Raw genomic sequence first — 60,948 nt, forward strand, 5'->3', positions numbered from 1 at the left:
AAACTGAGTAGTTAGAGAATGAATGAGATCACAATCAATCAAAAAGTTGGACATGTTACAGAAAATGAACAGATCCTTCACCCAGTAAATACCTTCTGGTACCCAACTATATTTTTTGCTGTTTCTGGGTGGTGGTGGGGTATGTCAGAAAGCAAATATATGCATATATATAATTATGCATATAGCTTCAATCAGGAAATATTAAATCTATAAATAGCTTATAATAAAATGTGTCACGATGATAATACTTAAATTCAACCTGCACGGAGGAATTCCATGTGATTAGTTGGTTCAACTTAATGGCCCTCGGATATAAATAGCCTACCCAAGTCCTCCTGAGATGAACAATGGACCCAGTCCCAACCCTCTTATCATGGGGCATTCTAGGCACAAACATAAAATTGTCCTTTACACAGAATTTTCAGGAACATTTCAGGATTCCTGTACCTGCTACAGAGAAGGGTTTTTTTTCTTCTTCTCATAGTTGGGTGTATTTTAACAAATCCTCTCTCATTTGGTAAGTTAATACAGTAAAAGAACATTACAGAGAGCATTTGATTTCTAGTTTTGATGTATTAAGAACAAAATATAATATCAAACAACTAGATAAGATACAAAAGACACTTGTCAGATAGCAGCAACAAGGAGGCAATGCTGTAGCAGGAAGTTCGGGTGCACAGACCTTGGAAAATTAGCAAATTTAACACCTCAAAATAGAACACAAGAGGGAAATCTGATGGAATAAGTTAATATCGTCTCAAAATTACAACTAAACAAAAAGGCATGATATCTCAGGACAGCATTCTTGGAGTTAGTTTTCAATGACTTTCAGGTGGATTTGGTCAGAGTTACAGAGAACATGACTAGAAGATGAAATGGAAAAGATTCCTCCCCACACTCTTCCCAACAGCAAAGTAACATAACTGAGTCTCACGGAGTCTCTGCACTGAAGTCAGACTTCAGTCAGGTGATCCTTCTGACTGAGCTGTCTCCCATAGCTTCAACTGAAGCTACGGTCTGCAGGTAACCTAGAAGGAACTTCATCATGTTCTCTGACTCTGACATAGCGATGCTGACAACTTTCTGGGTCTCTAGGACAACTGAACTCAAGAGTGCCTTCACTCTATCTCTGTGGCTTTGTCCCTGAGAATGAGCAGGTTTACATGCATTGCCCACATTTGAGTAGCCTGGCTCGGTGTATCCACATGGACCTTAACACATGCAAGTTGAAGGCAAATGCAGTTTGCTTTTCAACATTGTGCAGAACCAACTAAAATTAATCAGTTGTGTAGAAATGCTTTCTGGGATAGCCTAGTGTCCCATTGTAAGTGTCGCAGTACTTAGCCCAGAAATCTAAGTGATCAATTCCTAGCATGTAAAGTGAAATTTTGGTTGTTCAACATCAGTAATCTGAACATTGAAGATACCTTATATTTGACTTTTATCTCCCTATGAGATCACATTCACATTATCTGATTTATGGAGCTTCCATTCATTATCAAATGCTTTTCCCAAAAGCACTGACATCTTAGCAAATGTCATTATTTCTCACTGGAAGTGCAGGGAAGAGAAAACTGGGGAAATGAGATGCTAAAAGAGCAGAGACCACTGTCAACAGTTGAACTGAGTTCAGTCATCAAAGTAGTTGTTTTGACAAGGTCTCCTCAATTATATTTCCATAATCTCCATGCTATATGCCTGATAGCTGTTACCCTCACCTTTTATCAAGTCCTGCTCCAAGGTCCTTTATTCACACCCAGATTCTATTGATAAATTTTGAAATTTCTATGTAATCATATTTTTTTAATTTCTTTCTTTATTTCTTCCTTGACCAGGTTATCATTGAGTAGAGCATTGTTCAATTTCCACGTATATGTGGGCATTCTTCCCTTATTGTTATTGAAGACCAGTTTTAGGCCGTGGTGGTCCGATAGCACGCATGGGATCATTTCTATCTTTCTGTACCTGTTGAGGCCCGTTTTTTGACCAATTCATGGTCAATTTTGGAGAAAGTACCATGAGGAGCTGAGAAGAAGGTATATCCTTTTGCTTTAGGATAGAATGTTCTATAAATATCCGTTAAGTCCATTTGGCTCATGACTTCTGTTAGTCTGTCGACATCACTGTTTAATTTCTGTTTCCATGATCTGTCCATTGATGAGAGTGGGGTGTCGAAATCTCCCACTATTATTGTGTGAGGTGCAATGTGTGTTTTGAGCTTTAGTAAGGTTTCTTTTACGTATGTAGGTGCCCTTGTATTTGGGGCATAGATATTTAGGATTGAGAGTTCATCTTGGTGGATTTTTCCTTTGATGAATATGAAGTGTCCTTCCTTATCTTTTTTGATGACTTTTAGTTGAAAATTGATTTTATTTGATATTAGAATGGCTACTCCAGCTTGCTTCTTCTGACCATTTGCTTGGAAAGTTGTTTTCCAGCCTTTCACTCTGAGGTAGTGTCTGTCTTTGTCTCTGAGGTGTGTTTCCTGTAGGCAGCAGAATGCAGGGTCCTCGTTGCATATCCAGTTTGTTAATCTATTTCTTTTTATTGGGGAGTTGAGGCCATTGATGTTGAGAGATATTAAGGAATAGTGATTATTGCTTCCCGTTATATTCATATTTGGATGTGAGGTTATGTTTGTGTGCTTTCACTCTCTTTGTTTTGTTGCCAAGACGATTAGTTTCTTGCTTCTTCTAGGGTATAGCTTGCCTCCTTATGTTGGGCTTTACCATTTATTATCCTTTGTAGTGCTGGATTTGTAGAAAGATATTGTGTAAATTTGGTTTTGTCATGGAATATCTTGGTTTCTCCATCTATGTTAATTGAGAGTTTTGCAGGATACAGTAACCTGGGCTGGCATTTGTGTTCTCTTAGGGTCTGTATGACATCAGTCCAGGATCTTCTGGCCTTCATAGTTTCTGGCGAGAAGTCTGGTGTGATTCTGATAGGTCTGCCTTTATATGTTACTTGACCATTTTCCCTTACTGCTTTTAATATTCTTTCTTTATTTTGTGCGTTTGGTGTTTTGACAATTATGTGATGGGAGGTGTTTCTTTTCTGGTCCAATCTATTTGGAGTTCTGTAGGCTTCTTGTATGTCTATGGGTATCTCTTTTTTTAGGTTAGGGAAGTTTTCTTCTATGATTTTGTTGAAGATATTTACTGGTCCTTTGAGCTGGGAGTCTTCACTCTCTTCTATACCTATTATCCTTAGGTTTGATCTTCTCATTGAGTCCTGGATTTCCGCTTTACATTATCTTTGACAGTTGAGTCAATGATTTCTATGGAATCTTCTGCTCCTGAGAGTCTCCCTTCCATCTCTTGTATTCTGTTGGTGAAGCTTGTATCTACAGCTCCTTGTCTCTTCTTTTGGTTTTCTATATCCAGGGTTGTTTCCATGTGTTCTTTCTTGATTGCTTCTATTTCCATTTTTAATTCCTTCAACTGTTTGATTGTGTTTTCCTGGAATTCTTTCAGGGATTTTTGCGATTCTTTCAGGGATTTTTGCGATTCCTCTCTGTAGGCTTCTACTTGTTTATTAATGTTTTCCTGTGTTTCCCTAAGGGAGTTCTTCACGTCTTTCTTGAAGTCCTCCAGCATCATGATCAAAAATGATTTTGAAACTAGATCTTGCTTTTCTGGTGTGTTTGGATATTTCATGTTTGTTTTGGTGGGAGAATTGGGCTCCGATGATGCCATGTAGTCTTGGTTTCTGTTGCTTGGGTTCCTGCGCTTGCCTCTCACCATCAGATTATCTCTAGTGTTACTTTGTTCTGCTATTTCTGACAGTGGCTAGACTGTCCTATAAGCCTGTGTGTCAGGAGTGCTGTAGACCTGTTTTCCTCTCTTTCAGTCAGTTATGGGGACAGAGTGTTCTGCTTTCGGGCATGTAGTTTTTCCTCTCTACAGGTCTTCAGCTGTTCCTGTGGGCCTGTGTCTTGAGTTCACCAGGCAGCTTTCTTGCAGCAGAAAAGTTGGTCTTACTTGTGGTCCCGAGGCTCAAGTTTGCTCTCGGGGTGCTGCCACGGGCTCTTTGCGGTGGCAGCAACCAGGAAGACCTGTGCCGCCCCTTCCGGGAGCTTATGCAGCCTCAGGAGTGCCCACCTGACCAGGCGGTGGGGTCTCTTTCCCATGGGGTCTGGGAGCAGAGAGCTGCTGCGGGCTGAGATCCGCGGGTGTGGGACTGCCGGTAAACACAGGACGTGCCCGGTCCTAGAGGAATTCTGCCTCCGTGTGTCACGATTTCACCAGGCAGCCTTCTTGCAACAGACAAGTTGGTCTTACCTGTGGTCCCGAGGCTCAAGTTTGCTCGCGGGGTGCTGCCCACGGGCTCTCTGCGGCAGCAGCAACCAGGAAGACCTGTGCCGCCCCTTCCGGGAGCTTCAGTGCACCAGGGTTCCAGATGGCCTTTGGTGTTTTCCTCTGGCGTCCGAGATGTATGTACAGAGAGCAGTCTCTTCTGGTTTCCCAGGCTTGTCTGCCTCTCTGAAGGTTCAGCTCTCCCTCCCACGGGATTTGGGTGCAGAGAACTGTTTATCCAGTCTGGGTCTGTTTCCCTCAGGTTCCTGTCTCAGGCAGGGGTCCTGCCACTCCTGGGCCCTCCCCCACGGGAGCCCAGAGGCCTTATACAGTTTCCTCTTGGGCCAGGGATGTGGGCAGGGGTGGGCAGTGTTGGTGGTCTCTTCCGCTCTGCAGCCTCAGGAGTGCCCACCTGACCAGGCGGTGAGGTCTCTTTCCCACGGGGTCTGGGAGGAACCATTTTTTTTCAATTCCCTTCCTTCTGGCTTCAAACTACATCCTCAAAACCAAGAACAATTTTATGACCATGGAATCTCCATAAAACGTAACAGTGTTTTATTCTAATAGGCTCCATTTATTTAGAATCCACTTTAGGTCAGGCTCTGCCATAGATATTTTTGCACTTTATCTGCACACCTGCCATGCAAGTCCTCTTTATACCCAGATTTGTGGATGTGATTTTCTTAAAACAATAAATAGATTCTTTGTTTAAGCTGTGCTCTTTCTACCTGACTGACCTAATAATGGGACATAGATGCTGGACCTGGGGGATTGCAAGATGAAACTCAGGCTTACCTTATAGAATGTGTTCAAAGTATATATAGTTAGTACATAAACTCAAATATCATTTACCATTTTTTTCTAATGAGCAGTCAGAGACAACACTAAGGTAAAAAATATTCTATTTCTGTGGGGTCTGGATTTTTTCTTTTTATTCTAGCTTTGTTTAGAAAAGACAAGACAGTCTGTGAGATTTGGAACTCATATGAGACTTCTGTTGAATAGGACTTTAAGGGAATATCATTCACATCAAGTGGGTTTAAGAAATAGATGAACTTTCAATCCATCTGTCTTAATCAAGCCTTTAAGTACAGGCTCTTCTGGATTCAAACAACACATCACTGTGGTCCTAAGCTTATCAAAAGGTCACACTGAGATGAATTATACAGGGAAGAGGAGGAAAAGACATAGGAAACGAATGAGCATTTATCCCAGAGGGAAATGGCAGACCCAGTGTGGAAGGCATTTCTTAGTAAGAGTGAAGGGTGATGAATATAAGAAAAATAATATAGTTCATGTAAATATCCATATTTGCAAGCATGAAAAGAAAAGATTCTTTGCCCAACCCTTCCAATTGAAGACTTTCTCAAAGACCCATTCGTAGCAGCCTGGACCTTCCTCTCTGGCATGATAATTTCTCCTCTGCAGATAACTTTCTCAGTGGGCAAGGGGGTTGGAGTAGGGCCAGAGTCTAAGGAACAATTATTGGGGCATTAGAAATCTCTGAAACTATGAGTATATATATCAAGTTTTCCTCCTTTCTAGTGTCTCTATCAGATATTTTGTCACAGGGATGGAAAGTCAAAAAACACATTATCAAAGTGTAAAAGAGATGCTGAGAGATTCAGTAAAGTGGAAAAGCAAAAAAAAAAAAAAAAAGTAGCCCATGAAAGCAGAAAAATAATGAGTAGCATACCAAAATGAGTCTGGTATGGAGGACAAAATCTCAAAGCTGAGTTAACTCCAAATTTCAAAAATATTGAACATCTACCATGGCATTCTTTAAGTACTCCTGGGTGAATGTCACCAACGGGAATGGGTAATCCCTAAACTGTCAAGCAAACAAAGCCAAACTGAACACATTTCTGTGAGGACCACGTTTATCTGGGGAGGAGCCAAAAATAAAAGAAAACTTATAGGAAAATCTATCATAACTAAAACAGAGATTGGGTAGATTGGGTATAAAGTTGGCAAGAAAACAAGGAGATTCACCAGGGACACATTGGGAAAAGCATATAAAGAAAGGGTTCAGGCAGAGATTTGAAAGGAATCTTGGTGTAACTTGAATATTTGCAAACCACCTTTTAACGCAGCTGCGAGCTACCTGTTTGTTCTGGAACCATTGAGCACCAGGGCCTGCCGAGTTACTTCTCACCTCCTCAGTTGTATACAAGTTGTACTGCATCTTAGTTTACTGGATAGATTTAAAACACAGTATTGTAGAAAGCTAATACGAAGCTATCCTATGCCTTCAAATAGTATAGAAAATGGAAAATATACAAGTAAATTCTGTTTTTAAAAAAAGGCTTCAAAGGAGCGAGGGGAAGATAAGGGAGGAAAACAGTGTGTGAATTTAAGCACAGTACATTGAATATATGCAATAAAGGGTCAAAAATAAAATTTTAAAAGAATTTAAGAAAAAGAAAAAGAAAAAATGAGTACATTTGTAATGTTGAGTTTTGTGTGTGTTGATCAGTGCATCATTGCAAAAAAATCTCTGTGCTCTGAGAACATTTATTTCAGCATTCCCATCTACAGTAATCTATAGATTCAATGCAATTCCCATCAAAATTCCAACTCAATTCTTCATGGAATAAGAAAGAGCAATTTGCAAATTCATTTGGAATAACAAAAACCCAGGATAGTGATGAAAACTATTCTCAACAATAAAAGAACTTCTGGGGGAGTCACCATCCCTGATCTTAAGCTGTATTACAGAGCAATCATGATAAAAATTGTAGGGTATTGGTACAGACACAGGCAGGTACATTAATGGAATAGAATTGAAGACCCAGAAATGACACTACACACCTGTGGTCACTTGATCTTTGACAAAGGAGCTTAATCCATTCAGTGGAAGGACAGCATTTTCAACAAATGGTGCTGGTTCAATTGGTGGTCAGTATATAGAAGAATATAAATTGATCCATTCTTATCTCCTGTACAAAGGTCAAGTCTAAGTAGATCAAGGACCTTCACATAAAAGCAGATACACTCAAACTAATAGAAAAGAAAGTTGAGAAGAGCCTTGAACACCTGAGCATAGGGGAAATTTTTCTGAACAGCACACCAATGGCTTGTGCTATAAAAAGCAATAGACAAATGGGACCTCATAAAATTGCAAAGCTTCTGTAAGGCAAAGGACATTGTCAAGACAAAGGGGCAACCAACAGATTAGGAAAAGATCTTTACTGATTCTACATCAGATAGGGGGCTAATAGCCAATATGTAGAATCTAAGAACTCAAGAAGTTAGACTGCAAAGAATCAATTAACCCTATTAAAATGGGGTAGAGAGCTAAACAAAGAATTATCAACTGAGGAATATCAAATGGCTGAAAAGCACCTGAATAAATGTTCAACATCCTTAGTCACCAGGGAAATGCAAATCAAAACAACCCTGAGATTCTATCTCACACCAGTCAGAATGGCTAAGATCAAAAACTCAGGTGACAGCAGATGCTGGCGAGGATGTGAAGAAAGAGGGACACTCCTCCATGCTGGTGGGACAGCAAGCTGGTACAACCATTCTGGAAATCAGTTTGGCATTTCCTCAAAAAATTGGACATTGAACTACCTGAGTACTCAGCTATACCACTCCTGAGCATATACCCAAAAGATGTTCCAACATGTAACAAGGACACATTCTCCACTATGTTCATAGCAGTCTTATTTATAATAGCTAAAAAGCTGTAAGAACCCAGATGTCCTTCAACAGAGGAATGGATACAGAAAATGTGGTACATCTATACAATGGAGTACTACTCAGCTATTAAAAACAACGACTTCATGAAATTCATAGGCAAATGGATGTAACTAGAAAATATCATCCTGAGTGAGGTAATCTAGTCACAAAAGAACCCACATGGTATGTACTCATGGATAAGTGGATATTAGCTCAAAAGCTTGGAATACCCAAGATACAATTTACAGAACACAGAAAGCTTAAGAAAAAGACCAAAGTGAGGATGCTTCAGTCTTTCTCAGAAGGGGGAACAAAATACTCACAGGTGGAAATATGGAGACAAAGTGTGGAGCAGAGACTGAAGGACAGGCTATCAGAGACTGTGCCCACTGGGAATCCATTACATACACAGTCACCAAACCCAGACACTATGGCTGATGCCAAAAAGTACATGCAGAGTGGAGCCTGATAAAACTGTGACCTGAGAGGCTGTGCTAGAGCCTAACAAATATAGATGTGGATGCTCACATCCAACCACTGGACTGAGAACGAGGTCCCTAAAGGAGCAGTTAACGGACTGAAGGAGCTGAAGGGGTTTGCAACCCCATAGGAAGAACAATACTTACTATCAACCAACCAGACACCCCTGAGCTCCCAGGGACTAAACCACCAACAAAGAGTACACATGGAGGGACCCATAGCTCCAGCTGCGTATGTAGCAGAGGATGGGCTTGTTGGATATCAAGGGAGGGAGAGACCCTTGGCCCTGTGAAGGCTTGATTGCCAGGGAGGGGTGATGGGAGGGAATGGGTGAGTGTGTGAGGAAGCACCCTCATAGAAGCAAGGGGAGGAGGGATGAGATAGGTGGTTGCTGGAGGGGAAACCAGGAAAGGAGATAGCACTTGAAATGTGTATAAAGAAAATATCCAATAAAAACATCATTTAAATATTAAAAAATAAATACACGTTTAAAATTAATAAATTATGTGTGGTTCAAGCTCAAAGTCCTAAAACCAAACAAATATTTCTGCCTTTTTTAATGTTTTAGAAAATACATTCAGAATATAATTGAAAATACAACATAGGCTATATAAAATATAATTGGGTGAAAAAGATACCGAGATACATTCACACTGGACTCTTAGAATCCTCCCAAATCTTCAACCACATCGATTAAGTGGCTATGTCTTTTATTTCCCACTTTCTAAGATGTGTATTGTTTTATAATGAAAATGTAGTTAATACAGCAAAATATGGCAGGATTGGATTAACTTGTTTCAAGTTATCTAATTCATAAGCCATCGATTCTTTTATTTTAGTTTATCCAAATATGTATTTTCCACATAATACATATTTTGACTAACCAAATAATTGCTAAATATTGTAGGAATAGATTATCAATTTCAATGAAAAATTTAAAGACCTGTCTGAAGAAAAAATGTTTTATTTTGATGATCCAAAATATTTTGTCCCTAATTTCTGCTTAGCTGCTTTGTAATCACACATTGTGGCAGATGCTTAAACTTTCTGAAGTCGGCTTTACTCACCTATTAAACTGATACGTAACCATTCCTGACCTTAGCCAGTTGTGGTTCAAATTAAACAGGAATAATTCCCATCTTATCTCCAAGGTAGAGTAAGTGTTGTAGTTTCAAATTGGCCCACAGATTGAGATATGACAGTCATTTCTTGAAGAGGTGGGTCTCTACTCTCCTCTTCTGGCAGTAGGTTGATCTCTGTGACTTCGCTTTCAGTGTATGGATCATAAAGGACGCAATGGCTGGTACCTTCTCTAGAGGAAGCCATTTGCATGTGCCTTAGTTCCTAAGGCTTCTTCATGGTTATAAAGCAGAGAAGAGCTGATACCATTACCCTCCAGTCTTACCTGCTGCCACTGCCTTTTAGTAATCAGTAGTTACAGAAATGTTTTAGGCACTTGGCCACATTTGTTGTATAATCAAGGCTAAGTAATTTATGTTAATATTTAATTTTGAAATAATTTCTAAGTTAAAAACCAATTATATATTCTTACTTTATTTAAAAATAGTTTGGTAACTTTAAATTCTAGTGCAGAATGACTACTTTTATGAGGCAGAATTGGAGAGCTTTGTAAAACATATTTTAATATAGGCTTTAAAAAAAGGACCAAGAGATAAAGAAATACCCAGAAGAGTGAAAGACACAGACAAGCGTGGGCTACTCAGGGGAGAGACATTATAGAAGAACACCAGAGGAGATAATACTGAACAACTGTAGAGAAAGCTCTTTTTGTCTTCACTGATATTCACAAAGACAGTTGTGTGTGTTGTGTGTACGCGCGTGCATGTGCATGTGCTTATACTCCCTATCACCTCAGCATCCTCTAAGAATCACAAAATCATTCTCTCCCTTTGATAAGGTGGGAATATCCATGCTCAGCATGCAAATGGTTTCCTAGGATGGTACAGGATTGAGAATGTAGAATGTATTGTATGTTTCTCTCAAGAGAAAATACATGTTCAATCCCATGGCTAAATGCACCAGATAATTCTGTTAATCAAAACCTTTTGTTTTTCATGGAAAGAATTCTATTTGTAACACATGTAATAGAGCCACAAACACAACATACACATCACACACTATGTAGCACACACCACACACAATACATATCATATACTATATAATACACACCCACACTGTGCCCCCACAAACACTTTACACACTACATAGCACACACATCAAACACACATATCACATACTACATAGCCCATGACTCACACTCACACAAATACACACCTATCACAAACTACATAGTATACATACCACACACATATATCACAAACTACATAGCACGCACACACCCATATCATACAACACACACACACACATACACACACGCACGCACATCACATCACATACATCACATACAGATAGACAGACAACTAGCTAGCTAGCTAGACAGACAGACAAGAATTGTAGCTCAAGACCATATATCTGATAACAGGAACACCTTTCCCAAAGACATGTAGAAGGACTTGGCAGAACAGGAAAGGCTGGTGAGGTTGTGTGTGACCCAGCATAACTTGTAATAGTGACAGACAATGTCATTACATCTGCCTGCTACCAGCCGGTCAGTTGTTCCTCCTCTGTGGAGTGTTGCAAAGATTTATGTGAACTGATTGGACTACTAGATGAGAAAGGCATGTTGAATAATTGAAGTACTTTACAGGTTTTCTGGCATTCATTAAACATAGTTTAGAGTTATTGCATGGTATTATCAATGAAGCAATATTTTCCAGTGACTTGGGAGGAAATGGACAGATTCGTCTGCTCTGTTTCTATTTAAGGGGAGGGAAGTGAAACAGCTTCATACCCTTCCAGTAGCATAGATATTTTCATGTATTTTCCATACTAAGGCCTTCAAATTATTCTGTTTCTCCTCTGGCACAAAACTTGACTTTCCTGTTTTATTTAACAGTCATCCCAGACACAACTCACTTAAGCAAAGATGAGACTATAAAAATCTTATTTCTTTGCAAATAGATTCTTGAATATTATGAAGTTCTAGTTCTTGCACTCATTGTAAGTATGGTATGTGGGCTTTGGAATAGGACCAAGAAAACAAACCCAGAGGCTGACAAGGTCATGGCAAGGTGTTTCCCAAAACAATACCTAGTAACACCATCAAGTTCATCTTAGGTACCTGAAGGAAAGAAGGTCACATCTCAAATGTCTCTTGGCCACTTGTTAGTCAGACTGATCATGAAATGCTTTGTTTTAGAAGCAGCTGATAAAAAATAGAGGGCTGGCTGCAGACTACAAACTCTGTGGGGAATTTCAGAAGGGGCAGTTAGTAACAGAGGTGAAGGTTTATGTATTGCCAAAGACAGAGCACTTGGGAGACAAACACCTACATCCTGAGTTCCTGAGCTGAGAGCTCCAGACACAGAGTTCTATTTTTGAGGGGGGTATTAGCTTGCTATATATGTGAACTTAGAAGAGCTATTTGACTCTCAGTGGCTTCAGAACCTGCTCTTAAAATCAGTCAAGTCAACATACCATCAACCTGGGATATCAGAAGAGCTTGTTGAAATTTGTTGAAATATATATATATATATATATATATACATACATATATATGCCATGATGATTCTGTAAATATAAGCAATTAATAACATCTAGAATAGCTATTGTCCAAGCAAAATACAGTCCCTATTTGCAATGTCAAATCTTGCACATAATAGGCAGAAGGCTACAACGGATTTGCTATTGCCCCAGTCCCATTTAACTTTAAAACGTTTGATTGATTGGTTGATTGACTGATTGATTGATGTGTGCCTTTGTGAGTTATGACACTGTGTGTGTAGGAACCTTTAAGGCCAAAAGAGAGAGAGTCAGAGCCTGCAGCACTGGAGCTCCAGGTTGTTATGAGCCTCCACGTGGGTATTAGGAACTGCAGGTCCTCTGCAAGAGTTATAAATTATCTTAATTGCTGACAGCTCTCACTGTCCAGTATACTTTTAAGGCTATAGGTTGAATGTAATTCTTTGAATTCAAATGACCAGTTAGCATTCTTCTTTGTGTGGTGGCGTTTGATGATGGCATGTGTACGGTTGTGGTGTGTGTAGATAGGGGTAGTTGGAGCAGTGTGCAGAAGGGAGTGCTGGTTGTGGTTATGTGTTCTCAATGTTGGTGTTTATGGGAAATAAGTGTGTGTGGAGGTGGTAGTGTATATAGGAGTGGTAGCAGTGATGTGTGTATGGGTGGTGGCTTGTGTAGGGATTGTGGTGCTGGTGTTTTGTTTATGGGTGGTCAGGATGGTGGTGTGTAGGGTAGTGGTTGTGCTGGTGGTGTGTGTATGTGTGGTAGTGTGTGTAGGGGTGATGGTAGTCTTGTATGTAGGGGTAAAGGCATGTATATGGGTGATAGTGAGTGAGGACCATTTTTCTTTAATTTTAATTTTTTTATCTTTATTAACTTGAGTATTTCTTATTTACATTTCAATTGTTATTCCCCTTCCTGATTTCCGGGCCACCATCCCCCTAACCCCTTCCTCTCCCCTCTATATGGGCTTCCCCTCCCCATCCTCCCCCCATTACCGCCCTCCCCCCAACAATCACGTTCACTAAGGGTTCAGTCTTGGCAGGACCAAGGGCTTCCCCTTCCACTGGTGCTCTTACTAGGCTATTCATTGCTACCTATGAGGTTGGAGTCCAGGGTCAGTCCATGTATAGTCTTTAGGTAGTGGCTTAGTCCTTGGAAGCTCTGGTTGGTTGGCATTGTTGTTCATATGGGGTCTGGAGCCCCTTCAAGCTCTTCCAGTCCTTTCTCTGATGAGGACCATTTTAAAACTATCCCTGCTTATTGCCACTTAGCATCCCTGATATTAATGTAGTAGAGCTTACAGACAGGCCTTATTGGCTCTTCATAGACAGCCCAGGCCATAAGGCATAGAATAATGCTGGGTACAAGAATTCAAACAGAACATGAAGACATTATGAAGTCCCTGATAGGCATGAGGTTGAGAATGGCCACTACTAGACCCAATTCAGTGGAAAGAGTCAGCTCCAAGATCTGCCCTTTGTGCCTCAGCTGCTTCCTAAGCCCCATCCTCTTTCTGACAACACCTGTCACTTAGGTCCTAGCCATGCTACCTAATTCCCAGTGTCATTGGCTGACTTTTCCATTTCTTATGACCACAATGTGGTATTTTGTCACTCATTACTTCTGTCTACTACATTCTTGATGATCTCATCCAGTTTCCCAGCTGTGGCAGAAGCTTTAGCCACAGTGATCCAAGAATATCTCCTGGCCCCTAATTCTAGGATCTTGCCATGTGAGTTGCTCCACATATCCTCTTGAATGGCTAGAAGAACTCGTAACAGGGCCATTTCCAAAGCACATAACTGAGCTCTCTCCTGCTCTGCCTGTTCCTTCTGCAGTCTCCTCTATTCTGCTGAGTATAGCTTCTGGCTTTCCGCCCACACAGGCTACAACACCCACCAAGTTCTTCAGTTCTCTCTGTCTCAAACTGCCCATTTGAAAACCAGGGAGACTTTTCTCGGTGCTGTCTTCAAACCCTCAGTGTAACCCAGTAGCTGCTCACCATCACCATTGCTTTGGCCTGACTTCTGTCAGCTACAGTTTCATGTGGAAACAGTGTAAGAACTGAAAGGTAAAATTGGAGAGTGTTTCTTTTCCCTATCAGTTTAATAGTTCCTTCAGCTTCTCATCACTCAAAGCTGCATATTCACCTTGGCCTTCAGGTCCTGGTGTTTCCTCTACAGCAATCCCTTCAGCTTAAGTCATCACCTTCTGGGTAATCCTGACTTTCCTGCCTCAGTGTAACTTCTTTTCTCATTAGGACAAGGCAGTCTGATTCACAGGACAGACAGAATAACTGTCCCTTCTGCCTGAGCACTCCCCAGTCTGTCTCTCTTATCCCTCCTCTTTCTCATCAATCAGCCAGTGTTTATTAGCAAGAGGGAGCCATTGCTCCCACTCTGAAAATATTATAACATAGGCATACCTATCTTGATCCTAAACATGTTACTCTCCTTCTTATTCTGCTTGTAAACTTGCTTTTCCACAGCACTTACCAGCCGCTGATTTAATAGACGGTGGAATACTAAATAGATGTAGACACATGTATAAATAACACAATATAGATATTGTTATGTTGCTTGTTATCTGTTCTGTTTAATACCTGGGCTTTTTTCTACCAGGATATAAGTTAAATGTGCATCTAGATGGCCTTTATATATTGTTTTTGATATATTGACAGGAAGAAAATGGTTACTGAATGAATAAGTGAATTGAGTTTTATCAATAGAGGACACCATTCAATACCATTCTCAGATGCTGTCCATATTGTCATTTTAGCACTTAGGACACTGAGGTAGAAGGATTACAAGTTTTAGGGAAGCCTAGGGTCTGTATGTTAAATAGATTCAGGTCAGCCGAGCCTCCCAGTATAAACCTGACTCAATTTTCATCTTTCATCAGCCAATTTCATACTGGAAAACTTCTCAAACAATTAAAAAAAAACCGAAAAGAAAACATCAAAGGTTGGAAAGATGACTCAGCAGCTAAGAGTCTTCTAGAGGACCCAAGTTCAGTTCTCGACTCCCACATCAGATGATTCAAAACATCTGTAATTCCATGCCCAAGGGCTTACAATGCCTCCTGCCTCCAAGGGCATTTACACTCAGATGTACATACCTCCACAGGAACACACACACACACACACACACACACACACACACACACACAGAGACAGAGACAGAGACAGAGACAGAGACAGAGACAGACAGACAGACACACAGAGAGAGAGAGAGAGAGAGACAGAGACAGAGACAGAGACAGAGACAGAGACAGACAGACAGACAGACAGACACACACACAGAGAGGGACAGAGGGACAGAGGGACAGAGGGACAGAGGGAGACAGGGAGACACAGAGACATAGAGAGACAGAGAGTCAGAGAGAGATTCATACAGACAATTAGAAATAGTAAAAATAAACATAAAAGTTTTATATTCATCTCAGTCATATATGGACATGCAGTGATCAAAACCTGGTTGCAGTGTACAGACAGGGTATGAGCAATTATAAGAATACAGTATCTTACGTATTACACCTTCCAAACCATAGCATTTCATTGCCTAGAAATATATATTCCTCAACTTTAAATGTAGACTCTACTTTACTTTCATAAACCCACATTTTTTTTTGTTTTTTTTTTGTTAACAGTGAAAAATCAAAGAAAGTAATTAAAACCACCAGATAATTCTTGGAGTCCAGAGACAGTTTACCGACAAACAATGGCTGTTCTGTAGTATTGTGGTAATCAGTCAAATGAATAAAATATTATTTGCATTTGTCAGGCAAGGTGCAATAATTTTTCAAGAACCTGTCTGCTAAAATGGGACCATAAAGAGGCTTCCTTTTCTCTCTCTCTTTTTTTCCTTTTCCCTGCCTCTTTTCCCTCTGCAGACAAATAACCACGGAAGGAACACTCAGAAACTGGAGGAGCCTGGAGGAAGTTGAAGCCTTCTTTCCTGTCATTCAGTCTCCCTTAATGGAATTCTGGTCACGTAGCTCAGAGCTCAGAGCTGCCTTGGTTTAATCAGCTTGCTGAACATTAGAGTTGGGAACAGCCTTGTCGATGGAGGCTACACATACATAATTTATTTTCTCTAAATTAGGTCTCGGTTCACTCCCCTCTTTTGGTGTTACTTTGAAAGCTGCCATGGAGTAAATCCAGCCCTGTAACAGGTTTATGTGGGGTGTGCATCTCTGTTCATGCTTGAAGAATTCCAGCATAGACCTCCAGTATGTAAAGCAGGTCTCTACGTTTCTGATAGCTGACACAGCATGGCATTGGTGTTTAAAGCAGGACCTTCGATCTCCTCTAGTTTGAAAGAATAGTCTGGTCTGAAGAATGATCTGTTCTCCCTGGCAGACATGGACAAATCAGCAGCCCTAAGCACACATGTGGGTTGGGTGTGAGGTCTGCTCCATTCAGTCCTGCACGGTGAGGTCTCACAGCAGCTGCACAGGACAAGCATAGCACACACAAACACATAAGCTCTAGAGATTCTGGGCACATTCAGCCAAGTGCCTTGAATAACATTGTGGCAAATACACAATTGTCATCTTTCTGCTTTCTGTCTATAACAGAAAGAATGATATTTTAGAGTTAGGAATTAGAAGGATAGATCCATCAGGCAAGCCTGACATGTCGAGTTTCTCCTGACATGAAATGCTTCACCATCAGTAATTCTACAACCCCATCCAGAGGAGAACAGGGACGTCGTAACTCTATTATCTGGTACTCACTGAAAGAAGATGAATTTATCTCAGTCCCACCTATGATTTTTGCTATGGCTGAAAAATTAAAGTAACAACTTAATAAAATCAGTTCCTTCAAAAGTCCTGGAAGAATTGCTCTGTGTAGGCAGTTTTAAAGCTGCACAAACCATCAGGGAGACAGGCCCTGCAGTATCCCCTGCTCATTCCTGATAGGAGTTAAGGGGGACCTAGTTTTCTGAGGTGATGATGATATTTACAGCATCATCAAAAGGCAATTCCTTGCTTATTTGGGTTTGGAAGCCTGGCCAGATCTCCCTTGTGACTCATTCAGGATTCATTCGGGGCTTTGTGCTTTCTGCCTGCTCTGTGCTCTCATGAATCCTTAATTGCATCTGAACTCGGCGGTGCCACAGTCACTTTCCATCAGCCTGCTCGTCCAGCTGACGTGCACAGGCCTCATCTGGGCAGAGCATTATGCCCTGGCTCTGAGACTGAGCAGGTGTTGGGTCACTGCCACAAAGACAAGGGAGGTCAGACTCACCATTCACAGTTTGCTTTTAAGACAGGGTAGCAGCCTCATCCCCTCTGGCTTGCGGAGCTGATAATGAAATTTTCAGGGGTTTATGTGCTGGAGCTCAGGTCTTTTTGACACAGTTCCACAGACCCACCAGTGCCGACTACGCGATGAATTATTAAGGCTGTGGTATTCTCAACCTATACCCTCATAGCAGAAAAGGAGTGAGGACGAGTCAGACAGATGTGCAGCTAAGCTGGCATCATAGGTCGTTTCCAGAAATGGTACGGCAAACAGGCTAGAGCACTGGCTATAAGCCCAGTGCAAGATGATGCCGTAATCTGAGCAATCTACAACTAAGGTATTCAAGTGGCCATAAGAACCAGAAGTGAGGCGACTCATAGATTGTGTTAAAATACGACCCATGCACCACAAGATGAGTAATTACCTAAATATTGCAAGTAGGCCAGAGGATCCCGAGTAAAGTACAGACAGACCTTTTCAGAACAGTGTGCAGAAAAGCTGAATGCAAGACAGTCACAAGACAAGGATGCTGAGTTGGTGACTTTTAAAAGTTCATTTCCTTTGGGGCCTGGAGTGATGACTGTTCTTCTAGATGGCATGGACTGCTGCTCTTCTAGTGACCCTGAGTTCAATTCCCAGGAACATCTATAACGGGACCCGATGCCTTCTAACATCCAGGCATGCATGCAGAAAGAGCACTCATACATAAGATACATAAATAAAATAAAAAGTTCACTTCCTTCAGAGGAATGTGTGGCCTAGCTTAGCTGCAGGGCATGAAAACCTGGCAATATAAAGTATTCAGATAGTATTGAACTTATAAGCCTGAGTTCCCCAGGGCCAAAGCTAGAGGTAAATCAGACATGGTCCTGTTTATCATCTGCAGATAAAGATCAAATATAAATCAAAGACCTTATGATACTTATAGGATATCTGGGAAGTAATAGAATCAGTCTATCAGGAGGGCACAACAGGGGCTAGTATTTCCTGAAAGCTCACTGTAGACCAGGCAGAGATCAAAAGAAAGTAGAAGCCGAAACAATAACCACTTACGGTTCCGTGTGCAACTAGTAGTTACATCTGACTCCTAAGGCTTGTGCCTTGGCCACTGTATAGTTTGTTCAGGGAGATACATAGGCAGATTATGAACTGGTAGCTGAGAATTGTCTGGAGACAGGAAAGTGTGCCACGGCCTTCCCAGGGTTCTGCTGAAATGCAACATCAAGGCACATGTGCAAGGAGGTATGTGCTGTGTCTTTGGACACAGATGAGCATGGTACTTTATTCAGTGAGCTTTTTCTCACTGTGTACAAAGGTGAGATTCCATGGATTCCTGGACCACTTGCTCTCTTCAGTGTGTAGCAAGTCCCCCCTGGAACAAAAACATTGGATCCTGGGCAAACAGACCTCAGAATGTTCTATCAGAGAAGAACAGAAATGAAGAGTCAAATTGTCTAAAGGAGTTTTTGCTTGGAAAAGAAACTTTATAGGTCTTTGGTCACATTTAAAGGTTCTAAGTAGAACAACCGAGGGGAGGCTTTCCACGTGACTTCGCATGTGCCAGCGAAACCAATTGGAGTGCTCAGAAGGCAGATCGACACATATCTATTTTGTAAAAACCCAAAGCTAACAGAAATGAGAAGCGGACCTTGTGTATGTGAGCTCTTGATGACTAGCGGTGTTCACAATGAAGCTTTCTCCTCTTCTACTGAGAGCCTCCAATTGGAAATTTCCGTTGGAGATGCGTACTTAGGATAAAAGACTCTGGTACAGGGAGTGCATTATCTGCTTTTCCTCCGCATGCCAGTATTAGGGGTTTCTAATGTCTTTGGAGGTCACCCTAAAGACCAGGGTGACCTTAGGGTTGCCATCTAGCTGAGCATAACCTTGTCTTCCTGAGGCTCCTAACAGGTGCCTGTGTTAGGTGAGTGCTGCCACACCCAGGCATAATCTCTATTATAAATCACGAACTAGAAGGTTCCTGTGAGAAATGTCAACATCACCCCCATCCAAAGGACCTTCTCTTAAAGAGGAAGTACATTATCTGATGCAGTCTCTACCCAGTTCCCTGTTGGGGTCAGGTTGATCTATCTACGTTGACGGATCCAAATTTTCAGGTATCCATACTACTATGTTAGCCTGTATCACTAACCTAATGTGTCATTGCCCGCACCTCCACTTTCTGATTACTTTCCCCAGGCAGTTAATGTATACTGGGCATCAGTTGCATGCCAGGAGCTGTGTTTGACTCTGTGGAAACACAAGGGAGCAAAGTAACCACTCTTGCCGCACTCAGGGGAGACTAAAAATAAAACGAAGTAATTAACACATTTCACAGAGGCATGTGTCTGTGTAACCAGAGACCGGTGCATTTCTATCTTTGTCTTTCATACGGGATCCAGCAACAACACTATGAAGAAACAGGTGCTCAATAGTTGTCATTTGTTTGGATTTCAGTGACAGGGATTGAGACCAAGATCTTACACTGGCTAAGGCAGGCCTTCCTCTAAGTCACATCATCATTTCAAAGAAGCATCTAGAGCAAGAATAGACTAAAGTACAAATTGTACTTGAACCAGATGATCTCAGTGGTTTTTCTGAGAATTTGGGTTATTCATTTATTCATTCATTCATATGGTCTTTTATCATGAGTTTTTAATGTTCATTTATTTATCCATATAGTATTTTATTATGAGAGGGTGTTTAATGTTGATGGATTTCTCCCTGCAACAATACGAATGACGCTCACAAGAAATAAGTCAGCAGCCCTGATCTACCTATGGGCAGAAGACACAATTAAATATCTTTCCTCATGCGGACCACGCAGTCTATCCAAGCCATTCAATTCTGCCATTATAGCACAAGTGGCTGTGGAAAGGGTAAATTCTATATCTTCATATGTAGATATATGTTAATTATATTTCACTAAGTTATTTAGACTTTTAATCAGCATGACAAAGTACCCAACATAATTACTTAAACAAGGGGAAACCTTGATTTTGGCTCATAGTCTCTGAGGCTACATGGCAGGGAGGATTCAGCAGAACAGAGTAGCTGCCCTGCATGGAAGGAGATAGTACCCATGGCTGCGTACAACCTTCCCAAGACCTTAGGGACCTATTTCCTCCAGCAAGATTCCACCTCTCAAGGTTTCCACCACCTCCCAAAGAGCACCTCCTGTTGGGAATTGTATCCAGTACATGAGCCTGTAGGGGACACTGCATATTTAGACCCAAATTTTAACAGCTGTCACAGGACTGGTAGAAAGAAACGTGTTGTTTGACTTGGAGTAGACAGAAGCACACCATGTCTACTTTCAAATATTTGAATTACATCCACGATGAATAGGAATGTGAGCTATACTATATAACCAGGGGATTTATAAGCAATGAGTTAGATTTTATGTCAATACCTTTTTGCCAAGTAAAACAATATCTTTTCAATGTAAGTTCCAGAGTAGTCATGAACTCAATGAGCTTGCTATCTTTGGAAATATCAAGAAAATATCAGATGCCCACTTCTTTAAATGCTCTAGGACAACCTCACCCATATTCTTTAAATGACCCTTTCAAATATAGGTTCGTAGTAAATACAATTTTGTGCACAGAACACTGCATTTCTGTAGGCTGACTAAGAGGCCCAAGGTCACTAGAGGCCCAGCAATTTTACAGATGGAATTTTGTCTCTGGAAAGTGAATTACTGGCTAGAAAGCAAATTTTGCTAAATACCCAATTTACCCATTCTATTAGTAAGGGAGGCAAAAAGCCAACAGTTAATAATAGGTTACATATCAGTATAATATCTAGTAACGTGATTTGCAGGATTTCAGATGTTATATGAAACAAAACAAAGCAGAACAAATAAACGTCTCCTAGTGCATAACTTAAAAAAAAAAGAAGTTAAACTCATTTCCTTTAGAATTCAATGGTTCTTAATTTTTTTAGTTGTCTTTTGGCTTGCTATAAAAATCTTTTTTATGTTGTCTTAGGATGTTTTACATTTATACTAAATGGTAAATACTAAAAACAATAGCTCTCCCAGCTGATTGTGTAGATGCATAAAATTAATGATCCTGATTTATTCAGAGCCTATTGCCCCCTGATAGAAACAAGAAGCAGGAGGTTTCTGAAGGATGAGCATGACAGAACGCTAAATGGTTTAAAATTTGTGGCTGTTCTTAACAGGGTACCCATGTGTGCCAAACAGGCAGAACCTCAGTCAGCCTCAGATTGGTTTCCACCTCCCAGCGGAGGGTCGGGAGGGGTGACCAACTCCAATCAATATCCAGTTGTTAAAGTAACAGCCGTATCGGTTCTGGATGGCCGGCTGGGCGAAAACATGTTTGTTCTACTTAATGTGACAGTGTCCTGTCAAATTAACAGCCACGGTGGCAGGAGCAAGCTTGCTTTAATGGGTCTGAGGCAGTTCCACTGAGAATTTACCATCAACATGCAACCGAGAGGAACCCTAAACCTCATTACCGGGGTTTATTTGCAGATGATAACTGAACCCGTGCCTAGAACAGCACAATTTGTTTGCTTTTTCAGCAACAGCGGTGCATTGCTCTTCATCAAACGCTGCCCTTGGGATTCTGACACATGATCAGGTCAGGGTATAGGGTCCCAGACACCTAGGGAAATACAGCTCTCAAGGAACAATGCACCAAGATGGGTGTGCATTGGAATGAGCCAGGCGCTAGACGCAGAACGAGCTGTGGGCAGGCCCCACGCATGTGTTTGCGTTCACCTTCCTCCTGCTTTGCAAGTTTAAAAGCAAGGTTTCTTCCCAGGTGAATGGATGCTTCAGGCTAGATCACAGGCTTTTGAGATTCACCAAGTAGTTGTGTCTGGTTCACAGAAAAGAATTTTTTTTTAATGAATGCTTTCACATTTGGAAATAACACACTTTAACAGTTAATTTATGCTTGTCTCCCTCTGCCCCTCCAGCATCCTTTTCTGTATAGGTCCTCCCTCCTCCCTGCCTCCCTTCCTCTTCCCTCCCTCCCACCTTTTTTCCCTCCCTACTTTCTTTTCTGTCCCTCCGTTTCCCTCACCACCCTATTCTTTCTTTGTTGATACAAAGTTTCACCATCTGGAATTCACTGTGCATCTTGTGATCTCCTGGCTCTGGGTCTTGAGCATTGAGGCTACAGGCACTCTCTCTGCCAAGCTATGTCAGCAGAACATGGTACATTTCCCCATGGTAGTAGCCCATGACCGGACAACACACAATGGCAGGGAGAGTGTCTGAGGGAAAACACTTAGAAGCCTCTGTCTAGCAGTCTGAAAACATGGCTACAAACCAATGCTGTGATTCTAGAAAGGTCTTAAGAGAGCTTAGTCCTCAGAATTTTCTGTTGGAGAAATGAAAAACTATGTAAGGTGGTCCTTAAAACATCTTAAAGACTATGCTTCTGTGGAAAGAGGGTCTGAATGGCCTTGATTCCATCACTCTTTATACTTGGCTAGGAGCTATTGCAACATGTGACAGTCTATCTCACAGAACTGAAAAGTTTTGTGAGAAATAGACAATATTTGTATGAAGTGAATCCAGGCATCAACAATAATACTATTATATGGAAAAGGCTTGACAATAGCACAAATGTTCTCATAGGTACCAGGATGCAGCAAGAACTCTTCCACACACCTTCCTTGTTTTGTGGGGTGACTTGGCTGACAACAGACTTCAACCCAGAACCTCAGGATGCCAAGGACGATTTCATACAAAATACATATAATATTATACCAGCAGTATTTCATCAAGATCATAAATATGTTTTGAAGAATTTCTATCTAGGTTTTCAGAAAGAAATACAGAAACAGACCCAATTCCTTCTAACCTGCTTGTCATGCCCTGGGACACTTGACGAAGAAGCCATTCCCTTGCAGTAAGGACTTATGCTGGATCAGCAAATGGCTCTTGCTTGGCCAAGTTCATTTCTTGAAACAGCTACAATCTTTTTTTTTCTGCTTCATTAAATGTCAAATATCCCAATAGAACTCTAAACCTGCATTTCCCCAAGTGTTGTTAAAAGTATATTAAATTTTCCGGGGTGAGGCAGTACTTTAAAAGTAAACACAGTTTGAAATTTACCCATTAGGGAGCCACCTGAGACCTTAATAATTTTCTAATATTTTTTTTCTCTTTGAAAGTGGAAATATTCAGAAGCAAACACAGAATCTTTCATTTTACTCTAATTTGGAACTGAGGCAAAGACACCAAATTGTTCCCTGATAGATAATGACAGACAAGACACTGACATTTTTACAGATATTAAGCCATTGTCACACTCTGGCTGACAGGCTGAGAGCTGCAGGAACTAGTCACGGGGAACAGCTGCTGCCTCACCCTAGCTCACCCAGCTTGTCCAGCTCAAGTACTCTCTCTGCCCAAAGCTTGAAGATAGGCAAGGAAGACAGCTGGAGGGTAAAGAGCACTTCCTGTGCAAGCCAGAGGACCTAAGTCTAATCCGTCCTCTAAACCTACAGCAGGAAAGAACTGACTCCTGAAAATTGTCCTCTGACTTCCATACACCCCCAATGGCAACTGGACACACATGCTTACACACACACACACACACACACACACACACACACACAGAGAGAGAGAGAGAGAGAGAGAGAGAGAGAGAGACAGAGAGAGAGAGACAGAGAGAGAGAGACAGAGAGAGAGAATAAATAAATAAATAACAACTAAATAAATAAATAATACAGGTTTTTAAAAAACTTGAATATGAGTCAAGTTTGCATGCTGTAGTGGTCAGCAGAAAACAAGACCATCATGGGATTATATTCCATTTTAATTTAAAAGACACGAGGCTAAAACTATTAGGTACAAAAGTAAGATGAAACTAAAAAAGTCTTCAAATACACCTATTTTTAACTTTCCCTGAAGCACTGGGCTTGAGGTCCCAGCTTTGGGCATGTGAAGTAAACACTCTACTAGGGAGCTAAAACCCTAGATTGACTACAGAAAGTTCTCCCTAATAAGAACTTGATAGAGTTTAAGAATCTGATCAATTGAAGTTTTGACCTTGCTGGGGTTTCTTCTTGTGTTGGTAGCCTTGCTGTTGACATTGCAAGGGCTCATCCTCTTCTCTTGCTTCCACTGGCCTTTCCTGTTTGCAATGAATCGATGTTATGATGCTAGGTGGCTGTATACAACTGTGGGATTCTTAAATACTATGGCCGAGTGCATCAAAAGCAGTGTCTATCTAGTCCTGGGGCCCTTCAGATCTATAGGGTTGAATTAATTTATAGAGCATATGGCCGGGATGCAAATAGACAAGGAGGAAGATAACAGGATTTGTCAGGAGAGATCTGGAGGTTGAAATGAAGTAACCCCATGCTACTTTATGACTCCAGCAACATCCTCACACATGCATTTAAAGTTCATTCTAAAGACAAAGGAAGGCATTGACTAATTCTCTATAAGAGCTCGGTGTCAGAAAGGGACTCAGATATCAGGAGCATTTTCTTCTTTATTAATTAACTAAATCTGTTTTCTAAGTCTATCAAAGTAAAATTAAAACTTGCCACCCTGAGTCTTCCAGGTCTTTCTTCCCAATCAGCTCATTCTAGAAACACTTAGAGAAGACATTGATACATTTTGGGTACCAGGAACTGATTCCTAAAGGGAACCGATATTACAAGAACATTCTGGGACAGGGTAATTGTAAAGCAGATCACTTATGGGTGGAACAAGTATTCCTGTGACATACATGAAGGACCTGTTGGGTTAAGAGACTCAGATAACAGTGAAATGTCGATGTATACGTAACCGTAATCCTTAATAGACCATGACTTTCTCCCAAGCTGTTGCGGCGAGTTTACCTGCTCTGCAGTCGGTATAATACTGAGGTCAACAGGGATTAGAGAAAAGGGAATGTACACACCAGATTTCAAAGTTCTTTCCTCCGGGATCTAGGGGTAAAGAATACTTGACTAAACGTTAAGTATAAAATGCAATAACTGCAAACAAGTGCTAGATTGGGGATTAAAAAGTTATGATTTATTTAGAAATAACTAGGAGCAGAAATTTTTATATTATACTGATTTAGATGTAGCGATAAAGCACCCTGATGAAAAGCTGTGACAATCTCCCTTTCTGTTTCTCCACTTCATTCTAATATTTTAAAAATGACCTCGAAACAGAACTATTTTGAAGCCTGAATTCTGACTCCCATTTTGTTTCTGTTTCTCAGAAAATTCTTTAAAATCTAAGCTCCCTGCCCATATCATTGCCTGTGGGTGTTTCTAATCCCAAAAAGAGTGTATTTTTGCTCGTTGATTTTATACCGAAAGACTTGGATATTCGAGTTTGAGATCTGAGTTTCGGCAATAGAAAATTTTGATGAACTGAGGGATGTTGAGCATCCTTTTGCTGTGAATGTTTTGCAAGAGTAGGTGTGTATTCTGCTGTAATTTTTAATCGAACCATGTTCCAATTAATTTATGTGTGTATGTGTGTGTGTGGGGTATGTGTGTCTGTGTGGTATGTGTGTGTGAATGTGTGTGTGTGTGTGTGTGAATATGTGTGTGTGTGTTTGGTATGTGTGGGGTGTGTGTGTGTCTGTGTGTGTCTGTGTGGTATGAGTGTCTGTGTGGTGTGTGTGTGTGTAAATGTGTGTATGCGTGTGAATGTGTGTGTGGTGTGTGTGTATGTGTGAATGTGTGTGTGAATGCATGTGTGTGTGTTCTTTTTACTGTAATCTAGGGATCTAGGGATTTCTATTGGTGTGTGCTTTAGTTATACGAGTGCATGTGAGTATACACAAGTGAACATCTAACTATGTCTTGTATTAGTCCAACTGGCCGTCATTGGTTATGTGACCTTGGAAGATTCACCAAGCAGTTTCTGAGATTTGCTTTCCCCTCTGCTCAGTTTGCAGTAGGTTGAGGTGGATGAAGCTTCTTCCTGACAGATAATGAAAGGTTTCTAGAGAATGAGCACACCGTGTACATCATGATAATTGATTTATTCTGTTGTTAGTTCATCCACAGAGGTAAGATGGAGGGGTTCAAATGAGATTTTATGCTTGCCCAACAGTTTTTTTTGTTTGTTTTGCTTTTTTTTTGTTTATTTTTCTTCGTCCATCTTGAAGATTTCAAGCTTCACCCACAATACTGGAATAACTTTCCCATTTTACCGTAAGAAACAGAGTTGGAGAACAAGCTGCATAGACACAGCTCTGGAAAGCCAAGCCCATAGTCTTGTAAAAACCCAAGATGGCATTATCAGATGGATACTTCTATATTGAAATCAGATTCTCTGTAAGCTGATAGCTCCAGGATTTAAACATCCATCCAGATTAATTTCTTCTTCTCATCTTTATCTGAAAAGGAATGAAAGAGTTCTCGTCCCTTGATATAGAAAGAACAATCCCTATCTTGGGGCACAGGAAGCTAAAATGATGACCCTGTTCATCACTAACTAACTGTCATCACTATGCCGCTTATGTGTCTGTTTTTCCTTTGTAAAATGAATGAAATGTATTGGATAAATCCGGAGGCTTTCTCAAATTTTATACTTCCTAAGCTTGCAGAAGAAATAGGAAACGTGAATCCCAGGTAACTACTTATGCTACTCCAGTTTTCTGAGTCTCTTATTCCCAAGGAATATCTATCCCTTCCTGCACTATTTCTACAGAATGTTTTTATGCTATTCTGGAATGCATACTTAGGGGGCTATTTTTGCTGGCTAATTTAGGTTACACCAGGTTATTGTTATAATCCATCTGGGTGACAATAAGAGTAATAGCCACCATTTACAGGACAAGGGCATGCTGGGAGCTATGCTAAGAATTTCAATATATGAACTCATTCAATACCCATCTCAATGTTAGGAGCTGGGCGTGATGATGCTTACTTTCATAGAAAAGTACATCGAGGCAAAAGGGGGATCTGCAGTATGGACCACTACTACTGTCATCTTAATGATGTTGTAACCTGGCAGCAGTGTGCTGAAGTGTGACCAACAGTGAGCACAGAGAGTGTAAGCAATGATGGGAATCGGAGGCAGGGTTTGCAGTAAAACCCAGGAACTTGGGTCCAGGCTGTAAGAGATCTAGGGCCAGTAATCTCTTCAAGTCACCGAAAGTCTGAGTTTTGTCCCCCAGACTAGATTGCTCTCACAATTTGATCTTTGGGATTACTTGCCCTAAAAAAAGTGCCTATAAATATAAAACCAACACGATGAAATCATTTCTTGTAAAAGACGGCTGCCAAGTTAAGATCTGACTTACATTCCCAAGCACATGTGCTGCAGCCGTTTCATGGGGTAACGAGTTGGCTTCCACGAACGATATTTTATTTTTACAGGGCTGGAGCTGAAACAGGAGGCATCATGGGCAGGCAGGGAAATAGCTGACTTCTTCAGGGTCCTTTTTTGAATTGCTTGCAACTGAATTTTCTAGGAACTTTGGATTTAACCATTTGACTCATGTGGGGTACAGTGGACCATGCCTGAGGGACTATGATAGGATGGTGTGAGGGTTTATGATCATGGTAGGGGAGCCATGATTTAGGAGAAGGAACAATGGAAGGAAGAAACATGAAACTTTCATCAGATGGTTTTAAATGTGAGTGAGACTCAACTTCTACTCATCAAATTCAGTAGAAAATATTGTGGTTCAAATTTCACAACAGACATCCAAAGCTACGGTTGCATACGGCTGTAGCAGTAACTGGGTTCAGTTCTCAGTACCTTTGCTCAGCTGTTCACAGCCTGTGACTCCAGTTCAGGGATCTAACGCCCTTTTCAGGATTCCCTGGGCACCCACACCCTGTGTGCACGAACTTCCGCATAAACACAGACATAGTTAAAAATAAACCTCTGAAATGCACAATGAAGCTAAATCTGATGGTGCATGCCTATAATCCCATCAACTTGGTAGGTAAAGTTAAGAGTTCAAGGTTATCCTTAGCTTCCAAGTAAGCTTGTGATATTATCCTGGCTACCCAAGACCCTACATCAAAAATGACAAAAGCATAGTTAAATGAAGGCAGGTCAGCTTATCAAAATGATCACCATTCTCTCCCTTATTTATCATACCCAGATGCCATATTCTTCCTCCCACCCACTTTTATCCACCCTACCTTTCTTCTGGCATGACTCTGATTTTGCCACTAAAAATCAGTCTCCGGGTCATCTTATAGCTAGAGGTAAGCATGTAACTCTATTCTGACCAAAAAGATTTTTTTAAAAAAAAATAAAGTTAGCTGAGATTCCTAGCAAAGAAGCACTTTTCTATGAGAGATTAGCTAGTGTAGCTAATTGTGGTGGGAAGACCCACCTTAACCATGGGTGGTGTCAATCCCTAACTACAGGGCTTCTTGCCCTTAAATATGCATTGTAGTTACACACACACACACACACACACACACACACACACACACACAAACACACACACATACACCCAATCCATGTATCCTTTGATCAACCCTGACTCTGACATCATATTAATACGTTGCTTTGTTACCTTTTCCAGGAATCTTTACATTTAAAAACTAGCATTAGAATTTCCAGATTTTTAATGGAAACAGCCTTGTAAGATACCCCTTCAAAATTTAGAAATCAAACTAAGTTATGACCTCAAATAGTTAAGCTACCAGTGTGTGTCTGAGCCCTCATCCCGGAGCATATGGGTTGCCTTACCAATCAGAAAGTGAATTAAACTTGCATAGCCCATCTTTTTCACTAAAGCCATATGTATCTTCAACTGCTGCATGGATGCCCATGAAATGGGTGCCATTGCTGTTTCTACACAGAGGCAAAGAAACTGGAGTATGCTTGGTTTAAGTATTTTGCCAAGACCAGACTGAGCAAGGTAGAGCTCCAGAGATTGGTCATAGCCTCGGACCCCATGCTGTGCTGCTCTGATATATGCATCCATCTCATTCGTGTGCCGTGAATGGGGACCTACCTTGGAGTCTTCCTCTATTGTGTTAATCTGATCTTATTCCAGAAGAGAGGGAAAGAATCTCATGTTGCCATCAACATATTCTTAAAAGTTACACCTATGCTCTAGTTTGTAATCCCTAACAAACAAGCTCCTTTGGGGAGAGATAAAAATCACACACATGCAATTGTCTGGGATTTTTGTTGCAGTTTAGGGGACTGAAGAATCATGATGTAGACAATTCAGATGCCTCCCCTACAATACAAATGAGCAAGCCTCCCTGGCTTCTCAGGATGATCATGGGAATCAGTATCTTACCCTTCTACCAGTGAAGAACTAATGTCAGGGCTTTGAGATAATTTGTCCAAGTTTTACCTGGTCAACAGGAAACAGCAGTGGAATTAAACCCAGGTTAATATGAATCCAGATTTGGTGCAGGGTGGTAGGGTTGCCCTTAAGTCTGGTTTTAATTGCCTTAGAAAACATACACACACACACCACACACACACACACACACACACACACACACACACACACACACACACCACCACCACCACCACCACCACCACCACCACCACCACACATTTTATCATTTGGAATCTAATATTTTTACTTGAAATTCAGAAAAATTAAAATAGAAAAGATCTACATTTTTTCATGGGTTCTGCAGCAATTATAATTTGAACCTTGAAACCTGGACTCTAAATGATTAGATGCCTGCCTCCTAGGACATTTTCACGTTAGAAAATAACACCTCGTTAGCTGCCACAGAAAGACATCTCGGACGCTTGCCTTACTTTGATTTTGGAAGCTGGGTGCTGGGTTGTTTTGAAGCAGCCATGACCCAACAGGGTTTGTGCTAAGTTAATTCAGTCCAGGGTTTTTCCTGAGCTGCAGATTGTGTCTGGGTGCAAGAGTTCACCTAAATCGTGTCAAACTTTTATAGCATTATACAAATACAAAAAAAAATATTGCCTTGAATATACATAGAAATTAATTTCAGTTCATGAAGTGGGGCCAGGCCCGGGGGCACGCTGGAGACTCTGGGACTTTGAGAAAATTAGTGTGGCAATAACATTTCCATGGTTGCCCAAGAAATTTTAATTGAAACAGGAATGCAAAGAGCAAAAAGTTATGTTGCTGTTTCTTCCCATAGGGAAGCACCTGGAAGAGAAATGAATATATTAAAGCAATTTCCAACATGGAGTTTAAAACAAAGTGAAATGTACCTAGAGAATGATGACTGGGGTCCTGCTGAGTCCTGCTCATTAGTAGCTGGTGACCCCGTCAAAGGTGGTGACAGTATTGCTTATGGATGGCGAGAGTCCTGCTCATGGGTGGCCGGGGCCTTCTTCCTTGTGAATGCATAGCTTCTGTGTTCATTCGGTGCTGTGTAGGATGTTAAATGAAAGTTTTCCTCAATATCCACTTTGTTTCAGTAGAATTTATCAATCAAACACCTTGGTTCTCTTTGTGTTTACTTTTCTGTACTTTTACATGTGTGGTTTATTTTTTCAATTTTTTTTTTTTTATTTATTGACTTTACATCCCAATCATAGTCCTCCCTTCCTCTTCTCTTCCCAGTCCTGCCCTCCCACATTACCACATCTCCTTGGGTACCACCTTGCCCTGGGACTTCAGTCACAACAGGATTAAGCATATCCTCTCCCACTGAAGCCCACCCAGATAGTCCAGTTAGGGGAAGGGGATCCAATAGCAGGCATCAGAGTCAGAGCCAGCTCCCACTCCAATTGTTAGGACATGAAGACCAAGCTGCACAACTGCTACAAATGTTCAGGAGGCCTAGATCCAGCCCCTAATGACTTTTGGTTGGCAATTCAGTCTCTGTGATCCCCCATGGGCCCAGGTTAGTTGAGTCATAGGGCTTCTTGTGTTGTCCTTGACCCCTCCAGTTTGCACAATTTTGCCCCCAACTCTTCCACCAGATGCCCAAACACTGCCCTGATGTTTGGCTAACACCTTGGTTTGACTGCACACCCATTGTCTATAAATACAAAGGGAAGAGATATTTCACTGTATACTTGATTTTATTGAATCAGTGTCTGTCCTTTTGTCAATCTACATTATCTTAATTATTACAGGTTTATTGTAAACTTTTAATTTGGCTGGGTTAATTCCTACATTTGTATTGGTCTTTTTAAGGTTGTTTTATGTATTCAAAATCCATGTTCCTAGACCCATCTCCAGGAAGCCTTCACAGTTATATCTGCTGCAGAGGCCACCTGCTACCATTGTTACATGCCTGCCCCCAACTGCTGGCCTCTCTTCTTCACAAACAATAGGCCCTTAGCCTCTGCTCTAAGCTGGTGATACTACCCAGAGGATTCCCTGCCTCAATTGGACATAAAACCAAAGTAGCCTACCAAACCAGAACACCAGGACTCATCCCTGGAGAAGACCTCTAACCGTGAAAGCTGCACTGTGAATGATGTTTACAAAAGGGCAGACCTCTGTGGCTTGCCAAAGGAACACGATTCCCTAGCAACACATTCTAGACTAAAGCGGTAAAATTTGAGAAATAATACACACCCAATGTTCTTAAGAAAAGAAAAGAGCAGCCAGGAAGTTACACCAAAAATTCTATCTTTCAGAACTAAAGGAGAAATGAAGAGCTTCTAAGACCATTTACAATCCCAAACATATTTTAGAATCTTTCTCAATTTCAATACTTTGAGCTGTGGATTTGATTGGAATTGTTCATAAGTCAGCTTGGAGAATTTATGTCTTGGTTATGACTACCGCAATACATACCGCAAGCATAGATTTAAAAAAATTATTTTAGGCATTCTTATTTTTTCAGCAATTCCTATGATTAAAATGTAGAATGCGAACCACGGGCTCGTGTGTTTATGCACATAGTTCCTCGCTGCTGGGGCTCTTTTGGGAGGTTGTATAATAATCAGAGAATTTCTGATTGACAGAGGTAACCTTTGGGAGTGGGTCTTACAGCTTGTACCTGTTTCCTGTCCAGTTACCTTCTGACCGAGTTCTTATCTGAGCATCGATTGCAGCAGGCTTTCTGCTACATCCTCCTTGCTATGCTAGGCTCTAACTCTCAAGCACAGATGCTGAAATAAGTCCTTTTACTCTCTTGCTTTGGCTGTCAGATATTCAATCCCATTAGGAGAAAAAAGATAGAGAAATATTTTGTAAGTTTTAGTGTGAGTCACTGTTGCTGTATCAGAATACCCAAGGCTGAGAGCCTAAGAAGGAAGTTTTCATGCCTCTTGATTCCAGCGACTGGTGTGTCCAAAGAGCCTGTGATGATGGTGCCTTGGCTGCTGCCAAACATGGCGGAAGAACAGAAAAACAATCAGCTTTGCCCTTCTGCTCTCAGAAGAACAGAGTTCCTTTCCAAACCAGCCCAGACTCTTTAAACTCCTGCCAGCAAGTCCAGTTATCTCCCAGGGGGCCCTACTTAGCTAGTATATGGAAAACCAGGTATTTTAACCAGTTCAGTGGACAAGTGGTTTGACTCTTCCCAGAGTTCAGCCTTTGGTGTTTTCCCAAATAAAGTATCACCTCTCCTTTAGACACTCACTTTTTTCTTCCTTTATGCTGTTTTTGTTTTTGTACCATGTTTTTCCTTATTTTTTTTCCTCACCATACTAGAGAGAGTTGGCAAGACAGCATTGTCAGAAACAAAAAACAAGCCAATGTTTTGGTTGCCAACATAAAAGAAACACCAAATGTTTAAGCAGTGAAGATGCATTTTTCTATAAAGGTGTGAACTTTCCATTAGGGTTAGACATGGCCTACTAAATAAAATTGACTTATTTTCTTTCCAATTGTTATCAACAAAGTATATGTAAATTTCTAGAATAAATGAATGTTCCTTTCAGTGTTTTTGAGGCATTGGCCCACTCTATAACCCAGGCTGACCTTGAACTTAAAACAATCCTTCTGCTTTCATCTCACAATTATGTGAAGTAAACCAGGGATTTATTTATGTTTACTATCGTCTGCTCTTCGTAGTCTATAGTTTAAAGTAAATACAGTTATTTGAACGTGTGTTGGAGGTTGTGTCTGTAGCTGCTTTTGCCCTAGTAACTTCACTGTGAGAGGACTGTTCGTCACTGATTTATTTGAGTTTAGAATTCCTCAACGTTAACCTTTCCTTCTAGACTCAACGTTAGCTCCGAATATTAACTATTTATCCTAAAATTTCAAATTGCCTATTTTCAGCATTACTTTGGAGTATATATTATTATTGTTATTCCTCTTACTCTGGGAGTTGAACCAGATATATGTCTTCAGAAAAACAGTATAACAGTATCTTAGTTAATTTTATTGAGCTGCCTTGTTAAGACTCACTAGTTCTGTCTTCCTCTCCAAATGTGTACAGTAAAGCCCAGGACCTAAGGTGTCTGTTTGCAGACACTGTATAGCCTTGGAAGAGGTCAGAGAGGAGATGCCAATCCTTCAAGCATTGAAAGACACAGTTAGAATATGGCATCCATGCAGAATGGACTCACTCTTGACACTAAGACCTCTTCATCTTGTTCCTAAACTTCCCAGACCCTTTACCTGTGCTGAATAAATTTCCATTCTTTATGAATGATATAGTGTAAAGAAACTTGTTTTAAAAGTCCAAATAAGAGATGGTCTCTAAGAAAAGAATTAAGGCTAAGTGAGTTCCTGGTGTAAGGTCTTAACCAGATGAGACTGTTGTGCTTAAATGAGACACATTAGAGCCTTTCCTCTTCTCCAATCTCTTTCATTTCCTCTCTCTTCCCTCCCATCCTCCCTTCTTTCACCCTTTCCTCTCACATACATGCATTAAGGGAAAGCATATGAAGATGTAATGTTAAAATATTTGCCTCAAATCAGGAGAAAAGTCCTCAGCAGAAGCAAACCAACTAGAATACTGTTCAGACTGTGAGAAAGTTTTTGTTGCTTAAGCTTCCCAGTGTCAAGTACTTTGTTATAATTCTTTAGCTGATAATGCACAGCCTAGGAGAAACCAGCAGAAACTTTTTCCACACCTGTAGCATTGTGAGTCCTACTTGGGTTGCTAATGGGCAAGTTTTGCCACTCAGAGTTGAGATTCCTTGCTTTCCTTTAGACTGCATTGGTTTTGCTGAAGCTTGCTCTGTTAATACAGGTCTTTTCTCAGTGCCCTCAACTCGCAGGTGAAGCCTCTCTTGTGCTGCTACTCTGTCATAGGGAAATATCATTCATGATGAGATTAAATATTTAGTTAAGAAGTTTCTGAGCAGCATTGAAGGACCAGTTTAGTTCTTCCCGGTGGTTCATAGTCAAGTGAGAAAATGAATAAATTGACTGAAAATGAATTGTTATCCTAAAAGGGAACCAAATTAAAGAACTAGAAAATTCCCAGCCTTGTCTATGTTCAGGAGAAAAACCACATAACTGGAAATGAACATTGAAAGGATGTCTGGCTTTTCTTTACTGTTTGATGGACTCATGTGTTACTTGCTATAAGAAAAATGACCTTGCTGTCTGGCTCTCTTCCCATCATGCCTGGCCTGAACTTTTGCTATAGAGAATACTGTGTTCATTAACCATGTCCTATAGCCAGAGATGACAAGAGAAGCAATACAGAGAAGGAGTGATATCAGCGATTTCTGATACTGCCAATCTGAAGCGATGAGGAAATAATGAATGAGAGGAACTGAAGGGAAGGTAGTAATGACTTTGGTCCCACGAACTGAATGAAGATAGAGCTTGGCCTTGTTTTCAAAGAGAATGTTTCATTAGGGATTGAGAGACATAAGGTTTCCAGAATGGTAGCGTATATCCATGGGAGCTGCGAGGGCTGGTCATCCAGGAACTTCATGGGTAAATCTCTGACCAGGCCAGGATTTTTTCTGAAACAAACTGGAAAATATGTAATTTTCACTTGGGAATCTATTACTGAGGAACTCCCTTCATAAAGTAGCAACCCAAAAGAAATAGGCTAGATCTTTCTAAACAAATAATGCATTTCCTAATGTCATTTACGCCAATTCTGCAGCAGACTTAGTGGCTGATTTTTAGACACTGTTCCGTTGAATGTCTTCATGGACAAATTCTTCTGCTTCCACTAAATTGCCCTCTACTCATCCCAGGGTCTCTAAGCATAGCTATTAGGCATGAAAAATATGAAGAATGGAACTAAGCAGAAAACTCAGCTCATAAATATGGAAACCTCCTAATCGCAACAGGAATCACATGTAAAATACCCTTCTACATGTAGTGCAGTTTTAAGGCACCAACCAATATCTTGTTGGTATATATTTTGTACTCTTGGAAGGCCCGTGACCTATACCTTTGAAGACATCCAGAGTTAGAAAACCAGGCTGCAGTCCAAGGCTTTTGTCATGCCTTGTGTTCTTCTTGGAGATTGTCATTCGCCTTATAGTTCTGTTGCTGAAATGGCAAGAGATAATTAAGCTGATGGTTCTCTAAGCTTTTATATTCCTCTGGAAATGAACATTATGGAATATATATATATATGCATATATATATATGTGTGTGTGTGTGTGTGTCTGTCTGTCTCTCTCTGTGTGTGTGTGTGTACATATATAGATAGAGAGAGATAGATATATGGATATATAGATCTAATTTAGCCTAGGCCAAACTCTAGGTAGAGAATACTCATTGCTTTCATTGCTTTAGGTTTTGGAAGTGAGAGGATTTGGGAGGGTTTGGCGACAGGAAGTACATGGGCTTGTCTTTCCTTAATGTATAACTTTGACACATTACAAAACACAGTGTTTCTCACCTGAGTACACCGGCAATATTTTCTGTTTTGAGAGATTGAAATATAAAGTACATATATACTATGGAACCCAACTCTAAAACGTCAACCATTGCTTTTTCACCTCTTTACTTAATTATTAATTACAAGGCTATATGCAGTTATAGAGCTGGAAGGAATGTTGAAGATCTATGAATGTTATGTGAGCCATATGTAAGCAATGCAGAAAATACTGAGCTTTGTCTAATTCACATAGATGTAGACTCAAGACCCTAGTACAGACTGGACATACAACCAGAGCTGATGTCTGCATTTTGCTATAAACTGTAATGTGTTGACATTATACATCAAGGAGAGACAAGCCCATATACAGCTGTGGCCTGCATCAGTGCTATCATGACATTGCTGTTTTCATGATGCTTATAAGAAATCCGTGTATGCTTCACAGTGCCAGCACTCTCTCAGCCATCCAGCTGCCTCTCTGTACATTGTGTGCCTCCAACAAGCCATCATTGTATCATTTGCTGACCCAGCCCTTTGCCTCTAGGCCGTTCCCTCTGCCCAGATAGGAAGCCTGCAGCACATATCAGGGCAAAACCCTTTGCTTTAAGGCAGCGGGCAGAGCTTCAGATTCCAGGAGATGGATAAAGGGAGACAAAGGGGCAGAGGTTCCACAACAAAGGCCAGACTTCCACCAATTCTAAGGAGAAAACGTTCTTTCTTTGTCTTCGGGGACACCTGCGCGAGCTTTCTGTCTAAACCAGACTCAGGAGGCCAAATAGCAGGAAAATGAAGACTTAATAAATTCTGCTTTCAGAGGTGTGACTATAAAATTAACGAATGAGTCACACCCTACTGTTTAGTCTATGAAACAAGGATCGACTTTTCTTTTGTTTCTTTTTCTCTCTTTCTTCCCAGAGGAACACAGATGATTTAAGAAGCCTTCCAATACCGCATACCTAAAATAATAAAGCAATTTAGAAGGGAAAAGAAATCTACTGTAGGTATAAACCCCCACAAGGCTCCATGACTGTAGTGAATTCCGTTCTCTCTCTCTCTAAATCAGAGCTAAGCACTGCACAGAAATGTTTACCTTTGTCTGATCTCTAATTCCTTAAATTTATGTGGAATCATGCCCAGATGCTCTGGAAACAAGCCTGGAAAAGCCTGGCATTTTAATTGATCCCAGAGCTTCTCGCTGCACAGCTCCTGCTGAGATGAAGTCTGCTGCTTACTCCACAGAGTCTCTGCCTGGTTGCCTAGCCACCGGCAGCTGGCCAATCAAGGTGTTCATACACAGGGAGGGAAGTAACCAATCAATTTTTTAATTTCCTTCTGTAAACCGGAGTGAATCGGGGTGGATTTAAAATCTCATTAGTCAAAAGTAAGACGTACAGTACTCATTTTAACACATGTATTAGTTGAATGCATTGAGCGCTTAGTGATGAATTCAGATGAGTATTTGGAAGCTCATTGCAAAGAAGCCAAAATCACGAAACTTTTAAGATCGTAGTCATCAGCTGAGTAGTTCAATACAGGTATAGAATTTCAATACCCCACAAACTATCACTGTCTTCTTCAAAACAAGTTTATTGTAAAGACTGCCTTGTAGAGACCGTGGGGGTTCTCACTTCCAAATTATGCCAGTTTGGTAAGTGGCACCATATCTTAATTTGCCATCACTACCCAATTTACACAATTGTGCCATTGACTATGTTGTCACTGCTGCTATTGTTCAAATCCTTTCCTCCTCTATTTCACCCGATTTCTGCATTCTCATGGTTTTTACACCGGTCCTTTGATGGTTTCCCCACTGGGTTTTGTGCCAGTCTCTAGTCTCCCATCTTTTAGCCAATGCTATAAATTTCAGATATTATCATGCTACTTCTTGTCTGGAATATTTACTTAAGTGAGACAGACCCGGATAGCTATTTCCACTTAATAATTGGACTATTCTGTGTCTGTCTGTCTGTCTGTCTGTCTCTCCACCTGTAAAGATGGGGGTGTCCAGATGACAGAAAATAATGTGCATCGTAGCTAATCTGATTCACTGTGTAGGTTATGTGCATTATGTGTCGTACATCACCCACCATTTTTATTTTCATTACTCTTATTTCACGAATTCTCTTCACCTTAGAAGGTAATTTCATGATCCTTCATGGTCTGAGATTCTGGACTCCATCTCAACCTTCCCTGTTTCCAATATTATTTATCTTACACTCCAGCCCTTATGCCCACAACTATTTACAGATCATTCAGTTTCAGATGTATTCTGGTATATGGATTCATGTGGCATGTTATTGATTCTTCAGAACCAAAATTCCATTGTATTTTGCTACTGGATAGGAACCATGATCAGTCACCTCAGAGGACCGCTCTCCATGTGCTTGAATACCTGCCTAGAGTAGCTACTTAATGAGTGAAGCTTGTACCTTGGGCATCATCGAGTGTGCATTTGTTACTCTCTTGTTAGTGCTTCGTATGTTAGTATGGTAGATGGATCTGTTGAGAGTCTTGGGTTATTCTACTGAAACAGCTTTCTTTCCTTTCTATCTGTGCTCGTCCAAGATGGTAGTTAAATAGTACAGTGTACTCCATTAGGAAAATGGAACTGAGAAGCAGGTCCAGACATTGGATATGTAATTTTCAATAAATTCCAGGAAGTTCCTCCCAAGGCTTCTGTATCCTTCTTTGTAATAAAATAGGTCAGGTCAGTGTATTTTGAGAGTTCACCATGTGGTCAGGTTCTGTGTGTCAATGCTGAAGGTATAATGTTGATATTGACCAGTGATTATATTTAAAATAGGAGAATCAGTAAAATGTCAGTGTTATATGAATAAATATGCCATAATAAATTTGGAATTGAGTGACCGTCAAAGAGTTGTGGGTACATGGGGAGGGAAAATCTGGGGTATAAGACAAATGGTATTGGGAACAAGGAAGGTTGAGATGGAGTCCAGATTCTCAGACGATGGCAACTCATGAAATTACCATCTAAGGTTAATGAAGAAGAGAATTTATCAAATAACAGTAATGAAAATAAGAGTAGCAGAAGATGTACAATATATATACAACCTACATAGTGAATCAGATTAGATACTGAGAATATTGTATTATATTTCCATTTTTATGTTTGGATTAGTGAATTTAGTAATAATCGGGATTGCCTTTTGTTTTCATCTCAAGTTCAATAATATAAACATTTCTTATGGTACTACAATAAACTTTACTCTGTGTGTGTGTGTGTGTGTGTGTGTGTGTGTGAGAGAGAGAGAGAGAGACAGAGAGACAGAGACAGAGACAGAGACAGAGACACAGAAAAAGGCACACAGAGAAAGGCACACCGAGACAGACAGACAGATAGACAGACAGACAGACAGAGACACTAACAATGACAGAGGAAGAGATACAAAGTCTCACTGTAGTCTTAGCTGGCCTCCAAGAATATGTGGCAATCTTCCCGTCTCAGCTGTCTCAGTGTTTGGGTGACAGGTATGGGGCACCAGACATAGCTCCTAAAATGGGCATTCAAAGTACGATTTTTGTATCTTTAAAAAAATTTATAAATGTAAAAATTTTTAAAAAATGTATAGATAACCAGTTTAAACAAGGACTCTTGTGGTATCATGGGAGAGAACAGGCAAAATGGAGGGTAAACAAGGCAAGGTCTTGCTCTTCACAAAGCTTCTGTTAGTGTGAGAACACACATACTACATCTATGACTCATACTGTAGTTTCATATTAAGACATACTGTATACTTTATATTTCACATGTGTGCATATTCAAAATGCAATGAATGCTCTTGTATGCTGAACAAATTTCACGGCACATTTTAGTAGAATCCTATAATTTATTTCAGAACCACATAATTCTACGTTTTCTGAAAAGCTAAAAAAATACGACATAATTTTCTCAAAGAAGAAATTCTGAAGCCACATTAAGCTGACTTGGGGTTATCAATTACTTTAAATGTTTGGAAATTTTCATGTTAGGTCCACAGCTCCTAAGCCCTAAGTCAGACTAACAGTGATTGTATTTTCAAGATGGCAGCATGAACAGAGGTTGAAAGGCCAAATCAGCAGGATCCCTTTTGCATTTATTACTCTAGGGTAGACGATATATGGATATCTTTTTTTTTTTTATTAACTTGAGTATTTCTTATATACATTTCAAGTGTTATTCCCTTTCCCGGTTTCCGGGCGAAATCCCCCTCCCCCCTCCCCTTCCTTATGGGTGTTCCCCTCCCAACCCTCCCCCCATTGCCGCCCTCCCCCCATAGTCTAGTTCACTGGGGGTTCAGTCTTAGCAGGACCCAGGGCTTCCCCTTCCACTGGTGCTCTTACTAGGATATTCATTGCTACCTATGGGGTCAGAGTCCAGGGTCAGTCCATATATAGTCTTTAGGTAGTGGCTTAGTCCCTGGAAGCTCTGGTTGCTTGACATTGTTGTACGTTTGGGGTCTCGAGCCCCTTCAAGCTCTCCCAGTTCTTTCTCTGATTCCTTCAACGGGGGACCTATTCTCAGCTCAGTGGTTTGCTGCTGGCATTCGCCTCTGTATTTGCTGTATTCTGGCTGTGTCTCTCAGGAGCGATCTACATCCGGCTCCTGTCGGTCTGCACTTCTTTGCTTCATCCATCTTGTCCAATTGGGTGGCTGTATATGTATGGGCCACATGTGGGGCAGGCTCTGAATGGGTGTTCCTTCAGTCTCTGTTTTAATCTTTGCCTCTCCCTTCCCAGCCAAGGGTATTCTTTTTCCTCATTTAAAGAAGGAGTGAAGCATTCACATTTTGATCATCCGTCTTGAGTTTCGTTTGTTCTAGGGATCTAGGGTAATTCAAGCATTTGGGCTAATAGCCACTTATCAATGAGTGCATACCATGTATGTCTTTCTGTGATTGGGTTAGCTCACTCAGGATGATATTTTCCAGTTCCAACCATTTGCCTACGAATTTCATAGACTCGTTGTTTTTGATAGCTGAGTAATATTCCATTGTGTAGATGTACCACATTTTCTGTATCCATTCCTCTGTTGAAGGGCATCTCGGTTCTTTCCAGCTTCTGGCTATTATAAATAAGGCTGCGATGAACATAGTGGAGCACGTGTCTCTTTTATATGTTGAGGCATCTTTTGGGTATATGCCCAAGAGAGGTATAGCTGGATCCTCAGGCAGTTCAATGTCCAATTTTCTGAGGAACCTCCAGACTGATTTCCAGAATGGTTTTACCAGTCTGCAATCCCACCAACAATGGAGGAGTGTTCCTCTTTCTCCACATCCTCGCCAGCATCTGCTGTCACCTGAGTTTTTGATCTTAGCCATTCTCACTGGTGTGAGGTGAAATCTCAGGGTTGTTTTGATTTGCATTTCCCTTATGACTAAAGATGTTGAACATTTCTTTAGGTGTTTCTCAGCCATTCGGCATTCCTCAGCTGTGAATTCTTTGTTTAGCTCTGAACCCCATTTTTTAATAGGGTTATTTGTTTCCCTGCGGTCTAACTTCTTGAGTTCTTTGTATATTTTGGATATAAGGCCTCTATCTGTTGTAGGATTGGTAAAGATCTTTTCCCAATCTGTTGGTTGCCGTTTTGTCCTAACCACCGTGTCCTTTGCCTTACAGAAGCTTTGCAGTTTTATGAGATCCCATTTGTCGATTCTTGATCTTAGAGCATAAGCCATTGGTGTTTTGTTCAGGAAATTTTTTCCAGTGCCCATGTGTTCCAGATGCTTCCCTAGTTTTTCTTCTATTAGTTTGAGTGTGTCTGGTTTGATGTGGAGGTCCTTGATCCACTTGGACTTAAGCTTTGTACAGGGTGATAAGCATGGATCGATCTGCATTCTTCTACATGTTGCCCTCCAGTTGAACCAGCACCATTTGCTGAAAATGCTATCTTTTTTCCATTGGATGGTTTTGGCTCCTTTGTCAAAAATCAAGTGACCATAGGTGTGTGGGTTCATTTCTGGGTCTTCAATTCTATTCCATTGGTCTATCTGTCTGTCTCTGTACCAATACCATGCAGTTTTTATCACTATTGCTCTGTAATACTGCTTGAGTTCAGGGATAGTGATTCCCCCTGAAGTCCTTTTATTGTTGAGGATAGCTTTAGCTATCCTGGGTTTTTTGTTATTCCAGATGAATTTGCAAATTGTTCTGTCTAACTCTTTGAAGAATTGGATTGGTATTTTGATGGGGATTGCATTGAATCTGTAGATTGCTTTTGGTAAAATGGCCATTTTTACTATATTAATCCTGCCAATCCATGAGCATGGGAGATCTTTCCATCTTCTGAGGTCTTCTTCAATTTCTTTCCTCAGTGTCTTGAAGTTCTTATTGTACAGATCTTTTACTTGCTTGGTTAAAGTCACACCGAGGTACTTTATATTATTTGGGTCTATTATGAAGGGTGTCGTTTCCCTAATTTCTTTCTCGGCTTGTTTCTCTTTTGTATAGAGGAAGACAACTGATTTATTTGAGTTAATTTTATACCCAGCCACTTTGCTGAAGTTGTTTATCAGCTTTAGTAGTTCTCTGGTGGAACTTTTGGGATCACTTAAATATACTATCATGTCATCTGCAAATAGTGATATTTTGACTTCTTCTTTTCCGATCTGTATCCCCTTGATCTCCTTTTGTTGTCTGATTGCTCTGGCTAGAACTTCAAGAACTATATTGAATAAGTAGGGAGAGAGTGGGCAGCCTTGTCTAGTCCCTGATTTTAGTGGGATTGCTTCGAGTTTCTCTCCATTTAGTTTAATGTTAGCAACTGGTTTGCTGTATATGGCTTTTACTATGTTTAGGTATGGGCCTTGAATTCCTATTCTTTCCAGGACTTTTATCATGAAGGGGTGTTGAATTTTGTCAAATGCTTTCTCAGCATCTAATGAAATGATCATGTGGTTTTGTTCTTTCAGTTTGTTTATATGATGGATCACGTTGATGGTTTTCCGTATATTAAACGATATATGGATATCTTAATGTTCTGTGTGTTATAACACTGAGCAAATAATTTAGGTGGGTATATTAATCTTTTCAAGTACCAATTTCTCACCTTTACATAATACTATGATAACAGTAACTAGCTCATGAAGTTGTTTAGAAGATTATATAATGCCATCTCATCCAAGCACTGAATACTCTGCTTGGAAAATACAGTCCCCTAGAAAACACAGCATTTTGATCTTTATGGGAAAGGGGATCATGATCCCAACTGCACACAACCATGGCACTGATGCTTGCAACATTTTCAGTGCTGTGAACCACATCCAGGGCACTTTTTAGCCATTTGTTCTTGTCCTCATTTTGTCACAACTGGCATGGCTGCCCTTGCCTCAGAGACATGCTAGCTTGCTGGAAGCATCTGGGGTCAAATAAATGGAGAAGGGAATGAGATGCTTGCCAAAGGAATGAGTGCTGCCTTCATTAGCTGCTATTAGATGCAGTTTGCCATCAGCGCACAAGCTGGCCCTGCTCAGTGTCGAAGAGCTGAAACCTTCACATAATAGCTGACCTTACTTCCAAATGGCTACAGGGTTTTCATTCAGACACAAATCAAATTTGGAGGCACACTCCCTAGAGAATTGCTACCAGCTATGCAGCAGCGATAGACGCAAGAGCAAAGGGCACACGGCCAGAGTCTACGAGCTACTGTGGGCTGAGGCTGGGCAACCTATGAATTGCTGTAGGCTAAGTCTAAGGAATCTATGTCTGGAGTCCAGTTAGACCAGGACATGTAAGATGGGCTGACAGAGGGTAGAGGGCATGAGATACTTGTAACAATCAATCCTTGTGAGTAATAGAGAATAAATAATATTTCTAAATGATAATATGGGAGTTTTTTTCAATATAAGTTTATGGCTGTGTGAATGCATGTGTGGTTGAACGAGTCCCTGGCTAGAGGCTAAGAGCATCTTCTCTCTTTAAAAGAATCAATAGCTTTACTTATTAGACTTACTGTATGTTGTGTGTCATGATACATACCAAAAATTCAACCATTAGCATGATACAATGGCTTTTAAATAATTCTTAAGTAGGAAAGGGTGTGGATTTGTAATTTTGAACCAACATGACTAGTGCATATGTCCTAGTGGTGCTGAATAGAAGTGACGCTAGGAAAAACTATTTTTGACTGGAGGGTTGAGAAGAGAAAGGGCAGTAAGATTCAGTAAGGAATTTCCTTGAATTGGGTTTTGGAAAGTGACAAATGAGTCCAATAGGGCAGTACACTCCAGGCAGAAGAACTAGCATTTACATTCACATGTACGGTGGGGAGGACACAAAAGAGGCCCATGGAGAAAAGACACAGATATTAAAGGGAAGGTTGGAAAGGACTTGGACAGTCTCTAGAAAGAGAAAAGAACCATTTCTAGTAAGTCAATAGTGCTGTCATTTGTTCAGGCCTCTGGGTTTGGCTCACACACCATCAACAGTATCTCTCTGGCTGTTCTGCAATACTCAGCATGGTCTCTGCTTCAGAAAGTTGCTGTCTTAGTTATAGGTCTTTATTTTATTTTATTTTATTTTATTTTATTTTGGGGTGCAATGAACTTTATTGATGGTATTCAAGAGAGTAGGGAGAGTTCTCTTGGCCCCTCCTGTTATTATGGGGGTCTGGGATGGAAATTGTGAGGGAGATGCTCAGTGTTGGGGGCCGAGTTGGGATGGGGACTCCTCAGCAACTGAGGGCTTTTCTATTTCTCTCAGTATCCTTGCTGAGCTGGGTAGTCCGGGATTTCTTACTTCTTGGAGGTCATGTATGCCACGAGGTTCACCACCCTGTTGCTATTCTTACTTCTTGGAGGTCATATATGCCACGAGGTTCACCACCCTGTTGCTACAGCTATATTCATTGTCATACCAGGAAATGAGCTTTACAAAGTTGTCATTCAGAGCAATGCTAGCCTGAGCATCAAAGGTAGAAGCGTGGGAGTTGCTGTTGAAGTCACAGGAGACAACCTGGTCCTCAGTGTAGCCCAGGATGCCCTTTAGTAGGGGCTCAGATGCCTGCTTCATCACCTTCTTGATGTCATCATACTTGGCAAGTTTCTCCAGGCAGCATATCAGATCCATAACAGATACATTGGGGGTAGGAACCAAGAAGGTCATGTCAGTGAGCTTCCTGTTCAGCTCTGGGATGACCTTGCCACAGCTTTGGCAGCACCAGTAGATGCAGGCATGATGTTCTCTGCTGTCCAATGGCCATCATGACACAGCTTTCCAGAGGGGTCATTGACAGTCTTCTGAGTGGCAGTGATGGCATGGATGGTGGTCACAAGCTCTTACATGATACCAAAGTTGCCATGGATGACCTTGGCCAGAAGGGCTAAGCAGTTGGTCGTGCAGGATGCATTGCTGACAATGTTGAGTGAGTTGTCATATTTCTCCTGGTTTACACCCAACACAAACCTGGGGGCAGAGGCTGAAGGGGCAAAGATGATGACTCTTTTGTCCCAACCCATCAAGTGAGTCCTAGCATTCTCAGTGGTGGTGAAGATGCCAGTTCACTCCATGACATACTCAGCACCAGCATCACCTCATTTGGTGTTAGCAGGATCTCGCTCCAGGAAGATGGTGGTGGGCTTGCCATTGATGACAAGCTTCCCATTCTCCGTCTTGACTGTGCCATTGAATTTGCCATGGGTAGAGACATACTGGAACATGTAGACCATGTAGTTGAGGTCAATGAAGGGGTCATTAATGACAACAGTCTCCACTTTGCCAGATGCAGAGCAAAAGGGAGCCCTGGTAACCAGGTGCTCAATATGGTCAAATATATTCGCACCAACCTTCACCATTTTGTCTGTGGGACAAGGCTGGCACTGCATGAGAAGATATGGCTGTCTCTGGAACAGGGAGGAGCAGAGATCCGCTATAGGTCTTTATATACCTCGCTAGGCTGAGAAATCCTTGATGTGAGCAATCACATTTAAACTTTAAAGTCCCTCTGTCATGACCTCTGTCTTTGGCAGTTCCTTTCATTCAAAATTTAAGAGGGCATGACTTCATCCATTCATTCATTCATTCATTCATTCATTCACATACATGTTAATTGAATAGCCATCTATCACCCCCAAAGAAGCGAGTACTGGGATAATTAGTGTCATTCATTCTAACTCTCTCCTGTCTTCTCTATCTGTAAAGAATCTATGGTAGAAAGATCTCACTTGTGCACTTACAAGGATCAGTTGGAACTTGAGAGTAAATTTGAGAGCCATGTACTCACTGAAGAACACTGAAACAACTCACACATCAAGACTTTCACAGCAAGTTGGCCATTGACCATAACATCTCAGTTCACTTCCTACTTCAAACTGAACTTTTAAATCTTTACTTTTGGACCAAAGTATGCATTTCAACTTTCAAATGTAGATTATGAAAGTATGTATTATACATTCATGGCATTAGCCTTACATGAAAATTAAGGTGGGGATGAAAAGGTAAAATTTGATATGTTAATAAACTTTGCAGATTCAATGACTCTTGTCACTTCAGGATGGAAAAAACACAAGATACATAATGAGTATTTAAAAGAATTTTGAAAAACAGTATAAATGTTAATATATAAGATTCCTCTATTCCTAAGTTGTACGTGTTGATAGACTCCTGTAGCACTCAGGAGACAGAGCAGGGTAACTGGTCATTTGAAGCTTTCCTGGGCTACATAATGAGGCTATGTATTCAAAACTACAAACCCAAACAAGGTAAGAACTTGTTCTCTCTTCTCTAGGTGATATTCAAAGCATATTGGTTGCCATTTTGAAAGCATGGTGGGAGTATGACCAACACTGTGTGGAGCAGGATCCTCACATATTTCTGGTGGTACTTATCTTCTAATTTCTGATAGCATTTGTGTTACTGGAAGTCTCTCTTTTCTATGATAGACATGCAGTTGCCATGTTCACAGAACCAGGAGCTTTTCTGATACCTAAATATGGCCATGAGATGGCCCACTCACTGATGGAATTCAGTGGGCAACTGAGGAGAGTACAGTCAGCTTAGGGAACAGTTCTACTTATGTTAAGACATGCTATTATCACTTGCTAATACAGTCTAAAACCACTTTTGTAACTATTTCTTCAGGCCATATATTAATAATGGCTTCAAAGGCCCAAGGTAATAGACAGTTATTTGGGTGAAGAAATTGAAAACACATTCCAAAAAGACTGCATTGATTCAGTAAAAACAGTTTCATGCTAGCTCTTAGATTTTTATATTGTACCTGTTTTATCACTTTTCTCTAGTTAAAATTTTATCTTGTTGAAGTTTGGTATCCATACTCTTAAAAGGCAACATGGCATTATAACCACATGAGCTAAGAAGAAGCCAATAATCTATATTATACATAACGATTCATGTATGTGCAACTCCAGACTCTGTGGACCTGATACTGTCCATCTACAGTTCCCATACTGTCCTATGTAACCTACAATGCAAAACACATCACACACACACACACACACACACACACACACACACACACACACGTTATAAATATAAATATATGCTAAAGTTCATAAAACTAAACCAATTGTGAAACTATACTTCTCACCCTGTCATATACACCATAAAACCATTCAGTACATGGGTCTAATATCTAAATAAATAAATTAGTAATATTTGTGTTTTGTCAGTTCCAAAAATCAGTTAATTATTACTGTAAAATGCACATGCTGATAATTCTACTATGCAGCGGGTATTCAACATGTTAGAGTGACTATAATTAAAGAAAGGGGGCTTTTAAAGATTATAATTTTTATAATTTCATTTTCCCTACCTTTGATTTTTACTGGAAAAAGTGTTAGAAGCTATGGTGAAGAGGTTTTGTAGTTTTCAGCATGGAAGGAGTGAGTCCCACAGTGGTCATATTGTGTTGAAGGTCTTTCTGCTCTGTGAATTTTACAGTCTTATATCAAATACAGATTGCTGCCCAGGCAAAGAAAACACACAAACTTCTTCTCACTCTCCATCGAGAGAGAATCCAAGTTAACCCAAGTGTGAAGGCCAATGTCACAGCTGAAATAGAAGTCAAGAGGGCGGCTTTGAATATAATTAACCCATGACAGTTTCTCTCAGATCCAAAACCCAAACCCCTAAAAGAAGAGTTTTCTCAAAGGTGGGACGATGAAAATAAAAGGTTTCTGGAATTGGGCTTTGAGCCCAAAGCAGTGGATTTACCACTGAGTTAGAATTATACAGAACTTTGACCATCAAAGAAAAGATTTCAGAGATGATGTCATAATTACACGAACCTCTCTGAAACTATTCTTATGTAACTGTAACGTTCTTTCATTCTTCTTTGTAGTGTTTTGGGGTGATGGACACTGTGCCACAGCAGTGTAGAGATCAGAGGACAGTTGATGGAGTTGATGGCTCTCTCTTTTCACATTTTCATGGTTATCAGTGAATGGCTTATCAGACCTCCAGGCTTGCGCAGCAAGCACCATTATTTGCTGAACAATCTCACATGGAAATTATTATTATAAGGAGAAAAAGAGAGTTTCAACAGAGCCATTTCAGACCTTCAACCTTTAAAGCAGCCTTCTGGATTGCAGAGCTATTCTTTTTGCTGACTCCTGCTATCATTACCCATCATGGCATGAGAAAATAGCATGAGTTGTTTACATTTAACAATGCTTATCAAGTTGTGGATATTGGTTCTAGCATGGATGCTTCTTTCTTAGAAGACTGTAAGTTTACCAGGTGCAATGCAGAAGATCACAAAATAAAACCCAGATGAGAAAATCTCTTTGGTTGTGTTTTTTTAATACATGTATTAAAATACACATTTGTGTTATAAAAACCCATATTATTTACTTCCTGGCAAAGCACACCTGCTTCATACTCTTCTTACTTACCATTTTCCACTACAAGCACAATGCTATCAATGGACAGAGGAGAAAACAACTATCTAGGGAATGCTAACCATTGTCTTCAACCTTTTACCATCATGCTCAAACCTGGACTTGGAGAAGAATTTCCTGGAATATGTTATGACACTCTTAACTCTTTAGAGTTCTGGGCAGTGATGTTTAGTAACCAAAACACTCTAGAAAAGTCTTCATCAATTATTTTGCTCTCTCTCTCTCTCTCTCTCTCTCTCTCTCTCTCTCTCTCTCTCTCTCTCTTTCCCCCCCCCCGTGTGTGTGTGTGTGTGTGTGTGTGTGCATTACTGAAGCCCCTCGAATTATATTTAGTGTCTCTCATTGTGTGTCCAAAATCTATCTGGTTAAGGAGTATTTTCTGGTAAATATTGAGCTATAGGATACATAAAAGTGTTCATTAAGCCATATCACATCTCAGGGTTACCAGGTGAAGTCAGCGTAATGAACAAGTGCTTGCTAAATAAAGATATAGATTTGAGAACTACAGAGAAACTTGAGCTTCTCAGGCTCTAGAAATAGCCACTGGAAGCTTCCAGAAACACAGGATCAAGTTTTAAATCCATGTACAATGGATGGTTTCCAAGCCATGTTCCACATGATTGGTCAGAGTGGCAGACTGACTCTGGGTGTTTCAATTTATCTAAAGTGATATGGAGAGAGAAACCATTTCTTCAGATACTAAATCGCATGTCAATCTTCTCTGCCATTGCTGGTGGCTTTCTCTTCTATCCTGATTGGTGGTATTTTCTATGTCTTAAAAATTGTTGCAGCAAAAATGAGCATCCGTGATAAAACTTGTAATCATTGACCTAGCTTGACATGAGTTACTTATTGAAATACATCTTATATCTTGGGAACACAGGCAGCTTGTCTTTGTTTTACTGCTTGTCTTTCAGTTGCAAGAACTTCTATATGCACCCCCATTATGGTACAGACTGAGTCAGAAACTTTCCAAGTCTCCTTTTGACCTTCAGAAGAGTCTGTTACCATGATCTTTTCAGACTCCACTAATTTTCTCATCTTTCTGAAACACTTTCCTCAACTTCCCCCCACCTACAGCAATCCCTTAAACACAGGTTTTTGTTCCTTAAGGACTCTTACACTTCGTCCTGGGTGCTGTGTTGTTTTGCATATCATAGCTGTTGCACTATGTATATTTGAACAGATATAAATCCTTGGAATAACAAAAGCATGCCGGTCTTGTGTGCAAGTCCATTGGAATTTGAGCAAGGATTAACTGCTCCCCAGATATTTGAACTGTAAGGAATCACTGAAATATACAATATTCCTTCGAATTTACAGAAGGACTGTGAAGATTGATGAAAATACGACCATCATTACAACTGACACATAGACATTTAACAAATATTGGTTCTTTCTCTCTGCCTCAATTTTTTTCAAAACCCTTTATGGTGTTTTGAACTGCTTAAAATATAGGGTTTCACTACAAATTTTTATGAATATTAATATTAATTTATTATATAGATAAGCTATAAAACCATGTTTTCTATACTTTCTTTAGGAAACTTTAAGTACTCTAATATTTACATAAAATGCTCAAGGTAATTTAAACTAAATCTATAAAATGATTTTTCTACCACATCAAACTGAAATTTAATACTCAGTGGAAAGATTGATGCTGGTCTGCTATGAAATTTTGACAACTTCATTCCTATTGTAGCCAGAGAGTTTCTAAATAGTAAAGTTCATGGTTAATCCACCAGAAATAAATGCAGTCCATATAGATGATCTTCAGTATGTATTAAGCCCATCAAATACACTTGGGATCTATTAAGGTCTCCATATAGCTTTTTGTTTTCCTGTTCTGCTTGTCTTTGAGACAGAGTCTGGCTATGAAGTCAAGGTTGATCTCATTTTTCAGCCTCCTGAGTTCTGGATTGTAGTGAAGAGCAACTACACCTTTGGAGGTTCTCATATGATGTGTATTTTAAAACTTGTCTTCTGTGATGATAAATATGTGTGTGAGTACAGAAATTTCAACCTAGTCCAAACATTTCATGTATATTGCTCCATATCTTGCTAACATTTTATTTATCTTGTTTTATCATTTATGAATATATAAATCACCATGTCTCAACAGCTAGATTAAATTTGCTATATGTATGTACTATAATTTCTGAGTCCTTTATTAGCATTTATTTCTAGATAATTTTGCAAGTATATAAAATGCTATGATAATTATGTGTGAGGAATTAATCGTATGGCTTTGTACATTTATGTAAGGAAATTACTACCTGATCAATATTCCTAAAAGAGAATGTGGACATTGCCAAATCACACTTCAAATTTATTTGTTCAATAATTAGTTCTAGTTGCAATTAATGGAATTATCTTTTTTACTTTCTCTAATACCCAAAACCAGTAAATATTTAACTCTGCCAGTATTTCCTACATTGTGGTTGATTTTTTTGATTTGCCTTTATTTACTAAAGTATCTAGGAAGACTGAGGAATCTTATTATACTTTCAAATAGTGTTGGCTTGCTGTTATTCCTAGTCCAGAAGGTTGGGTGTGAGTGCTGCGTGTTCAAAAACAAGAACAGACAGGATTTGTGAGACATTTATCTTGTGCTAGACACTGCCTTAAGCAGGTTCCTCAGACAGCATTTGTTACCACAGCTCTGACACAGGCGGTCAGAGAACCCTCATTGTGTATGTAACTACAAAGTTAGCCAAGATGAAAGTTTGGATCTAATTGCCCAGCATCAGGAGGAGACGAAGCCCACCAACAGCCATAATAAAATGCCAATGACAGTGAATAAAATAGCAAACAAAACCCATTTTCCAGTTTCCCTAAGAGCAAAGTAAGGAGTCCGCCAAAGATTACTGTGTTAGTAAAGGCTTCCACTGCTGTGATAAAGCATGACCAGAGAAACTTAGAAAGGGTTGTACCATCTTCCAGTCATCAGGTCCCAGTCTGTCACTGAGGAAAGGCAGGGCAGGAACCTGGAGGCCGCAGCTGATGCAGAAGCCATGGAACAACACTGCTTACTGGCTTGCTCCTCATGGCTTGCTCTGCCTGCTTTCTTATAGAACCTTACACCTGCCTAGGAGCGCAACCCACAGTGGGCTGGGCCCTCCCACATAGAGCATTAATCAAGACAAAACTCCCGTAGTCCAGCCTATAGGCCAGTCTTCCGGAGGAATTATCTCAATTAAGAGTCTACATTTTCTGATGACTCTAGCTTGTGTCAACACACAACACCACCAAAAACAAACAACCAGGACAATTCTCTTTAACAATTCACTGTTTCTTAAGGTAAATCCATTTTCTCCATTTGCTGAATACGAACCATACTGGCAATGACTGATTTCTATTGTTGTACTTTGAACCATTAATAACAAGTACTCAGATACCTAATGAATGCGCAAATGATGAACGGTTTCATTTACAGGAGCTTCTTTCCCAACCCAACTCATTAGGTTTGAAGTGGGACAATTAGAGCATGGGGGATGGTCTGGGGGCTGAGGTCGGGGAGCTCAGGAGAACTGCTGTTTTAATTTTAATTTGTGGGACTTCACTTCCAATTTCTTCTGTTTTCACTTCCAATCAGAGCTGTAAACTACTTTTTTGTGCCTTTCTGCAGCATTCACTAAGCATCTCACACTTGCTCTCCTGTCTATTAATGTGCGGTTTCTCCTCCTGTTTCATTGTGCAGGGCTGTGGGTGAAGTAATTGAAGGCGCCCTTTTCTTCTCACCCTAGTAAATAAGGAGATCTTTTTTCATGCTGACAGCGGGGCTCGGAGGCCAGCTCTCTTCCAGAAATTCGCCTTTCTAAACCTCAAATCACTTGACCATATGTTCAGATCACATGTTGTGCTGGCTGGTTAACATAGCCTGAGCCAAGCTCTTTGCTTGGGGTGAATGCTGGAGCAGTAGCCTGCCTGCCAATGATTATGAATGTGTAAATTCACAGGTCATTGTGACAGCCTTGGGGTGATACACTGAGCTGTGACAGACACCTCTGCAGGGTGATTGCAATGAGAGATCTTTAGAATTTTAAAATAAAATGCTGCACTCAAGTCAGATGCCTAGAGTTTTATTTCGCTCATACATTCAAGGACAAATTGTATTTTACAAATTAAAATTACATTTGTGTAATTTATGTACATTGATAACATCCAACATATTGAAGCACATGTATGTGTAATGCCACTGGGTAAGATGTGTGTGTGTGTGTGTGTGTGTGTGTGTGTGTGTGTGTGTGGTGTATGACATATGTGAGACAGACACATATGTGTATATGAGCCTGAGATACCAGTGACATAATTAAATTAAAATTAAAAAATAAATAATCCGTTCCCAAAATGTATAACTGGTGGCTTCTGTACCATTGCTGTGGTGCATATTAAGTCAATTACAAAAATAAAATAAAACAAAGCAAAAGCTTGAAGGAAAATTATTCAAAACTTATTACATTTATAAGATACAAGCTGTGAAGTTTCATAGTAGTACATTCATACCCAGTAATGAAATCTGAAATATGTTCTGTGGGCATGAGACACTAATGTTGTATAATGGGATTTTCTGTGACACTATAGTCATTAATATCCTCTATGATAAATATTGTAACCAATTCTTTAATATGCTCACACGTGTCGTGACCTCTTTATATCCATTATAATACATTGGCATAAATTTTGTAACTGGGACAAAATCCAGTTACTCATCTCTGGCAATTGGTCATGCAAGAACAAACTGTCAAATATACGTAAAGAAAAGGTAGCTATAACATTGATAGAAGAATATTCTAGAAATGCATCTTACACAGGCTTTTGATTGTGACTAGTATAAAAAGAGACCTGGGTAATTATCCAGCGTGAAGATGGAGAACAGACATATTTTAATAATCAATAAAACAGACAGTAAATATTTTAAGAGACCATCTTTCAAAAACATGTTGCTTATCGAATAGTTGTTCCTCCATCGCTTCTAGATGGAAGCTACAGCAGGCTGCAGGGAGTGGTAACCAGCTTGTGTATTGTCTAGGCAGTAGGAACTCACTGCATAAGAGGCAAAAGAACCTTGGCAGAGAGGTCCTCAGAGGCCCACTGGAATCATCAGAGCCATAAAACAGTGAATTATTAATGTTTCTTCTCAAATCATCAGGTTATGCTTGGGCCATTGGGTTTAAACCTGGACTAGAACCACAAGAAGAATGTCCACTGTCTATTACAAACCAGACATGTTCCAGGGTGATCAAAAAGTATCTTGAATTCAAAATACTTTTCAAATCCAAACCTACCTCTGTCACTGAATGGGTTGCATTGTACAGTTTGAAGAGCGTATCTACTTCCTTAAAGCCTGTGGTCTTAAATACACTACTGTCAGTAGGAACATTCAAATTCTTGCCACACCATTTTTCCCCAGAGACCAAGGCTATTTGTCACCATAAGCTAATATCCTGCCATGTTCCTAATATCAAGCAAGACTCCAAATATTTCTGTTTTCAACGCATGCTAGTATGTGTCTTGTCATATATAATGCCGTGGTTCCTCAAGGACCCTCTGCCATCTTATCTTGATGGTGGATTCTGTCAGAGACTTCCTAACAAGTCAATGAGAAGAAAACCCCCCACATGTCACATCTGCAGACTCCAAGCTACCATAGCACACTGACTAGACTTCCACTGAATACTGGTAGCTTGCTCTGTTGACCATGGGTTAACTGTGTGTCTCCTGGGTTGAAACACATCTTTAAAAAATATGAATTTCTATACCACTGTAATTTTGAAAACATAGTTTAGGAAGTTTTTCCGATTCTTAGAAGCTACAATGGGCTACAGCCTTCCCCATTCCATGTAGAATCAAAGGCTCTGAGCAACAGCAATGGAATCCAATTGTTCCAGAGATTCTCACTAAGATTTTTCCCCACCACTGGATCACGTTTTTGTGTGAGAATTTGTTTCAGCCAAACATTTGGATTTGGTAGAGTCATGCGTATAAGGAATCTGACTTAACTCAGGTGCTTCCCATGATCAACTGCTAAACACTAGAATTGCTGACACAATGTGCCATGAGTACCTAACATCACAAGGCTTCTAGAATGATTATTTTCCCATTTTCAAAACTTACAATCAACACTCAGTTCCCTTAGACTATTCTAGAAGGAGATCATAGGATGATAGTGTGTTGTTCTTCTGGATCACAACTAGCATCGTTACTAGAAATGATATGGTATGAGCGAGGTAATGGAGAGTGTCTCTTCCCAGCATGTGACCTGACAGATATTCATATAATCCCATGGTACCTGCCAAGATGAGAGTGTATCCAGGTGTCTGGGAGAAGAGGAACAGGATGTTTTAAAAGTTCAAGTGGAGAGGCATTTGTTCTTAGAACTGCTTATTCTGAATGTATGAGGTCATATGGGGTTCCAGGTTATCGCCAGAAGACAGGATTCAGATGGTTGCCCTGCAGGTGGTGTGACGGATATCTGCCTGTGAGAATGAAGGCAGGGCTCAACTTTTCTTATGTGTCTTGTAATAATAACTAATTGATATAATAACTAATTGAAATAATAACTAATTGATATACTACATAAAAATCACATTATCATAGCTCTGGATTGATACAGCTTTTTAAAAGAAATAAACATTAATCTCATAGTTGGATGTGTATGTGCTTGAGGTATTGACACTCCTTTACCTGCTAACATAGAGATATCACATGGGGGCTCATGGGCAGCCCGCAGATATTTGGAATTAAAACAGTTTAGCTCTAAGATATGCCAGGATGGCACCAGGATGTGGTCCTTCACACCTGTGGTTTGTGTCTTTTAATGAATCTATAAAGAAAGCAGATAAATAAATCCCACCAAGCCTATTGCCAGAATTTACTCTTGAGAAGTGGAACAAAGGATCTAGACCTGAATAAAGAATTCATTATTTTTCCTTTTGCTTCATGAATAGTCAAGGCCGACCTGCTTTTGCAGCTCTCCAATCTTCTCCTTTGGGGAAATGTAGCAAAACCAGAAACTTACTAATTTATTGTTTAGGCTCAAGTGGTTCAAAAATTCAAGGCTGCTCTCTCTCTCTCTCTCTCTCTCTCTCTCTCTCTCTCTCTCTCTCTCTCTCTCTTTCACACACACACACACTCCCATATTTATATGAACAATTATAATACAATTTCTGCAGCATGTCTCAAGCATAACAAGAATTATCCCTCACTATGACATTGCTGAGTGCACATAGCCTTAAATTATATATAACTGTCACCTTTAAGGGCATTTTAAAACTATCATACAGCCTTGATGTTACTTATCTATACATGTGTGAGAGTATCAGGACCTTTCAGAGCATGATCTCTGGATTGGCCTAGACTGTTGCGACCTATATAACTTTGGACTTGATCTGACTGGGACAAGTGCATAATGAAGAAAAGACAGACACAAAGACATCCAAAGAAAAACTAGAGAGCAAAGGTTGAATCAGTTGGTATATTTGCTGTGATGGAGATACACCAGAAGCCTGGAGATTTAACCCTGAAGAAGAAAGTCTGTTTATTATATACAGGTAAGCACAGAGACAGGTTTACTATATACAACTGTCCTCGGAGGAGGGTTGTCAAATCTTATCTTGATATCAGGTCTCTGTATAAAAGGAGTTTTAGGCTGTAGTCATCCTAAGGAGGGAACTAAGATTGATGGCTCCTGCCTCCACAGGTTTCAGCTCAAGGGCAACTGTTCATAATATCCATAGTTGGACCAGAGGAATGTGTTGTCACTCCTCCAAGACCCACTGGAGGAAGGCTTTGGGGACCTTGATATGGCTGTGCTCATGTCAACAACACCCATCCATTTAGGACTTCATCCATTCCCCACAATAGACAACACAAATGTGTTAGCAGACATCAATCCGTTCCCCATGCAACAGCCATTTCCATCATATTCATCAATAGTCTGAATACAGGGGTCATAATTTCTGCATACTTCAACGTCCACTCCTCTCTCCCTTTTCTCTCTGTCTGCCTCTCTCTCTCCTCCCCTTTTTCTGACTCCTCTTCTATCTTAATTTTTTTTTATTTTCAGAATATGGCACTTGTGTTATCTTCCCTAAAAGAAAGAACAACTTTCCTGCCATCCCAGTTTATTCTTGTACATAGATTCATTTGAAAACCTCGGGCACAGGGGAGATGGCTCAATGGGATAAGAGTGTTTGTTGAACAAGCATGAGGACTTGAGTTCAGATCCCAATATGCGTGTAAGAAATCAGGCTCACTGCATACTTTTGTATATCTAGGGCAGAAAGGCAGAGGCAGGAAGATCACTAGGGCTCAGTGGCTGCTGAATTAGCTATAGATAGAATGAGAGATCTGATGTCAAGGCACTAAGATACAGAGTGAGAGAATTAGGTACCCAGTACCTTCTGTAGCTTCCACAATCCTCTGTGCAAGCATAAATACCCACAAGACAGGAGGCGAGAACATATGACAGAGAGAGAGAGAGAGAGAGAGAGAGAGAGAGAGAGAGAGAGAGGAGAAAGAAACAAAGAAAACATATTTATCTGGTTTCTCAGCTGTATCCATCCATGCAGAGTCTGGGTGCCAGTGCCTTAGGCACCTCCTCCATGCAGAGTCAGTCCTGATCAGTAGAAGAGCTAGTTCCCTCATCTGACTTCTTACATTTCCAACTAGTCTGTTCCGTGCTTTATTATCTACTCCCTTTCTTTGGCTGCTCATTTGTTCTTGTTTTATTGTTTTTCCTTAAAATAAAGTTGTCACATCACTGATATTTTTAATATAATATTTTTATTAATTCTGTGTTTCATAATGCATTATGTATTTTGATCATATTCACTCGTGATTTCTCTCCCCAACTCCTCTCAGTCTGACTCCTACATTCTACCAGTAACCACTCCCCACAAATGTCTCTATCTTGCTGGTTTGTCAATCACTGATATACTTCTAAATAGGATCTATTTGGAGAGGCACAAACCAGCAGTTTCTTTCTCAGAATAGAAGGAACTAGGGTCCTACACTTAAGAGATGGAGTTAAACATAAAGATGGGAGAGGGTATGATTCAATATCTAATGAAGGAATGGAGGAGACCTCAAACTCAGCACTGGAGGGCAGGTAAAGGCATTTGTCTATAATGGCTGCAGTTCAATTCTATCGGTGTGCACAGTGAAGGGAGAACTGATTCCTAAAAGTCATCATCCTCTAACTTAGCATGTGTCCCATGACACACATGCTCAAACACACACACACACACACACACACACACACACACACACACACACACACACACACATACAATAAAATGAAATTTAAACTGAGGTGTTATCATCCCATGAAGGGCTCCTTTGTTCCATTGTGGCAGTCTTCTCCTCTCTAACACTTCTTTTTTCCCATTTGCTTTACCTCTCAGCTCTCTCTCTCTCTCTCTCTCTCTCTCTCTCTCTCTCTCTCTCTCTCTCTCTCTCTCTCAAGGCCTCAAACATAAGCAATAACTCATTAAACTCATGATGCATTGAAAATCAAGAGACTTTCTTCATAGTGTATTTCCCTTAGTTGATCCTTCAACTTCACTCGTATCTTCTCCTCATTTTACTTGGGGTCAACTTAGTTAGGTATTAAAGCCATGGGGTTCTTTTGTCATAAAGCCACTACATTACTCTTCTGATCACAGAGCTCCATAATCAACACCAGAAGAGGTAAAGACTTTACAACAAGTATTTCCATTGATCATTGAGTTAATCTCAACCAACAGCTTTATGATTTTGAAAGACCAATGAAGACAAAAAGACATCAAAGGATGTGCTTGGTCTTAGTGTTTAAATATAAACACTTGGCCCAGATTATGAAGTGTTTAAAACCCCAAACACATGTGCATATACATACAAACACACACACATATGCACACAAGAACATATGTACACCTGAACATACTGGTATGTGCACATATGGACTGATATGTATACATATGTACATAAAATCACAAATGCACACATAATGTACATGCATACACAAACACACCCAATGGTGCATCATGCACTCATACACAGACAAGACAGACAGACAGACAGGCATGCACGCAGGCAGGCAGGCAAGCCGGCGCACGCGCACACACACACACACACACACACACACACACACACACACACACGCTCAGTCCTTCAGATTTTTCCTTGGCAGAATTTTGAACACAGCTGTTGGACCCAGTTGTGAATGTTGACAATCGGAGAGGTACCACAGCAGACGGTCAGTCAGCACATTCACTCAAATGTCAGGCAGCCACATCATTAACACACTGACTGCACTGCCCAATAACTTCCAGCTCCCTGTGGATGCGACTGTGCAGGAATAATTACTTGGACATCACATGTACTTCATCACTTCCAAATTAGATTTTACTAATCCACCGCTTTATTTTCAGAGTAATCTCATTAGTGCAGTGGTGTTTCTGCCTCCCCCATGTCTCAGAAGATTTATTGCCTTAAAGCAATAATAAGATTTAATGTTTATCGAAGGGCGCATCATTTTAAGATTCAGACAGAGGCGATGGGGCTGTGTGCATCCATCCCTTTTCTCTCTCATCCTTCACGCTTTAAGAAAAATTGCAGAGTATAAATTTCTATGTCTGTATCCTAGCTTCCCTTTATTGAAACATAAATAAAATCATATTAAAGACTGCCACTGACTACCTCAAACAAAAGGACCGGTTGGCAGATTATTAGATAAAATTCTTCTACCTGTAAAAATGCAGCTAGGGAAGTGTTCTGATTTATTTATTTACTGAGCATTGCAGTGTGTGCATATGTGTGCACACGTATGTGTGTGCAGTCACTTATTCTCGCATGGCCCAGTGGAAGACAGAGGTTGAAGTCAAGTGTCTTCTTCCATCATTCTTTTTATCTTACTCCTTCAGACAGGATCTCTCATGGAAGTTGAAATTTGCTATTTTGACTATACAAGCTGGTCGGTGAGCTCTGCAGATCTACCTTTCTCTGCCTCACTTCAGCATCCATCGCACTTGGGTAAGAGACGCACACTCCACACATAGCTTTTACTTAAGTATTCAGAACTGGACTCCGATCCTCATGCTTATGCAACAAGCACTAACAGCTGAACCATCTTCCCAACCCGGCACACAGAAAAGAATGAAAAAAACAAGTCTCGATCTCAGTGGAAATGATCTCCATTGTTAATAAAATAAAATAAATAAACTAAATATGCTCAATGGCTTTCCTTCACTTATACAGATCCAGAGAAAGTATTGTTAAAGAACGTGGACTGATTTGTCTCTGTGCCAACAACAGTGAACTCTTCAGAGCTTAAACTCAAAGATTATGTTAGATTAAAAAAATAATCTTGTCTCAAATATTTTCTTCTGCTCTGATAGAACGAAATAAAATGGTATGGAATAATATGGTATGGAAGAGTATGGTACAGTATGGTATGGTACGGTATGGTAAGGTACTGTGTGCAATGGTATGGTGTGGTAAGGTGTGGTGTGCAATGCTATGGTATGGTGTGGTAGAGTATTGAATAGAATGTTATGATGATATGAGCTACAATATTTAAGGTACTGATTTTCTGGTCAGATATTTAACCTGTTGTTCAGATATATTCTGTCAGTGTGGTTCTAGGAAGTTGTTAACTGACAGCTCCTGGATTTTCTGTACTTGAGTGCTAGCTAGAGTTCTGTACTCACAGGAGGGATACATAGCTCTGAAAGACTTAGCTTTGGATCCTGGGTCTTTTAGCAATTAATAATCTGCTCTTGGTAGGTTTTCCGAATTTTCTAGCAACATACATTTGAAGCAATTAGATCTAGAATAAAAGATAAAAAAACAGTATGAATGACAAGTGAGCACAGGTTTTATGTAGTATTAATTGTACACACACACACACACACACACACACACACACACACACACACACACTGAAAAGATGGAGACAAATTGCAGGCATAGTCTGCAAGGCTTGTGGGCCCACAGGCAGATTGTGTATAAAGTGTCAAAGCAAAGACCCATACAAGATGAATGAAGCCAAGGTCCACACAGGGTGTCTCAAGTGTGTCTTTCTCAACCCGCCGTTTTGGATACCTAGACACCAATAATTCCAGACAGAGAAAGCCCCTTGTACCCTGAAGACAGCTTTTGTTTTTAGTGT

At 40.3% G+C, this 60,948-nt stretch overlaps 2 long non-coding RNA genes across 2 annotated transcripts; both read right to left on the reverse strand.

The window, feature by feature from the left end:
* Positions 1-26,272: 26,272 nt before the first annotated feature.
* On the reverse strand, positions 26,273-55,179 carry LOC120099815 (uncharacterized). Its single transcript, XR_015646391.1, has 3 exons — positions 55,087-55,179; positions 30,443-30,602; positions 26,273-26,648 (listed from the first exon to the last, which is right to left on the reverse strand). It is a non-coding gene; the product is annotated as an uncharacterized LOC120099815 (long non-coding RNA).
* LOC148007355 (uncharacterized) lies at positions 34,930-48,114 on the reverse strand. The gene is made up of 3 exons (XR_015646392.1): positions 47,708-48,114; positions 35,506-35,606; positions 34,930-35,075 (listed from the first exon to the last, which is right to left on the reverse strand). It is a non-coding gene; the product is annotated as an uncharacterized LOC148007355 (long non-coding RNA).
* Positions 55,180-60,948: the final 5,769 nt, after the last annotated feature.

This window comes from Rattus norvegicus, chromosome 1 (genome assembly GCF_021556685.1).
Source record: "Rattus norvegicus strain SHRSP/BbbUtx chromosome 1, alternate assembly SHRSP_T2T, whole genome shotgun sequence".
In the NCBI taxonomy this organism is placed as follows: Eukaryota; Metazoa; Chordata; class Mammalia; order Rodentia; family Muridae; genus Rattus; species Rattus norvegicus.